This window comes from Ambystoma mexicanum, chromosome 1p (genome assembly GCF_040938575.1).
Source record: "Ambystoma mexicanum isolate Mex_15411 chromosome 1p, UKY_AmexF1_1, whole genome shotgun sequence".
Lineage (NCBI taxonomy): Eukaryota > Metazoa > Chordata > Amphibia > Caudata > Ambystomatidae > Ambystoma > Ambystoma mexicanum.
This window is the reverse complement of record NC_090921.1, coordinates 127,874,285-127,946,373: the sequence shown is the minus strand read 5'-3', so window position 1 is coordinate 127,946,373 and position 72,089 is coordinate 127,874,285. Positions and strand designations below refer to the sequence as shown.

At 46.1% G+C, this 72,089-nt stretch overlaps 1 protein-coding gene across 1 annotated transcript; it reads left to right on the top strand.

Moving 5' to 3' along the window:
* Positions 1 to 33,329: 33,329 nt before the first annotated feature.
* Positions 33,330 to 67,849, top strand: MEPCE (methylphosphate capping enzyme). Its single transcript, XM_069644888.1, has 4 exons — positions 33,330 to 35,381; positions 42,154 to 42,372; positions 46,746 to 46,872; positions 64,238 to 67,849. Exons 1-4 carry the CDS (start codon positions 33,969 to 33,971, stop codon positions 64,288 to 64,290), a joined length of 1,812 nt encoding a protein of 603 aa, XP_069500989.1. The 5' UTR covers positions 33,330 to 33,968; the 3' UTR covers positions 64,291 to 67,849.
* The last annotated feature ends 4,240 nt before the right edge of the window (positions 67,850 to 72,089 follow it).

The following is a 72,089-nucleotide window of genomic DNA, read 5'->3' as shown; positions in this document are numbered from 1 at the left end:
ATAGGCAAAGCTACTGCCTCCTCAAAGTATACTCTGCTATCCCGATTACACAGGTACAATGATATCCACTGAGCTGCTGCCGGTGAGAAGTTAGGAACATCCTTCAACTTGGTGACCATGATGGAGTGGTCCACTAGGTCAAAGGCTGCCGACAAATCCAGCAGCATCAACATGGATGCTTTTTTCATGTCCATATGGTCCAAGAGCCTAGCCTTGAGTTCCAACAGTGCGGTCTCTGATCCAATCCCCTGCCTAAAATCTGATTGGTGGATGTTAAGGATGGGAAATTTATTAAGATGGTCTGCAATTTGGATATACGCCACCCAATTTAGAACTGTTAACAGGAAAAGGGTATTGGTAATAGGCCTAAAGTTAAGCGGGATGTCTACAGGTAATAAAGTTTTTTTTAAGGATAGAGTTTACCCATGCATTCTTTAAATCCTGGGGCACCGAACCCTCTGCAAAGGATGAGTTCACAAACTTACATAGGGCTTCTAGCAGAATGGGTGGGCAGGTTTTTATAATAATAGCCGAGCAAGGATCACTCGTACATTTTGTAGCCTTTAACTGCTCCACTATAGTGAGCAATGCCATGATACCATTCAACTTACCCTGCATGGCTTCCTGAACCACTGAGCATCAGGCAGCATCCTTCACTAAAAGGCCCAAGTCAGCAGAATGCGTAGTTTCTTGCTCTTTAAGGATCTTAAAAAGCTCCTTTACATCTGACTGTGCATTCTGTACTTTAGTATTGAAATAATTTTATTTAGCTTCAACTATCGCCAACCTGCAAACTTTGGCTGCTCTTTTATAGGCTGCCATTGCTAGAGGGGTGGAGTTAGGTTTCCACTTACAGAAAGGTTTGAGTGTAGAGGATTCAAGTTTCTGTAATTCCGGAGAGAACCATAATTTGTTTTTATTCACTTCCTTACGCATTCTTTGTTTTAACGGGGCTAATGTTTTAGTAATATTATCAAGATTAGGAGAAAGAGACCTTGACAATTTGTCAGAAGATTTAAAATCAGTGGAGTCAACCATTGGGCTCAGCAAGGGTTCAATCCGCTCCATCGTAAGGTTTTTAAGATTTCTGGCTAACACCCCTTGCGTCTTTCCATCTTTCAATTTTTGGGGAAATCCAGCATGAACTATGAATTGCACAAAAAAAAAAGGTCAGACCAGGGGCAGGGCGACACTTGAAAGTCCCTGAAAACGACCTTTAGAGTGGATACCCAATCTAAAGTATGCTCCAAGCAGTAGATAGGTACTTGGATCTTTTGGTCAAAGCCTAAATTGGACAGGGCAATCTGCAGATCAGTACCTAAATTGTCTCCCTCGTGCGCCAACCAAAAGATAAAGTCTCCCAATAAAAGGAAACTAGTATTAGGTTTCAAGGAGCGGAGGAGGAAATTAGATAGAGCTGTGACAAAATCCTCCATCATGAATGGGGGCCTATAAATCAAAAGGACATTGATAGTGGATTTCGCGTTGAGTCCTATTTTGACATATATGGATTCAATACCGTCCATAATTTGGCCACTGATTTCCCAAATGGAGAGTGATGATCTAAAGATCAGCGCGACCCCCCACCCTTTGCCATCCTTCCTATCTTGTCGTAATATACAATACCCTTTAGGGATTGCTAGATTCAGGGATGGAGCTACTGCACTATGACCCCAACTTTCCATGATGGCGCACACATCAATTGTATTGTCTTCAATGTGGGTAGCTACCTCTACTGCATGTTTTACCAGGGATCTCGTATTTAGCAACAAGAACCTTAGATCAGATACTGGCGTAATCCTCCTGCTACATCATGGGGGCCCCACTCATCCCTCCAAGGTGGGGCTGTTGTTCCCCGGGACCATTATCAATTCCTCATGAGTAGGAGTATCCCCCACTCCTTCGACAACAGCTTCTGAGCTAATTTCAGGTTTGGGAATGCCGACTAGTGTGTTGCAGGCATCAAAAGTTACACATGATTCAGCCTGTGTCTTAACGGCTGAGTTGAGCGTGATCACATGAAAGGTAAAACAACCTCTTGATCTCGCTGCAAGGTTGTAAGTCGTCCAACAGTGAGATCTGCAGTACTAGCTGTATCCTGACTCACCGTAGACCAGGGAATGGCCATCAGTTTGGCGTGTTCAAAAATCTTTCTAGCTGCTGCAATAGCTGCTAGGACCTCAGCCATTCCCATAGTGGTGGCAGCATAGCGTAGAGGGTGCCGACACTTACTGCCTTCCGGTCCTGCATGGAATGGCACATACCAGTACAGACCGGCACAGACCGGCTAGCCTTGTTCACGCCGGCGCATTCACGTCTGAGTTGCGACTAAGTACACGTTAGAATTACAGTTTAGATGGGAACTGTAGTTCTAATGGCTAACGGAGTGCGTGCAGAGCTAATCAGCTCTGATTCAGGTCGCACACCGTAATTACTAAAAAATATGTCACAACAAGCACAAGACTGTTCAAAGAGCGGTGAGTGCTGTATAAACTATAAAAGCTGGCCTAAATATAAGATCAGCTAAAAAACATGTAACCAATTAAAAATGCTACAACAGCAAGAGTGCAACAGAATAACAAGTTTAAACTCAATCACTGGGGCCTGAGGTGGCTGGGCTTGTTGCACCACTGGGGCCTGAAGTTGCTTGACGGATGCAGCTTGGGTTGCAGTTTCAGTTGTGCCTGTTGAGGCTGTGCAGTCCTGGTTTGAGGTGGTGGTAGTGGTGGTCCGTTTGGTTCCTCAGCGTCGACGGCTGGTGCCTCTTGAGGTGCTTGGATGGGCATCCTCATAGCCAGATGATGTGCCCGACGGAGTCACAAAGGCAGATCGCCAGTGATGAGTGTGATTTGATGAGGCAGAGATTAATGCTTTGGCTTTTTTACGACAGTGCTTAGTCGGGGACATGGCAGGGGACATGGCATGGTGCACACATGCTTGTGTCATGCATACTGAGCGGGTGGATGTGTGATGTACATACATGGTGGGTGGTGTACTGGCAATTGCTGGGTACTTGTACATGTTTCCTTGGTGTGTGATGCTGGTCATTTGGGGGTGGTGAAAGTGTTTGGCACTCATGTGACTTTGTGCCAGGGCTAGCATGGCATACACACACTAATTTTGCGGTGGCAGGTGGATGTGTGTCTTCGTGGCAGCTGGAGTATGCTCTGTTGACGATACAGAGTGTCTGTGCTATGTTCTATGTGTATTTGTGGTATGAGTGAGGCTTTGGGGGTATGTGTATGTCAGTATGTGCACCCAGGTTGCAGGTCTCGGTGGGTGGTGGGGTCCAGCAGGGCTGTATTGGTGTTGTGCACAACGCACTTGACATATTTTGCTGCTGTAGTGGGTGCAGGGTGGACAGGGAGGTTGATGTGACATTGGGTTTATGTGTACTAACCAGCCTCCTCAGATGTCATGGCCTCGGCCTCTGCAGCACCGACCCCTTCTTTTGCCTCGAGGTGCAGCACACTGCTGCACGTCTCCTCCCAAGGCAGCAGGTGGATTGGGGATGCACTGCTGCCACCTGTGGCCATGCCCTGTCTATGCTGGGCCGACAGGAGTTTGCGCACCCTCAAGCGCAGGTAATCCCCCTCTTGTGGCAGCCACGCACAGTGCAGGGGGTTTTGCCAACTGCTGTGACTTTCTGGGCAATCTCCTCCCAGATGGTCTTCTTGCACAGCTGGGCCTGCCTGCGTTGGTCATTCTAAAAAAGTTAATCAGCATGTTGGGCAATGGTGTCCACCAACATGTTGTGCTCTGCCTCGCTGAATGGTGGCTTGCACCTCCGGGTTGCACAGACTGTTGATGCCATGTTAATGTTTATGTTTCTGTGCTCATGATTCTTGTCTGTAGCCTGTCTGTAGCCTGTGCTGTCAGGATTGCAATGGATTGTGTTTTACTAATGGCCGGTCACGGTAATTGCGGCACCGTTGTTACTGCTGCCGGTGGCTCGGTGTGTTGCTGGAACTGGAGTCACTGGTACCGAGGATGGCGGTGTTGGAATTTTGGGGGGGCTGTTGCTATTACTGGCATGCCGGTGCCACCGTTTCTGGCATGCCAGAATGCACATGCATGCCAATGCGGAATCATCCGGAGTTTCCGGCATCACATGTTGATGGACACGGTGGCATGCAGCATGCCAGTAATAGCAACAACCCCCCCCCCCAAAATTCCAACACCGGCATCCTCGATACCGGTGACTCCAATTGCAGCAACACACCGGTCCTTGTAATGAGGCCCAATGTCTCTTATTTCAGAGTGCCTGATGCAACACGACAAACATTAAAGTTCCTTTTTCAAATGATTGATTGATTGATTGATTTATTTATAAAGCGCTTTACACCAAGGCGCTGATTTACAAATTCTAGGGTGATTTTTTGATCACCCCGAGTGCCCCTCCGCCAGACTAAGACCCACTTTAACACAAAGCCTTCAATTGCTCTCCCTCTGCCGGGCTTGGATCAAATTCATGTACTTTTTCAAATGTTCTCTATTTAATCAAAAACGAAGATTTTCGACTTTGCGCAGGATTCTGCTTGACCCGTCGCAGGACCACTTTGATTTACATATATTTGTTCTCTTTCAATTGCTCTCCCTCTGCCGGGCTTAGACCATTTGTATCTACTGTTATTACTTCTCAGTTGTATACCTTACAGAGACCTTCGATTGAGCACCCACGCGGTACCAGACCACTCTGTCAAAGGTATTGTAGCTTGCTTTAAAGTTTAATCACTCATCAGCAGTTTAACTTTACTGGTGTCTCTCATCACACGCTTTTTAACAATGTTCGTTCCAGCGCTCGCCATACAATGTTGTTGCTGGCAAACTTGGTTTCAACACAGACCGCTCTTGAGTCTTGCATCGGTCTACCCAACCCAACGGCTGTGTTGACTTCATTGATGCTGCTTTGGTCTTGGAACCAAGGACAGTACCACAGGGGCTGGTGATTCCCGCTGCCTTGATTACTGACATGGGATGGCCCCAGGTATCTTCGACACGCAATGCAGGATTCTTCAGCCTGGTTTCCTGGTCTTACGCTTTCTATTCTCAAGGTCTCTGGAAGGTAATGGTTCCTTGTTGAAAAGGTCAAGGGAATTTCCCTCGTTTCGATCTGCTTCGGTTTTGCTGTCTTTCCCCTCTTGCCCAGCTGCCGTCTCGAAACTGTGGTTTCCTCGTGTGCTTTGCCTCACTCATTCGTGCTCTGCCTTTTATTCGCGTGGGGAAGTGTAATGGAAGTCAGGTGTGAGTGATTGTCGATAATTGCCTGACCTCGCTTGACCATAGTATTGGGACATGTCAGGTACACGGCTCGGGTGTTTGTCTGTTTTCCCTTATAGCGGGTTGGCTCTGAGAAAGTGTTTGTTTTGTAAAAGGAGGGGGTAAGAGTTCCTAAATATCCTACCAGTTAGGATGGAGTAAAGGTATTATAGGGAAGGGGATACCGCATCTCACCATCCGGTGTACCACTCCCACTCCCCGAAGACTCCTCACTCAGGTGATCCTCCCGCACTGGTCCACCCCCAGCAACAGGATCCAAAATCGATGGCCGTGTCCTGGCCACCTGGATGACAGATTCCCTGGGACTAGTGGGTGAGACACCTTCTGGTTTCTCACACAGTAAATTGTTTTTCTTGAGACAGGAATTGTACTAATTTAAATAAATTAATTAGAATAAGCAGCATTACTTGCAAGGGAACTGACGACACCAAAGGGTTTTTGGAACCATTGGCTCAGGTTGAATGCATCTGGGTAGAAAGACCAGAAGAGGGGAGTGAGGACAGCCAATCAACAGGCGACTATTGTTACAGAGTAAGGTGTCCCTTTGAAAAAAGTGGTCAATCTACCACAAACCACACTTGCTCCCCATTCATATATATGCAATAATAAAACTGCCCCCAAGGAGTCATGTAAGACAAGCCTGGTTGGACTCCAGTCAGGCCCTGGTGCCACGAATGGGGGTTACTGCGGGCCCTTAAAGGCCCACTGGTCAAGCCACACAATTAGGTTGTACCAACACATGCACAAGCCCATTTATCAAAGGCCCATGTAACTCCCTCACCCACCGGCCCCACGCTTTCTCTACAACTATCTTTTACTGCTGCATTTTCCAGTCTCAATGTAGGGGCTACTAGGTCTCTCGCTCAGCATGGCCTCCTTGACTCCATAAGCTCCAGGCTCTGAATGTCAGGTTCTGCCAAGCGCGGAAGGTAAGGAGCCTCGTACATTGAGCAACAGGCCCCCCGTCTGCAGCAGGGCCGATGAGCAGGTTAGAGGAAAGAACCTCCCACCGTCATTCCATCAAGTCGCACTGCACTCTCTCTATTTGCAGCCGCTTCTAACGGTGAATGTAAATAAAGGTGAATTTTTAAAACTGTGTTTGATATATTTTGTCCTGGACGAAGGCATACATTTAGCTGGTGCTGTGTGTGCTTTCAAAACAGAAAGGGTTTTATTTGCAGTCCTTATTATCAAACCATTATGAACATCTTGTCCTAAACAATGGTTAAAAGGCTTCCACTTTAAATGATCAGCTTAAACATAGATAAGTAGTAACTGTGAGTCCCCATGGCACCTGATTAGCTGCTGGGGAGATAGTCTCTAGAGCGTCACCGGGGATGACAGCTGACCCATCCTTTCCCCAACTCTCTGGCTGGCCTCCCTTGGCCCTCCTCCTACCCCTACCTGCAAGACTAAGAATCTTGGGGTAATTTATTTTATTTTTTATTGATTTGCATTTATAAAGCGCACAACGGCCCAGGGGCATCGTGGCGCTGTTACAGAGTACTTCACTTAGAACCAGTTACAAACAAGGTTGAACACATTATATGGACAGGTACAGAAGAGGTAACAAAAACGTATGTTATGCAGTTGCTTAGGTTACAGTTGAACAGCGTGTTTATACGTACTGGTTATGTCTAGCAGAACAATATAGTTTTTAACATTTTGCGGAAGGTGGAATAGGATCTTTCATTCCTTAGTGTAGTGGGCAAGGCATTCCAATTGTTTGGTGCCAGGTGTTGAAAGCTGGACCCTCCCGCTTTGATTCTTTTGAAGGTGGGCACATAGATCTGGTTGGAGAGGAGGGACCTGTTGGGTCTATTGGAGGAGTTGAGGCTAATTCTCTCTGATAGGTAGGTTGGGGCCTCGGAGGAAAGGCACCTGTGTGGAATGCCCTGTGTGGAAGAGTATGCGTTCCTTTACCGGTAGCCAGTGGGCATTTGTTCCCTTTTAGGAATGCTCAGAGCTGCCCTGAGGGCATTATTTTTTGTGACTTGAAGTTTGGTGATGTTTTTAGCCGAAGTGCCCAAGAATAGAGCATTGCAGTAGTCCAATTTTGTGCTTATTGTAGCTCTGGCGATAGATAGGCAAATTCTGGTAGAGAGGAAAGGCTTAACTGCATTGATCACCTTGGTGGTGAGTGCGGCAGAGGAAGCTATAGCATTGACCTGGCAGGACATGGATAGTGAGGAGTCGAGGTAAACTCCTAAGGTTTTTACTGCTGTTGAGACTGTGATGGTGGAGTTGTCAATGTTGAAGGTTTTGTATTGTGGTGGGAGCTTGTTGGGAGTTTCCCTGGTACCTACTATGAGGATCTCTGTTTTGTCCTCATTTAGGCAGAGGCCATTGGCAGCCATCCATGTCTGGATAGCTGAGTAGATTTTGTTTAGGGCTGCAGCGTCATCTTCATAAGTACCAGATAGTGGGAGTAGTACCTCAGTATCGTCAGTGTAGTTGGTGTACGCTATGTTGCGACAGTGGAGATCGTTGAAGAGTGGGAGGGTAAATATATTGTAGAGCGTGGGGGCAGTGCAGGAGCCTGCGGGACGCCGCAATGGATGGTGGTGGGGGAGGCGCATGCGGTGTCTGAGAACACTTTCATGAGTCTTCCAATTAGGAAGGAGTCCACCCAGGTGACGGCTTCTGGTGAGAAGTGGGTCTCTTTTTTTAGATGCATTCCTAGGATATAATGGTTGACAAGGTCAAAGGCAGCGGACAGGTCCAGGAGGAGGAGAAGTGCCGGTTTGCCTTTGTCCATGATGTCACTGAGTTGTATTTTAAGATTGAGTAGGGCAGGCTCGGTCCCGTGTCCTGGACGGAAGCCTGACTGCCTTTTACCTAGGATGTGGTTTGCTTCTAGATATTGCTGGATTTGCATATAGGCGACTTTGTCCAGTATCTTAAAAAAAAGGGATGGTGGTCATGGGCCTAGTTATTCGCAATTTCGGGATCCAGGGTGGTTTTTTTTAGAAGTGGGCGCACCAAAGCTTCTTTTAGGCTGTCTGGAAGGGTATTGGAGTTGAAGGAGGCGTTGGTGAAGGCCTTGAGAAACGGGTCAAGAGTTTCTGCACAGTCTTTGACTAATTTGGCTGGGCAGGCGTCTCCTTTGCAATTGGAGGGCTTGATTTTGTTCACGATCTCGATTACTTCGAGTTCTGTGATTTCCCTGAATTTAAACAGTGTTATGGGGGCTTTAGTGGTCACTGGCTCTGCGCTTGAGGCGATCACTTTTACTGTGCTAGCAGTTAGGTTGATGTGCTGCTAGCGGTTAGTTTGATGTGCTGCAACAGATTGTTGTGGTGCTACTGACTTTTCTTTTGCAGGAGTTGAATTTTATTTAGTAGGGTGGTTTGTATTGTGTTACACCACGTTTGATCTTTGACGATATCTTGGGATTTGGTAGCTGGTGTAGTAAGTTCTTTAAAGATTGCGAAAAGCTCTTTGGATTCAGAGCTGGAATTTGTGATCCTTTTGTTATAGGATACCGATTTAGCTGTGACTATAGCTCTTTTGTATTGTGAGGCAAGTTTTTTGTATGCGGATAGCGTGGCAGTGGTAGGTGAGTTCTGCCAGATGTTCAGCACTTTGCGTTTCTGAGAATGTAGCCCTTTTAGTTCAGTGGAGAATCCGGAATGGAATGTTTCAAGATTTTAGCTTTTTTCTTCTGGAGAGGAGCAATAATGTCTATTGCAATGCTGAATAGTGGATTAGTATATGTCTGCTAGCACTGAAGGGTCTGAGGACTCAGAGGTGGTGGTGAGGGTATAGAGGTGGGGTACAATCCTTTCTTTGGTGGTTTTTTTTTGCACTTCTTGCCAAGGCTGGGGGGATTGGGTTAGGTGTTTTTGTATTAGCGGTTGCGGTGGGGATGAAGAAGTGTATGAGAAGATGGTCGGACCATGGGGTGTGGGTAATAGAGCTGATGTCAATATCACAGTTGTGGTCAGCTGTTCAATCGAGGATGCGCCCTTTGCTATGCATGGGCGAGTGGATTTTTTGGTCAAATCCTACTTCCTGTAGGGCTGGAGTAAGAGCTTTGGCTGGACTATCCTTTTTGTCATTGAATCCAAGGTTGAAGTCACCTATGAGGATAGTTTTAGATGTGGTTTTTAGGTTTTCCGCTAAGAGGTGTGTAGAGGAGGTCCCAAATAAAGCCTGCACTCCCATCGCCCATTTTGAAGTACCAGGAACATTCACACCAAAATATGTGATGTATGATGAACAAATAAATCAGCAGAGAGCCGCAGTAGGGCTCTGCCCAGTACCCATCAGAAGAACAACACCTAGTGAAGTGCCAATAACCAGACAACCATGGATAGGAAGGTATCCATTGAGAAAACCCTACCAACAAATGAGACGAAATGAAGATTGCCTAAGTACCATCCCGGAAGAAACCAAAAAGGTCTTAATGGAAGACGAATGGTGACGTCATGAGAGCCCGGACGGACTCACAGATAGAACAAATGACGAACCAAGAATGACACAAGGAGACGAAACGCCAAGAGAAAAGTGATTGTGAGCTTATAGTGATAGGAAGCTATCAAAACGTAAGAGAGTTAAGCTGTAAGCAAAATGACTACAGACCATCAGTTTATGCCTGTACATATGCTTGAAACCGCAAGAAAGCTAAGAAAACAGTACGGTTTGCTATGCTAAGTAGAAGAATAGCGCGGCAAGCGGCATTGTATATAATCTACCTCAAAACGAAGCACAGCATTATAAGTGGGATTCCACTTTACGCGAAAAGCAGAATCAACTCAGGTTACTAGAGGCCAAACAAAAGATTCATATTCTATCAAAATGAGAAGAGACGGCTGAATTGAAACTCAGCAGATGCAACGCATGCCAAGAGAATCAAGGTCATACCAATAGAAGGAACGAACAGTAGCTGCATCTAATTGAAACCTAAGAACAGAATATCCTGTCTCTGAAAGGTCAAGATAAGGAAGCGTAGGTAGGTGTCAAGCCGAATAAGAATTAAACGCACAAATCAAAGAGAAACTAGGCAAATTCACGGTGTCTGCATCACGTGACCATCCGAGCGAGGAGAAGCACGAGTTCACACCTATGCGTGGCATCCGCCCAGGAGAAGATAGCAGAACTTTCCCAAGCAGAAGATGCAGTTTCGAGGACAACCACAGTAACATAATTGACACATTGTTTTTGAAGTGATGATTGATTGTAACCTTAATTGGAGGAAGGCCGGTTAGTTTAGGGGGCACCCTGCACCTGGCTGACCATTCTGCATGTTGCTAAGTAAAGTGGAAATTTATGCATGGGTTGGTGCCAACCCAATCACAATGGACCAAATAATCTAGGGTCCTATAGCTAGTAGAACCAATGGGACGTCGTACTTTTGGTGACGTCCACAGTAGTCATTTTGAAGGAAGGGCTTAGACGCCCACCTGATAGTGTTTTACCCAATCCCTCACTCCGTTATATACAGATATAGCACCTATATTAAAGTTACCTTTTCCTAACCAATAGAAATGCTTATTAACTTTTGAGTGTTACATGTCACTTATGACAAATTTTCAGTATAAACAATGTGTTTTTTATGAAGTTCATTGGAGTTGAAGCGAGAAGGACGATCGCATCATTGCTGATATCCATAACTCCCTGTTTTTTGTACTTGTCATTAAACGGACTCCCTTTGCCAAACCATTGAGTTGTCCTTATTGATTGGTGTTGGAGTAATAAATATGCACCCCATCCATCTCAAAGTGCAGCTATCTCGTCTTAAAGTACTGTTGGAGAAAACCTCGGCTATATGGGCCGATCAAGGGTCTCCCCAGTACACTTGGTAGCAGAGATCGGATGGTTATCGATTATCAATTTGATATGACACCTATTGACCGTCGACATAAAGTAACTCTAGGTCTTTGGCAATATCACGAGTCCTTTGCCATTCGGCTGAGTAGACTGTGAAGCTCCCCGTAGACTGTAGATTAAAGAGAAATACTGCAGACGTGGGCCTGAAGGGACCCGTGTTCCCCACGCATCCCTTCCCATTCCTACGAGCAGCTGAGCGGGCAAAAAGTCGAAGAAGGCGGTAACAAAGTCAGTGATCCCAAGGGTCCAGAGAAGAACAATGCGAACTGTGAGTGAACAAGACTAATGTGCTGGCAAAAGTGCATGCTTTAGAACAAGTAACGGGAAAAGGTAAAGGAGGGAGGCAGGAAAAAAATATATATAATTAGAAGTAGAGAAGACTGTATATATATAAGGGGATAATGACTCAACAATAATAAAAGTAAGAGAAAGGTTACCAGGGCAGACACCCGAGAAGAGAAAGGTTACCGGGGCAGACACCCAAGAAGAGAGTGGATACCGGGGCAGACACCCGAGAAGTGAAAGGATTCGCCTTATACCTACACTTTTAATACAAGCAGCTAGAAGAAACGTGTACCCAGAGTCCCACATAATGGGGAACAAATAGACTACCACAACGTTTAAAGACGTTGTGAAAGGGGTACGTTTACACCCCATGAAGGGGTAATGATTAGAGGCAGAGATATCTGTGTCCAGCTGGTGTCTGTCCAGTCTGTTAAGCGTCTGTCTTACATGTTTTTGTTGTGACGTCATATGTAAAAAGAAAATCTTAAAGAAAACAGATTTGAATTTTGTGCGATTGGATAGCTGAGTTAAAATCACATATGAATTGATGTTTTTTGAATAAATCAGAAGGTATAACATTTTGTGAAAATTTGGATTGGAGCTTGCAGTGTTTGGTGCTCGCTCATATTGTTAGAAGTTGTTTAAACCACACTGAAACATTGACAAGTGTTATATAAGAGAAAAGGAAACAGATTTAAGCATGGAAGACATGACTCCAATGGCACACTTATGCAAGCAGTTGCCAAAACACGCACCCAAGTTAAAGAAATATAGTACCGAGTGGGTTAAAGGTACCGCCCACAAGATGTTTATGCAATGGCCACAAAATGGGTCTTTATCTAAAGCCATCTTACAACATGTGACGACATATTTGCATGCCACATATACAGGCAAGAAGTTAGAAAAACGCCTTGCTGTTCTCAAGTTGTGGAAAATGTATGAACAGGGAAAGGAGGAAGAGCCGCCAACAGATTGGATACTTCATGTATGCACAGACTAGAGGGGGGTGAGATGTCTATTGCGCCACCTTCCCCACCCGAAAAAAAAATTGAAGAAAGTAAGGACGAGGGATTATACCCACTGAGAGAACTCAAAGCAGCCACGGGGTATAGCAACCCCACATATGAGTCGCCTACACACAGTAGTGATGAAAATCAAGGGAAAGATAAGGACAAGAATATTACCTCTGCAGTCCCAAGGGACAAGGAGAGACGTGATGACGAAAGAAGAGATCAGGCACAGACAAGTAAGTGCATCTCTCTGCAAAGATAGAGAAAGGAAGCGATGGAAGGGGAGCGAAGATAGAACTGATGAGATCAGTTTGCAAAAGACGAATGGATGGGAGGACACATTTTATTGAAACTCGATGGCAAAGGCATTGATGACGTGAAAGAAAAGGAGAGGTTAGATGAAACATGAAGAAAGGGGAAAGAGAAGGAGTTAAGAGATGAAAGGACAAGAAAGAAAGACAGACAAAGGTGAGAGAAAAGCTATATCGCGAAGAGCAAGAGAGACAGCTCGATCGCAATCCAAGAGCAGCCAATTATCAAGACAGACAGAAACAGCAAAGGTTAAAGGAAGAGGAAAGGATACGTGAGAAAAGAATAAAAAGACAATGAGATGAGGAAATGCGAAGGGCAGATGAATGCAGAATGAAAAGAGTAAGGAAGAAGATAGGGTCCGAGAAGAGGTGAGGAAACGCAAAGAATTTGATGACGACGTAGAACGTAAGCGAAGACAGACAGCACGCAATCTTGAATATCTGGGGAGAGAGGTTAAAAAACCTGGTCCAGTAGTAGACTGGGAGGACATCGAAGAATTCTTCCCTGAGTACGATTCAGTACCCGGGACGTCTAGGGCAAATACTGACGATGACTTCGACACCAGAAGCATCGGAGATACGATCGATAGAATATATGATGAAATGGGGCTAGAACAAATATCCCAAGGGGTGGGGGAAGACGAGCACCTGGAGAGCACTCAGCTGTATGACACTGAAGATGTCTCCCGAATTAGTGGGAATAGAGAGCTATCCCTGGATAGATTAGAAATAAGTAGGAACAAAGAGGACACTACTAGTTGGGGACAGACAATGTCCGACTCCGAAAGAGAGGAGCACGAAGAAAATGAGGAAGAGGGGAGGAGCAAAAGACGACTCCCGAGGGAAAAAGGAATAAGGTGGTCAGACAATAGCGACTCTGCACCAAGAGCATCAGAGTCCGCCACACAGCCTGACCGATATGAAGAAGTATCTCACGGTCAGAGGGTGTCTTTGCCGCCCTATGTGGCCAGAATAAGGGCATTACTAGGTAGACGGCGATGCGGGAATATTACCCCTGCAATAGACAGTAGAACAATGAGAGAAGAGAGAGAGGGCTACACATTCCAATTCCTGTTGCTCGATAAGGGGGGAGTAAGACCGCAATATATACCATGGCCACACATGGATCGAGAACATTTGAAAAACAAGCTTCCAATGCTGACATCTGGAGCTGGAAAGTGGATACATGAGTTAGAAAAAAAGACAGGAGGGAGCACGTTAGCTATAGGGGATATCAAAGGTCTCTTAATCGCCATACTTGGTGAGAGAGTAAACGACATGTGGGCACGAGCAGGCTACCCTGGCGTAACCACAATGAATGCTGCGCACGACGGAGCACCATTTAACAATTGTAGAGCCGCAGTATGGAAAGCGCTACGAGTGCTTTACCCAGACACTTCTGAAATGGGAACTATAATGACACGAAAGATGAAGGAGTCTGAAGATCTGTTAATTTACATACAGAATTTTCAAGATGCATGGGTGCTTGAGACTCATGAACCATGGACGAAATCTATACCTGTGTTTTACCATATATTGTGCCAAGGGCTGCCAGAGCCGATACAGAAACAACTCAAGAAATTGGTGGGAATTGAAGCCAAGCCTTGGGCTGAAATACAGTTGACCATTGCACATTATTATAGATTTCTGCAGGAAAAGAATCGCAAAAAGGAAGCAACTCGAAAGGGTGAGGAAGCGAAACTGGGGCAGAAGAAATTGTCAAAATATGCTCTTGAAGGAGCCATGATAACTAGCACAGCTGAAGCAAGCATGCAGCAGGTGGCTAGTCCACAGCAAAATAACCAAGGCAATACACGGTTTTATCCCAGGGGAAGAGGATTTAGGGGAAGAGGATGGCAGAGCAATCAGGGAGGTTTCCAAAATAATCAAGGAGGTTTTCAAAATGTACAAAATGGTAACCAAGATATGTCAAATGGGCAAATGGCCCGACCGCCGCCAGTATGTTGGCTGTGTGGAATGACGGGACATTTGGCGCGCACAATGCAGAAATCAAGGCATGATGCAGAGCGGCCAAGGAACAGGAGCAGGCATGGCAAATCCACCTGTAGTTTTACAGCAGGGTGGTGCACAGAATCACACGGTGCAGCAACAAGCGCCAGGAGTGCAACAAGGTGTGCACCCGTAAAGCATGGGGAATTTTCCACAAGAACAATCCCAACAGGCACCACAGCAACTATCGCAGACGATGGGCACAGGGCAGACCATGAACCCTGGAATGGGGAGTAACAATGGGAATGGGGGAAATTCACCCGCACACAGTGGGCCAAATGTGTATATAAACTAGGACAGCTCACTGGGAACCCTGATTTCTTCTATCAGTGACACCAGACCCTCACAGGGAACCTAGGGTGGATGTCGTTATAGGGGATAAAGAATATTCCTTCTTAGTTGACACGGGTGCAAAACGCGTGTGCCATAGATACTCAGAGTTTCACAGGAGCGACGAGTCAGGTTCCCTTTACAAACGCACTCCCAGGCTCTATAGGAGAGTGAGGAATGAATGTGCCCTTACTATATTCACGGCAGACCCCAGTAAATATTTTGGGTCGAGATTTAATGACAAAGTTAAACATGACAATCTCGTTCACGGAGAAGGGCATAGTATGCTCCACACCAGGAATGCACTACTCAAATGTATGCGAAATGATTAGAGCATACTCAGGACACATAGCCATGAGGGCCATACCATTAGAGCCAGAAGCTTTTTCATATGGTATGCGTGTGCTTACGGCAGGATTGCCAGGCCTTTCAGACAAAATCATGAGAATGAGACGAGCTGTTTGAATAACAAGCAGATATGGGAGAGACAATGGTGGAAGTGAGTCTCACCTTTTGGGTAAAGATGATCAAAAGAGAAGTACCTCAGAGAATGATGTTGGCACTAAATCGTCCTGAATATTTTGATGACGACACAGTAAAGGTGCCTGTCTCAGTATGGACTACAGGTCCCTATGATGTAGGCCTCTTGAAGGGGGTCGGAGAGGTGAAGATTAAACTTAAACCAGGAGCAATTCTACCAAGAGCCCAGCAAAAACCCATGTCCAAAGAGGCAGATGGGGGGATTTTTACGACAATTTCTGCCATAATAGAGCAAGGCATTTTAGTGACGTCAGAGTCATCATGTAAAACGTCAGTGTACCCTATGAAAAAAGTAAAGGTGTGTTGTGGAGGCTAATTCAAGACCTTAGGCCAATAAACAATATTGTTGAGGCTGAGTTCCCTCTAGTCCCGAACCTGTCTACAATTCTATGTAATATACCTGTTGAGGCAAAATATTTCACTGTGATTGACCTGAAAAATGCATTTTTCTCAATCCCGTTGCACCGTGTCTCACAAGATCTGACATCATTCACGTTCAGACAAATGCGTCTGAAAAGCACGAGGTTGCCACAGGGGTACTGTGAGTCTCCTTCTATCTTTAACAAAGTCTTGCAGATGGACTTGAGCAATATTGCACTAGAAAGTGTCGTCCTGCAATACGTGGATGACATTTTAATTTGAAGCACCACAGAAGAGCAATGTAGGCACAATTCTGTTCAGCTATTGACTATACTGGCTGAGAAAGGATATAAAGTTGACAAAGAAAAGTTACAATATTGTCAACAGGAAGTGCTGTACATAGGCCAGCTGATCTCACATGAAGGAAGGAAAGTGACCTCAGAAAGGGCTGAAGCCATATCTAACACGGCTAAGCCACACATGATAAAGCAGATGCAGAGCTTTTTAGGCCTATGCAACTATGTCAGGGCATGGGTCTTCGACTACAGCTCCTACACCATGCCTTTACTTCAGGCCCTTAAGAAGGCCCAAGTGACGAAGGAAAAGATCGAAGGGTCTGAGACCATGGAGAACGGGCTTGCTGAACTCAAAAGAGCCATTTGCACAGCACCAGTTCTAGGGATCCCCAATTATGCACAGGAATTGTACCTGTTTTCACACACAAATATAGTGGTATGACGGCAGTGCTTGCTCAAAGAACCTTGTTGTGGTACAAGCCACAGGCATATTACAGCGGGAATCTGGACCCAGAATGAGAGGCCACTTCCCGTGCGAACAATGTTTAGCTGCCGCAGCGTTCGCCATAGAGAAGGCTACAACCATTGTAATGGGATGTTCAATGACATTGTACGTCGAGCACTCGCTATTTGCCATTCTAGAGAAACCAAAGGGCACATTGACATCTCAGAGAGCTTCTGCTTATGAGGTGATCATATCAAATCCATCGATTAAAATAGTCTAATGTAAGATAGTGAACCCAGCTATGTTCGTGGCAGAGCCAGTCACGGAAGGAGAGCCCAGGCATGACTATGCAAATAATGAAGAATTCTATGATGAAATCCCCAGCGTGAAAGAAAGTGCCTTGGCAGGAGGAGAGATCATCTTTATTGACAGGTCCTCAAGAATAGACCAAAATGATGGGCAAAGATATACAGGCGTTGCTGCGATGAAACACACAATGAATGGAGAGTTTTGAGTGCTTCTTAGTGCACGAATACCATCTCATTATTCAGCACAGGCTGCAGAATTATTGGCGTTGATACTCACCATTGAGAATCACGCAGACCAGGAAGTAACGGTGTATAGTGACTCCACCTGTGTGACACCAACAGTGCACGCAGGCCTAGCGTACTGGAAAAGGAGGGCCTTATTGGACAGGCTGATCAAGGCACTACGGCTCCCAGTGTGCATAGCGGTCGTGAAATCTGCCGCCCACATCAAAGGGAGAGATTTTATCTCACGCGGAAATCAAGCAACAGGCACGGAAGCCAAGCGTATGGCGTCCAAAAGTGAGACAATCATGGAAGTGGAAGTTATCCATACCAACGAACGAATGATGGTTACACAAACTGCACCTGCACAGCTAATGGAACTCCAAGGGGAGGCACCGCAGGAAGAGAAGAATATGTAGAAACCTTGAGGGTGTTCTTTAAACCCCTCTGACAGTTTATGGCGATAAAACAGCACTGGTAAACCAGTAATGCCTGTAGCCCTATTAAAAATAGCGCTGGGTACTCTTAAAACACAGAAACAATAAACACTGACAGTTGTTGAATGATCAAGATGGGGGTCCAGAGCAGCAATCTGGTCCTCCCACAAGAAGAGAGGCAACCCCGCTTCTCTGGAAGAAAATGCTGTCGCCTGACATACAAGGGCATAATGTACCTATGCATCATATTCATTATTGTTTTACTGTCATTAACAATCGGAATTGCATTCTTTATTGGTGCACAAAGCGTCCCAATTTCAGTACACCCACCTAATGATACACGTACAAAACCCACAAAGGCAATCAGACCTTATATAGTCACTCCAGTTCCTAGAAGATCGGACGGTGGAGTGAATGAACTTGAAATTCATGTAATTAGCAACGATACACACAGACTTGTGGTAATGAATGAAAAGAAAAGCCAGAGACAGGGTCTGCAAGGAATGAATGAAGTAACATTACTGACACGCAAGCAAACACTGAATGCACACGAAACAGGCCTAGTGTCATTGACTGTAGAACCACAAACCAAAGCAGCAGAGAAGAAGAGACTGCCTGCCACAAGAACTCCACAGCAGATGTTGTGAGAAAACAAGGATTAAAGGAATGGTTCGCCCAAAAATTATTATTTCAAAAATAGATAGGCAATATTAAAAAAAAACAATTGGCTTTTTTTTTTCAAAGTCCCTATGTAAAATTTTGAGCAATTCAAGCTCAGGAATGTGCAAAAGCAAGCACATGGGCGCATCCATTTTGTGAAATGGATAACTGTCTCCATGAGAGTCGGGACACTCAATGTAAAAGGACTCAATTCGCCAACGAACCGGTCCCTTGTGGCTAGAGAATTCCGTAGAGCTGGAGTTGATATCCTCCTTCTGCAGGAAACGAGATATATAAAAGGAGAAGAGCAACGAATCTTTGGGAAACGAGTAGGGACCAAATCCTGGGGTTTTGGCCCACTTAGAAAAGTAGGCGTGGGAATCCTTATCAGAAAAGGCATAGAATTTACTCCTACCAAGACAAGGTCCGATGTAGAAGGACGAGCTCTGATGGTAAATGGGCAAATAGGTAAGATGAACGTAACAATTGCGACCGTGTATTCCCCGAACACGGGTCAATCGAGATTCCTCTCCAGAACGATCCCTAATATATTATTAGAAACCACTGGCCACATTATTTTCGGTGGAGACTTTAATCAATGGGCGAACCCGGCTAAAGATCGAAAACCTGGGAACCCTAATACGAATCACCAGAACAGACTTGAGCTAACTGAGCTGGCACAAATGATGGAAATGTATAACATGATAGAAGCATGGAGGGCCTACCATCCCGAAGAACAAGGCTACACTTTCTATGCAGCCCCACACAATACGTACACCCGAATCGATTAAATATATCTCTCCAGAGAGCTCGCCGAGGTAGCATCACAAGCAGAGATAACCCTGATCACATGGTCTGACCATGACATGGTCCTCACGGACATTCAGTGGGCGAACCAAGAATGGGAAATGGCGCTGTAATGAGAGCCTCTGGAAAGACGCTGTTTTCAGAGCTGAAATGGAGACGGAAATCTCCCAATTCCTTGAAACAAATGACAATGGCGAGGTGTCCGAGAAAACCGTTTGGGAGGCAGGAAAGGCCACCAGGAGGGTGATTCTAATAAGAGAAGGCTCATCAAAGAAGAGGGAGCGTAATCTTATTGAACAGAGGCTACGAACTGAAATCCACCAGTTAGAGAGCAAAACCGAAACGGACACAGAATTAGACCCCACGAAAATGAATAGGGGTAGAGAGAAAATAAACAAACTGAAACTATTAGAGCACAAACAGGTAGTGCACAAATTAAGATTTTTGAAACAAAGATTTTACGAAAAGGGAGATATGGCAGACACGCTTCTCGCTGCCAGAGAGCTGAACAAAGAGTATTAGAACTTTCTGAGGATACCTCCCCAACATCACACGCTCACACCACTATCCCGGAATGCTTCGCCATCTTTTACGAGGCACTATACTCCTCTGAAGTGAACCACGAACAACCAGATACAGAGACTTACCTGTCCTCAATAAATGTCCCCCGCATACCACACCTAGATGCCGAACTGTTGGAATCCCATATTACAGAATCGGAAGTCCAAGATGCCATAAAGAGATTAACCGTAGGGAAATCCCCAGGAGAAGACTGCTACACAGCCGGATTTTATAAAACCTTCATCGCAACACTGACCCCCTTCTTAACGACCCTTTTCAATGAAATAATGGACACAGGGAAACCCCCAGACTCCTTTACCAGAGCATTGATTACAGTTATCCCCAAGGCAGGGAGGGATCCTACGAAATGTGCCTCATACAGCCCCCTCTCCCTACTCAACCTTGATGCAAAAATCTACACTAGAGTCTTGGCGGCAAGCTTGGAATCACTAATCCCACAACTCATACACCCCGATCAAGTTGGGTTCATACTTGAGAGACAGGAAGCCGACACAATGCGGAAAACCCTACACCTTATCCATGCGTCCCAGACCCTGGATAATGACCCGGTCCTACTCTCCATTGACGCAGAAAAGGCCTTTGATAGGGTGGAATGGGGATTTCTAAAAGCAGCATTACGTAAAGTAGGAATGGGCACTACGTTTAGAAAGGCAATACATGCAGTTTACACGGACCCTAAAGCCTCAATATTTGTGAATGGTGAATACTCTAGGTGGTTCAATTTACAGCGTGGAACTAGACAGGCGTGCCCCCTCTCGGCAATTCTCTTCGCACTCTCCCTAGAGCCCCTAGCAATAACAATGAGAGCCGACCCCACACTAGAAGGTATCCGATTGGGGTCAACGGAATACAAAATTTCCCTCTATGCAGATGATATCCTCCTTCACATTACTAACCCCGTTTCTTCCATCCCTCGAGCACTCTGTCTGTTAGAAGAATATGGTAGACTCTCAGGGTTTAAAGTAAACAAAACAAAGTCGACACTCTTTCCCCTCCAGGGCCAAGAAGATGAAAATGCCACATAATTCTCCCCACTGGGTCTTAAAATTGAACACTCAAAACTACAATACCTGGGGATACAAATCACGAGAAATCTGAGTGACCTATACGAGGCAAATTTGTCCCCCTCTACTAAAACAGTTCCGGTCAGATCTGACAAGATGGGATAAGCTTACATATCTTGGTTGGGTCGACTTAATGCAATAAAGATGGTATCCCTTCCTCGGTTCCTATACCCCTTCCAAATGTTACCCATTAGGATCCCGAACAGTTTTTTTATTGAGACCAAAAGGGCCATGCTCCGATTCCTATGGCAAGGGAAGAAAGCGAGGATGTCATATAAGATCTTAACACTCGCTAAAGAAAAGGGTGGGGTCGGACTCCCTAACCTACAAAAATACTATGAAGCATCCCAACTTAGAGTACTAATCCCACATCTACGTAATCATACAAACATTCATTGGGTCAATATGGACAACCATTATTTTTCACCAGCTACGGTTTCTGAATGGCTCTGAGTACCCAAGAAAAGAATTTGTAACAAACTCAAAGATCATCCCATACTAAACACCATCTGGGACATCTGGACACATGGTAAGAACATGCAAAACATTACCACTTGGCCGGCTCCCCTAAGCCATTTATGGTCCCCCGGAATCAACGATCACATTCCAAACGTAGGAAGATTCCAAGCATGGTACGAGGCTGGATTGGAAAGAGTTGGGCAACTACAAAGAAAAGACTCCTTCACCCCACTCCCAGAATTAACTGAAACCCTCGGAATAGGCCCACTATCCACCTTTTAATATATACAAATAAAAGGCATTTTGATGAGACCTATGTGGAAGCCCAAATTAATGAGAGACCTCACTCCCTTTGATAAAATATTGGACTCAAGGACTGAAATGAAGGGCCTAATATCTGATATGTACAGAGCACTGATAGGAGGAGAGGGAGTGAATACGGATGCACTGAAAGGTAGATGGGAAAAAGATTTCGCTGAACAGATCACAACGGATCTATGGGACACAATATGCCAAGCAGCGACACAAATATCCATCTCAAACCAATACAAGCTCCATGCAATCAAATTACCGTATAGATGGCAATATGATCCTGTCAGACTATCCAAAATGTTCCAAACAGCCAGGCCAGAATGTTGGCGGGGATGTGGGGAGAAAGCAGACTACTGGCACATGTGGTGGGTATGTCCCTGAATAAATGTCTTCTGGTTCGAAGTCTTGGGCTGGATTAAAGAGGTCGACGGTATTACCAGAACAGCTAAACCCTACCTCATACTGTTCGGCCTTGAGAAGGATGAGGACGACTGGGTCCAAATAAAAGATATAGCCCCACAACTGCTATTAGCGGCACAGGCAACGCTGGTAATGAGATGGAAATCCCCCACAATCCCTACGAAAAGCGAATGGATCAACGTTGCCACTAATATTTGTATAATGAAACACATAACAGCGTCACTCCACGAAAGGTCGTCACAGACCGAAGTCCTGTGGATGGAATACAAGAGTATATACCTACCCAACAGAATCTTTTGCAACAAATTTACTACCCCAGGAACGGAGGAGCAAGAAGCGACCTAAATAAAATAGAGCCTGCCCCCACCAATATGTACTTTCATGACTGAGGTGATCCTGACAATACATACTAACTCTGATCTTCACACAATGCTGCAAGAACTGAGCTAAAAGCTGCCAGACCACGGAGAGGGACGGGAACAGGGGAGGGGGGAAGTCATGTTTACATTCGAACCCTATGTATGGAGATCGCGTCTGCTGGACAGGCACAGAATACATGGAGTTTCACGGGTTTGTTCTATTATTGTAAGATGTGTTTTTTCTTTCTTTGTTTCATGACTTACATTTGTAAACTTAATAAAATCAAATTTACAAAAAAAAAAGAAAAGAGAGAATTACTTCTATGCCAAATCCGAAGAAGCTTTTCATGCAATCCCATATGAACACAGGCTGTTCAGCCTCACCTCGTCAGTGTTCGCAACAATTTTCATGCCAAGATTCCAAGTTGGAGCAAATACTAAATGGTTACAGATAACCAGATGGGAGTTACTGTAGACCATCAAAACCACCATAAAGGGATTCAATGCAATCAGGGAAGAGTTTAGAGCCATCCAACTGATGACTCTCCAGAAGAGATATGTGCTTGACATGATCACAGCCATGTATGGAGGAGTTTGTGCAAAAATAGGAGAATCATGTTGCACATTTATACCCTCTCACGACGAGGAAAATAGAACCTTAACAGAAGCCATAGGTATGCTGACACAGCTACAGAACCAGATGATCGGCAAAACTGAAGAAGTTCATGACGACAGCTGGTTTGGGTCACTATTCTCTTGGATCCCACAATGGATGGCAGACATATTCAAGTTACTAGGATTTTGTGTTATCAAGATAATAATCTCGCAATGCCAGAAGACTACGAAGAAAGCCATAGGGATGAAGATCATGATTGATGTCAAGCCAGAATGGAAGCCCAAAGACCTGACTGATGAAGAAATAAGAGACTTTGTGAAGGCCAGCAGACCAGAAGGAACAAAGTTACTCTATCCCAGGAAGCACAGAAACTATGTGGGAAGATGGGTTTACTGTTGCCCAAATGGACAATGGGCCTCATTACGAGTCCATCGGTAACCTGCTGGTTTTTCCGGCTCAGTTATCACCGGACTCGTATTACCATTCCGCCTCCATGATTCCCGGGATTACCGGGGCATTACAACCGCGGTGACTCGGGAATTCCGGAGGCGGAATTCGGTAAATCCCCATGGGAATGGGGATCATGGAAACACCGGCACCATCTCGTGATGGTGCCGGTGTTTCCACGTCCGCCTGCAGGCGGGCGCTGTTAAACCCGCCAGGTCAGACCTGGCGGGAATGACACCTCCGCCTGCAGGACTCGAGATCACCCGGTATGGAAACAACGTTGGCAGCGGGTTTACCGCCACCGTTATTTCCATACCGGGTGACTCGTAATGAGGCCCAATGTCAACTAATGACACGGAATAAAGACGAACATGTAAGGACAGCAGGAAGCCTAAAAGGAGTAATAAAAATATGGATTCCAAAGAGACACTTCTTCAAACCATCATGTATAGATCCAGAAGATGAAGAAGAAATGAATCCAGGTGATGGAGTAAAGATAGATATAGTAGAATCGAGTGAATTGCATCCAAAGGAGGAGGTGAAAGTGGTTGATGAATCGCCCAGAGGGGGGGAGTGTAGAGGAGGTTGTTCCAAGCACTGATCCTGGGGTTTGAGAGTAGAGATTCTTATCTTCTGGAGGAAGTCCAGTACAGCATATACAAAGGTCGAACAGAGCAATATCTTTTCTGAATGAAATCTGGAGGTAGGGTGGTCATTGCGAGAAAGAGCATCGGCGCAGAGATTCTGTCAACCGGGCGAAAAGGTGAAGAGGATTTTGTAAGGTGAAAAGATGAGTGCCCGCATGCTTATCGACTGTTGGTTGTTTGTGCATATTGTAAGACTTTTAAGTTCTGATGATCAGTCCTGACTTCAATAGAATGAGAGGAACCCAAAAGAAGGTGTCTCCATTCCTCAAAGGACCATTTGATAGCCAAAAGTTATTTTTCTAGTACACAGTAATTGACTTCGGAAAAGTTAAAGGTCTTAGATAAATATGCAATTGGCAATTCACTGCCATCTGCTACTTCCTGGAGTAATACTGCACCTAGCGCATAATGAGAGGCATCAGTTTCCAAAATAAATCTCTTACTTTGGTCAGGAGTTACTAGAATTGGAGCGGTGGTGAATAGTCTCTTCAGATCATCAATTGATTGCAGAACTTGGGAGTCCCAACTGAAGGGAATTCCTTTCTTTAGCAGTCGAGTAAAAGGTGAGATGATCTCTGGAAAACAGGGTATGAATTTTCTATAAAAATGTGCAAATCAAGGAATCGTTGGATTTCTTTGATGTTGGTAGGAGGAGGCCATTTGACCACCGCCGTGACCTTTTGAGGGTCCATCGATACCCCTTGTGTTGATAATACAAACCCTAAACAAGTAACATGGGAACGATGAAACTCACATTTTTCCATTTTACAATAGAGATGATTAGATTGTAATTGGGCTAATACGATTTTGATGTGGCGTATGTGTTTTTTCATGTTTTGTGAGAAAATTAGAATATCATCAAGATATACTACTACGAAGTGTAGTAGCACATCTGCAAAGAGGTGGTCCATAAACCGCTGGAAGATTGCTGGTGCGTTGGAGAGGCCGAACAACATTACATGATATTCAAAGTGTCTGAAGGGTGTTCTGATTGCCTTCTTCCATTCATCTCTGGGGGCGATATGGGTGAGATGATAAGCCCCACGGAGGTCCAGCATAGTGTACACTGTGGCCCCTGTAACAGCTTTGAGAATGTCTGGTCTCAAAGGCATGGGATATTTATCAGCCACTCTGATTTTATTTAGACATCGATAATCGAAACAAGTTCTTAGTTCATCAGTATTCTTTTTTGGGATAAAATCAGGAAGGCACCTGCGGGTGAAGTAGACTCTGATATTAAACCGTTCTGCAAATTGGTCTGGAGATATTCCTTGAGGACAGATTTCTCCTTTTGGGATAGCATGTACATGCGTCCAAATCCGATTGGTTGATCCGGTATTAGGTCTATGTTGCAATAATCCCATTGATGAGGAGGGAGTGTGGAAAACTGTGGTAGAGAGAATGTGTGGGTCTATTGATTATATTCATCAGGAATGCCACTCAACTGATTCAAAACCATGACTGTACTGGCCGAAGGAACTGGAGGGGTGGTGTGTATGCCAACCAATTTGTTGGAAAGGCAGTGAGTAAGACAGTGTTCCGAACCTAAAAAGAGAGTGCATACTGTCCAATTGATAAACGGGTTGTGCAAGCGAAGCCAGGGTAGACCAAGGATAATGGGAAAATGAGCAGCCTTAATCACATCAAAACATAGTTCTTTGTGAGAAGAGATCAAACAAGTGATGGGTAATGTTTGTTCTCAGATCGGGCCAGACACCGAGGGGCTGCCGTTCACCCTTTGTATGGGAACAGAAACTATCTCGGGTATTTGTCTGATACCATAACAAAACTGCCTGCCGCCCCACAGTCTACCAGAGCAGGTACATTCTTTACTTCATTGCCTTCAAAGAGTAGTTGTAACAGAACAATCACCATAGGATTTTCTGTGATTCCAGCGTTCTGTGAGAGTACTGGCGAGCCGGGGGATCCTTCCTAACACCCGAGCCATGGTTCCCCTTACGCCTGGGCTTGGGAGTTCCCCGACCTCCTTACTTCATGACGTCTTGGAGGATCCACTGGACAATCTCCAACAAGGTGTGAGGACGAGCCACAATACATACAAAGACCCTGTGTGTGCCAGCGATCTCTTTCTTCCGCGGTTAGAGTACCTCTTGCGGTATCAAGGTGAATTAGCTCCACTGATACTAAGCATGTTAAATGTGAAGATCTTTGCAGAAAATGTGTATGTAAAGTAACACAAACCTTTGTGGTAGGACGCCACCTCTTGTTCCATTAGTTCCTCGGGTGGCATACTTTTAGGGGTACTACTGGGACCATCCATTCTGGGTCTTGGATAGCGCCCCTTTCTTCGTTCATTCAGTCGTTCCTGGAGTCGAAAGTCCATTTGCATAGTAAGAGTAACAATGTCCGCTAGATTGGTGGGCCTGGGTATTCTTGATACCTCATCCTTAAGTTCTTCTGTTAAGCCCCTTCTGAACAAAGTTAACAAAGCTTCATCTGCCCATGCGGTTTCTGACAATAATTGTTTGAATCAGTGACATAGGTCATTAGATCTTGTTGTTACGCTCACCTGGTCTCTGCGGAGGCGTTGGGGCATGGTTGCAGACGTCCCGGGGGTGAGGTCGCTCGGGTCCGACTTCACCCTCTGCGCTTATGTGGTGACTGGTGGTAATAGTTGATACTGCTCGAGACTGCTTCTATGTGGAGAATAGGGGGCGTGAGTATGACAGCTAGTGTGCCTGATCCCCTTCCGGACCCCTTCTCCCAAACCGTGGTACCCGTGGGATGCGCTGTCCCTGGAAAGCTCACCTGTTGATTAGTTTTGGCAAGCACTCCGTCCTGCTGCTTCTGGCAGGGGCGCTTGTATGATCTGGACCGAGTTCCTTCACTGGTCCCTTGCACGTGGTAGTCCAGTCCTGCTGCAACTAAGCCATTATACTTCAGGTAAGTGTTCTTGTTTGCCTTTGTCTTTCCTTGTCTGTTTTTGTTGTATTGTAAAGTTTGTTGTCTTGTATTGCTGTCCGTTCCACTTTTGATGTTTGCTCTTTTGCTTTCTTCCCTTGCAGGTGATGTTGCCGGCCCGGCAGAAGCTGTGTAGCTCGAGGCGGTAGCCAGAGGGAATGAGGAACGAAGCTGCAGCGGTACAGTAGCTGGTAAGTTGTTAACTAGGAGATGCAGAGTTCAAATGCGGCGCGGCCCTAGGACGGATGTTCTAACCTTGTCTTTCTTCTTCTTCACAGGGTCCGAGTTCGTGGATGCAGAGTACAGTGCTGCGGCATCGGGATCAAGATCACTGGATGTCAGGAGACGAGTCTGCAGATAAAGCAATGAAGCACCGGTTTCCTGGAGGTGAGTATGCAGGAGAACGCCTGGTTTCAAAGGTAAGTAAACTGGTCCAAGCGGCAGTGAGCATCACGTTGCACGCGAGTGCACAGTAACGCGAAGCACCGGCCTTAAGGACGGAACAGCTTATATAGCTGAGCTTCTGAAGCCACGCCCACCAGGTTCAGCCTGCCTGCCACACCCGATGAGTCAGCACATGAAGACCAGGCTTAGGGAGCCACACCTGATGAGTCAGCACATGAGGATGTTCTCTGGAATAAAGGCTTTCAGCTCCTGGAAAGTTCTTGTAAAATAAAAGCACTCCTGCACTGAAATAAAGTTTTCCTGCTCACATCTCTATATGAGCCTGCCGCCAAAGGCGCGAGGACTGAGTCCAGCCAGAGCCCCTGTGTTTATGGGTCCCAAAGGGACATAAGTGAGTTAAGTGACCCATTGCCCCCATCACTAGATGGTGTGCTTCTTGTGTTCTGGAGCCTGTGGCCATAACACTTATGTCCCTTGTCTGAGGTCAAGGAGTTTTTCCTGTGAAGAGATGGAGATCTCTTGTCTGCTAAACATAGATGTGAGGCTGTTAATAAAGGCTGGATAAGAATCTAAGATAGTATTGCCTGTGGTTACCAATGGGGTTGCCCATGCAAAGGCTGATCCTGTCATATGTGAAACAAGAAACCCTACCTTATCCTTATCCATTGGAAAATAGTTTACCTTAAATGTGAATTGTACTGTGCAACTATCAAGAAATTCCCTGAGTTTGCGTGGGCTGCCGTCATACTTGCCTGTAGGCAATGAGGAAGGGGGCAACTCAGGGTTGACTCTAGCTACTTGCTGTCTAAAATGGGCATTCTCCTGTTTGAGGTTTTGAACCTCGTGCAACAAGGACTGCATAGTAGCCATAAGCTACTGCATCTGTTGGTCCATGGCCTCTGTTCTGTGGGCGTCGATATCTGTCATGAACTTAAGAGATAAATAGGCAGAGAACCACTAACCTTGTCACCTTCTGCCTGATGGTACACAGGTATGGAGAAAGACAAAAGCCCCAGGGAAACCCTCTGCGGGAAAAAACCCTGTGCTGGATAGAGAGCGCGGGTCTGCGATGGATTCCCAACTCTAATCCCAGGTCTAGGTTATTCAGGCTGGACAACTTCTGACGATGACATCCTCACAAACTCTAATAGCGGAAATGACACAGGTAAGTATCTGAGATTAGAGAGAGCGTAGAAAAAGAAAACAGGTAATTACATGCACCTGTACTTGTAGAAAGAATTCTTCCTGGGTAGTGAGGGTAGAGTAAGAGGACAGAAGGAAGAATTAATATAAGGAATTCTAATACTAAGAATTGAGTTGTATCTGTATTTGCCACCTACTTGATACAGCGTGTATCTAAAACAGAAGATCTGCGATCAGGAATCGCGTTCGTATTGCCAGGAAAGTACGGATGTGTGGTGACAGCGGCTCTCACAGAAGCGGTGAACACGAAATAAAGTTCCTGAATGTGGCGGCAATGAACTACCGTTCAAATCAAGCTGCAATCAAGGATGACACGGAGCAGCGGATGTGACCGCTATAAATTGTAATGAAGCGTCTACTACTGGATTAGCGACGCACTGGAACACAGGCACTGCTTGCCTATATCCTGTCACGTGACCAGGAGGATGAAGAGCCACAGGGGAAGCTGGAACAGGCAGCACAGAATTGCAGGAGGACACCCAGGCAGCCATCTTAGGTTGGGCAAGTGCCACAGTATACCCATGCCTACCACGACGCCACCATGACCATCGCCCATAATGGGATACAACACTATCTGACGAACCATGCACTTGTCACTTGCTGGCTGCACTACCACTCTTCATTGCCTGTATTTATTTATTTATTTCACTTATTATTTATTCTGTTTCTCTCCTCTGTTCCGCACTTTCCACTTCTCGCCCTTCCACACACTTTCCCCCTTTTTTATCATGCACTTGCGCGTTCTTAATGTCACTGGGCCTAGTAAAATCGTTGTTTTTGTGCCCCCTTGTGCCCCTCCCTTTGCTTGGTAGCACTCTGAAACTTTTGTCTACGTGTGCGATATGAATAAAATATCATATCATATCATATCAACAGGACCAAAAAGCACAGCACATTTTGATAGCTCACGTTTTCTTGGCTGTTAGTAGAACATGAAATCTATCAAAACACTTTGTTCTTTCATATTCTGCCATTGACTGCTCTGCCGATTTTGTATTGCTCAATGACACACCAGTGCAGCAACACATTAGTATAAACATGTTTGATAGTGAGAGACTGAGTACATTTTACAGGCTCATTGAGAATTTACAAAACTAGGGACTTTTAAATGTGCTACGCCGTTGCCTACCATCTCCATTATTTTTGCTGTGTCTTCACGTTCCGTGGTGGGCATGCACGAGTGGCTGCTGATTGGGCAGCAAAAAGGGAAACCATTCCTGTCACCACCCACCAGTAATAATTCCATCAATGGTAGATAGCCAAAACGTTCTGGGGGCGTGGCACCGTAGGGTTTCCTTTTCTGCAGCCCAGTCAAGTCAAGTTGTATGTGTAAACACTCCCTGACTAAAATTACGGGCAAATGATGTCTGTTAAGGGTGTTTATGAAACGGAACAGATTACAAACTGTCTCATTGCAATTCTTCTCTAACTGGCTCTCCGCTGCCTCATACTGAACTCTTCAAAACTGAAGTATTTTTTCTCCTAGCTTCCCATACCATCCCTCCCCTCTCCTAGCTCCTTCTTGCTCCCTCACCCAAGACTCGCAATCTTGGTGTCCTCTTTTATATAGATCTATGACTGAAGCAATTCATCACTACCACTACCTATGCTGCTTATATCAACCACCTCAACATTAGGAAAATCTGTCCTTTTCTTACTAACCACTCCACAAAAACTCTAATCGCTGCTCTTGTGCTCAATAAACTGCACTACTGCTGAAGCCTACACCTTGGCCTTCCTCTTTACTCCTTCCTACCACTAGAAAAAGTCCTCAGATTTGCTACCCACACTCTCTACAACCTACCCAGATCCTCTCCCACTTCTACCTACCGACAACATGCCGAGTGGATCTCCATGCACAATCGTTCTCTTTTCAAGTTCCTTCTCCTAGTCTACAAAGCTAGCAATTGTCTTGTTCCTCAGTACCTGTATCCTTGTATCTGAGTTTACTCACCATCTCGTTCCCTGTGCCTCCTCTGCACTCAATCTCACTGTTTAATATCCTTCCTGTGCCTCCTCTAATCCCACTTCACTGGAACCAACTGCCCATAACAATCAAAGACAGCCCAACTGTGGATCTCTTCAAAGCTCCACTTAAATTTAACTTACTTGTTAACGAGGGAGCTCCCTCTGCCCCCCTCTACCTGACCCCACCACTGCATCCAGTGACGCTTAATAATGTAATTTTGTATATTTAATTAGTACTCCTGTTTATTTTGAAGCGCTGACCCCCTTAGGTTAATGTTATCTATGTAAGTTACCTGTTTCCTTATTTTTATTTATTTCCATTTGTAGAGCACGCCGATCCCAGAGGTATCTGGGCGCTGGCTACAGTACATAGATTAATAAGTCACAGGGCATGGTATGGATGAGTAGGCATAGTCAGATATAGCAATGACAGAGATGACACAGCTTGATGGAGTGGGGCTAAGGGTCTTGTGTGAAGAGCCAGTTTAGGAGTATAGCGAAGGATCCGATCTGAATGAGAGAGGTAGGGCATTCCATTGTTTATCCGTCACTACTAGGAAGCTGCAACCGCCTGCTTTAACTTGTTTGAATTTGGGCGTAGTGAGGAGGTGGGAGGTGATGGCTCAGGTGGATCTCTCAGAGTGGGGTTTGGTAATGTTGTTGGTGAGGTATTTAGGGGCTGTGCTAGTAATACACGTGTGGGTGATGGGAGAGGGTCTTGAATTTGATGCGGTTTGACAGCTAGCTAGTAGGCGGTGCATCTAGCGGCAGAGATATGTTCTTTTTTGGGCTATTCAGTGCTGCTCTTAGGGTGTTGTTCTGAATGATTTGGAGTGTTTTGTGTTGTTTGTAGAGTATTCTGCAAATAGAACATTGCAGTAATCTAGTTTGGACAGGATTAGGGCTCTAGATAATGTGATGCAGTTGTCGGGTGTTAGGAAAGGTCGGCACACGTTAATGAGCTTGGCTGTGTAGGCAGCTGGCGAGGCCATTGCACTGACTTGTCTAGCGATAGCGAAGAGTCGAGAAAAACCCCTAGAGTTTTCACTTGCTTCAGGACGATGATGGGGTTCCCGTCTATGGTAAAGGATTTGTAATCCCAGTGCAGTGTGTTTAGTCGGGATTGGGTCTCTACCACTAGGAGCTCTGTTTTCTCTTCAATAAGACGGGAGTTCATGTTGCGCCATCCAGGCTTGGATGATATGATAGATTTTGAGGGCGTTGGTATCCTCAGTGTGATTGCCGGTGATACTCACGAGGATCTGCATGTCATCATCGTAGTAGGTGTAGGAGACACCTTGTTCGTCCAGGAGGTCGAATACGGGATTAGGGCAGATGTTATACAGTCTTGGCGAGACACAAGCCTTGGGGCACTCTGGAGAGGACTGGGGTGGCTGCCACTATGTTGGAGAAGACCCTCATGGTGCGGTTGGAGGAAGGAATCAATCCAAGCTGTGGCTTGGGCAGAGAACTGGGCTGCGGAGGAGAGCAGATAGGTTGAGTAGCAGGAGGATGGCTAATATACATTTAGTTTCTGCCTGTTCTATTTTGTCCATGGTATATGTCATATTTTACACCATCATAAACTGGCTCACTACTTGTTCTCATCTTTATGCTGTTATTCTGGCACCCTTCGTGGGAATGTGTTCCACCATCTGACAAAAATACTGCTATTTTTCACGTTCTCCCGCCTGAAATTGTACTTTCCCCAATGCATTCCTATGGGGAAAATGACCTCTCCCGATTTCTCTGAAGAAATCTCCCTCCCAGGTGCCTCGGAATGTTGGCATGTATGGTGTTGTGGTGGCTGGGAGAATGATGCTCTCGTTTGAGAAGGGTGGGACACATATTGTAAAAGAAAAGATAGAATGTTTGGACCTCACAATGTGACAAATAGGACTAGGAGTAATTAAGATTTAAATTGTCTCCAACATGGCAAATTTGCAAACGAAGGTTTATGATGAAAATAACATGTCTGTACAAACTCTTCTGTATCATGATATACACCGAAACGAATGACTTTTCTGAAATTCGTGTTCCAGCCCTGATTGTCCTGGAATATTGTATGTGGTGGTCTAAGGTAGATCAGCCACGTGCAAAAATACATAACTGTCAATAACTATTTTCAGGTTTCGTTCGAGAGTATTAATCGAATTTTACGTTAAAACACATTGTATTAATTGAATATATCAATGTGTCAATTTTATAAACAAAATACAGTAAAGACTACCCTGAAAACCGTACACGTAGAAATGTTCTATCAAAACCCAAACAAATGACTCCGATGTGAACGGATTTCTCCCTCACAGGAGTACACCAACGACGAAAGCTCAACGTCCACAGGAAATGGAGGGAAATCAATTAAAACTACAACTCCCGGCGACCCTCTCTTCCCACAGGCCCCCGATTCAGTCACGTGCTACGCTTCTCCGGCACCTAAGCCGGCGTGTTGCAATTTTTACTAAAATTGAGACAGATTATGTTCATAGTTTAACTGTAAATAGACGTAATTTTACGTTATATTTAACTCATTTGCGTTGTGTAGGAAAAACCGACGTGTTATCTTGTTTAGGTAGGCCTAGTTATGCCTGCAACAAAAGCTTTTTTATATGCAACTATATCATATCCCTTTCTTTTACTTTTTCGGCAAGGTTTCGGCTGCGTGTACAACGAAATTCTGCTGACGACTATAGAAGGCATGAAAATCATTTTATGCACCATATAGAATGTGGCATTTTAAAGGCCAGCCAGAGGGCTTCAACTGGAAGGTCCTGCAGCGACGCACCTCCCGTAGTCATGATTGGCGGAGATGGGTCCTAAAGCCACGCCTCTCCGCCAGCAGCAGCGCCTCCATTGGTTCGAGAGGGTGTCGTCCAGCCCCGCCACCTTCTTCTATATATAGGCCGTGCAGAGGGCTGAGCACTTCAGAGAGCGCTCGGAGCGAGATGGCCTGGGCCTCAGGAAGGGGGCTACGAGTTCTAGCAGGGTAGACAAGAAGGGGCGGGGCATGACCGTGTACATGGCGTTTGCGACGTCACGCGGCGGCGCGAGGACAATGACGCTCAGGCGACGCATTTGAGGAGACGGACGGGGCACGGGAATTTCGTCATCCGCTGCGCCTACACAGGACGGATCGCCTCAGGTTCTCTTTATTTAGGTACCTGCGAGAAAAGAAATTGTTGTGAGCTGACGTCACGCTCAGTTGACATATGCTAATTAGTGGGCGGGGTATCTGAAGTGGGCGGTGGCGGAGGAGCATGCCCAAAATCCATCGCACAGTCATTGGTGAAAAAATATTTGATTGACTGGGCGCTCGGCACATCCACGCCCACTTTGGAGGGAAGCACGAGCTTGCACTGAGGAAGTTTTCCTGCCGTTGGCGGTGCGGTAACATTCGGGCGCCTAGCAACCCCAGTAAGCCCCCATGCCCGATGCAGAACATGATAGAAACACCCAGCGAAAAAAAGGCCAAGGGCGGGGGAAGTCCTCTGCCTCCGCGTGCCCCAGTCAACGCCCCCGCGGGGTTTGCTCCGCCTTCGCGGGCCAAGGAGCCTGAGAGCGGGCGGCCTCGCAACGGCTTCCAGCCCCCAAAACCTGTGGGAGGAGGCAAGAGAAGGAACAGTTTCCATGTTGGGGGGTTCAAGCACCCAGGAGGCCCTTTCAGCAAACGACGGAGGCGTGCCAATTCAGACTGTGAACCTGTCCTTCCATCCAACTTTCTACTAGGGGGCAACATCTTCGACCCACTGAATCTGAACAGCTTGCTGGATGAGGAAGTCAATCGTGCGCTTAATGCTGAGACACCCTGCAGCTCCCCCCTGCCACGCCGGGGCCGTGACCCAGTGCAGATCCTGGTCCCCCGGGACATCACTGACCCGCTCAGCCTGAACCAAGGCAACGATGGAGAGGTATTGGTCTCCCCCCTGAAGACCGGTGGTCGCAAGAGACACCGTCACCGCCACCATCCTACCACAACAGCCGCAGCACCCCCTGAAAGTGGAGGGCATGGCCGGACTGAGGGGGCAGCTCCACCTGACACCCCGCCGCAAGAGACGGCTACCCCTGCCGATGTAGTGGCTGCAGAGCCACTGCCCTATGAACTTAACACAACCATCAACTGCAGGGATGAGGTGGTCAACCCAGTGCTGCCAGCTGGTGTGTCCCATGCCAGGGCTGGCTCGACACACACCAGGACAAGCCACGGTGGTGCACACAACAGCTCATCATGTTCCAACAGTGGCAACATGCGCCATCGCAAGAGGAAACACACATCGAGTAAATCTGAAGTGGGAGGTGGGCATGTTAGTAGGGAAAGCTGTGAATCTACAGAGGGAAAACGGAAAATCAGCCCGGAAAGGGCGAAGGGTAGCGGAAGCAAAGCTGGTGGTGTCAGCAATTGGCATCCTGGCCAGCGGCAGCAACCAAACTTCAAGCCAGCACAAAAAAAGTTTCAGTATGGCAACTACTGCAAGTATTATGGATATCGGAACCCTGGGCGGGGGGAAGACCCTCGGCTGCGGGTCTTCAAGCCAGAGTGGTTTGAGGGAAAGGAGGTGCTGGACTTGGGATGCAATGTTGGCCATATCAGTCTGAGTATAGCCAAGCACTGGAAAGCAGCACGGGTAGTTGGGGTGGATATCGATGGAAGTCTGATCACTGCAGCACGGCAAAACGTCCGCCACTACCTATCGGATGAACTGCAGCAGACACGGAATCAGGCAGCAGAAGGCAAGAAGACCACTTTCCCATTGTCACTAGTGGTGAGTCGCGGTCCGATCATCGCCCCACAGCTACTGCAAGAAGGTCCATTAACGGCGTTCCCTAACAACGTGATGTTCATAAAGGTAAGATTGTTAGGAAAACAGATGAGTATGGGAAAATATTGTTTTCCAGATTTTGTATATTTGCTCCTACTGAACACCTAGATCCATACTCTGCCTAGCCTGAAACTGGCTGATTTGCTTGTAGATCCCTTGCTGCCTAATTGTTTGCCCGCATTGTTGGCTTCCCTCCCCTTTGTGCCTTTGCCCTCCCATGACTTGTCAATTGTTCTGTTGCTTCCTCAAGCTAGGTCAGCGCTCAATAACTACCCTAATAGCAGGGGTTGAAATTGGAACTCGTGGAGCAGGAGCTGGAAGTATTTCCTGGGTGTCAGGATTTTCCGCTGACCAGTAGCAACTCTTTATGCCCCAGGAGCTACTAAAGGCCAGTCTCAAACTGTGACATGCATATAAAAATTCATGTCTTCAACCCCTCTTTCCATTACTGTGTTGCAGTCTTGTGTGCCATTCCTTTTGATCCTTGGTCTCTGGCCATGGTGCTTTGATTGGCTTCACTTTGAGCATTCTCTCTAAATTGCTTTCTCGTTTACTTTTGTCAGTTCGTCAATCTTGCCTCTGTCATTTGTTCCATCTTTGCCGCTGCATAACTGTGCCACTAGATCTGTTACTGTCTCGTCTGTATTATTTTTTCTGTGATGGGTGGTGCAGAATGAGGCACAAATGCACAGCTAAAGGACAGCACGCTTGTCTTTGAAGCAAGCTGAGCATCATGGGTTTCAAACCTGGTCCGGCGCTTAGAGGCTAGACTCCTTCATGAAGTATGATATAAGAACCCAGTTTAATGTAAACTTCCGAATGAGGTGTCCCGTGCATAAAACCGTTCCTTATTTCCAGGTTTACTAATGTATTTGTTTCTGCAAAGTCACAGGCGCCGAGTTAATGTCAGGTAGGTATATTTGTGTTGCACCATTTGGCTTGGGGAGCCAAAAGTAGCTCCTGGTAGCCGGCTCTTATAGGCCTTATCCAATTTCGAGCCCTATAATATTAATGGTAATTGTTGTATAATTACTTTCTTGGTAAATGCAGCTCTTTTATTCGGCTACTGGGCCTGTACATACATGGTAGCTCTGCGCCCTGGATTTCACTTTAAGCGGGGGGGGTTCGTTTTTGTGCAAAGGCAGCATTTTAGGCCTTCCCTTGAGTGTTCAGGAACAGTCTGGAGAAAGTAACTCCTACATAGTCAGCCACAGGTGGAACTTGCACGTAAGGCGCAAAACTACCTGTCGTGGGGCTGAAATATCTAGGCGGTGTCGGGTAGGGGTACGGCACCAGTAGTCCTGGGGATTGCTACATGGACTGTTCACGATTGAGAGCCGTGCCCAGGGGTCATGTCCTTACATTTAAAAACGTGGGAGCCTCGTTAACATAACAATTGAATTTGGCGTCACCAAAAGTGAGGGAGTCCTTCTCTCCACCCCCACCCCCCAGACTTGAGCCCTGGATAGCTCTCAGACACGTGCAGGCCATCCCTCCCTCCATGACATCCCAAAGCAAGCCTTCCTTTAAAGGGTAACTTGCCTGCTCCCCGGCATGGGATGGGCCACGTTGCAGCCCCTGCCCCACGCGCATAGGCGGCCGTCCTGGGCATCGGCCGTCCTGGGCATCGGCCGTGCCCACCCCCGCCTGCCACGCGCATCGCAGAAAGAAGCCCCGTGTGTGTGTTGCATTGTGAGCGACGTTGGGTTCCCGGGCAGCGGTCCAGATCGTAAACCGAAGTCCGATTAAGCGGCCTTAGTGTTTACTCCGCGGAGATCTGTCTGGGATACACAAGTGGATCCTGAAAGCCAGGCCAGATTGTGCAGGGTGGGGAGGTGATCAGCTGATCTGGACTGGAAGCAGACCTGTGCGGGCATGTTCTCCAGGCGGGCACTCGCGGCAACTGGCCCTGGCTTTAGCTGGCACTTAGAAAGACCTGCTTTTCTAAATACTGGCTGCTCGCCCACAGGCGCGCACAGGATTAGCCACTCCGGGTTGCCCACTTTAATCAGAATTGCAATTTACGTCGGATTGCAGCAGAAGTGGCAACGTTCACGGGACTGGTGGGCAGATGGCGAGAAGCGATGGCTGCCTCTCAGGCTTTGCTGGTACAGGGAAGCTTTAAGCTTCTTTAGATCTTACAGTGGCTGCACCCCGCATCTGCTGGGCACCCAAGTATTCATCCCCTCCCCCAATTAAACATCCATGGTGGGCTCATTCTTAATGACTCTGCACCAGGAATCCGTTCTCAAAGGGTGCAAGATGGGGCCTTGTGTTGCAGGCAATGTAGAAAAGTTGTAGCGGGTGCTCTTCTTGTCTCCTGCCAGGCTCGGAATGGCCTCTATCTAGGCTAGGGTAATGCCCGAACCAAAAAAAAGAACGTAAAATGTGTGGCCCATGTTGTTATTATTATTGTTTTTTTTTTTTTGGTTTGGGTTGAAAGTGCCCCATTTATTTGCAAAATGTGGGTCCGTTTGATGAGTTACTTCACTATGCGGCTAGTAGTTGTGCCCAGTGTTGCTGATTCTTTACATTGCAAAAAAACCTCCCCCCTTTGGGTACTATTCAAGCAATCTTTCCCAAAAGGAATGAATTGTCATTTGCAACTGTGGGCCACTTTTTTTCATTGGTTTCGGAGGCAACTGCATGCCCCAGTCCGACCTGTCTTCTGCCCGTAGGTCCTAGGTTTAAGGCCGTTAATTTGCTTTCTGCCTTGGCGCACAGCCTTGTGCCCCGTTGGCAGTCACGCAATCATTTGAGTGCTGTGCTCTGGCCAGATCGTCATTTCAGAAGCATCCCTGCCTCCCATCTCAAGTAAATGACCGCAATCTCCTGCTGTATTTTCCTGTGATGGTGTTTTGCTATTTGAATTGGGCTAGGTAGCCATACTCGAAGGGCGTGTTACTCATTGCGGATTGGCTGCAAGGCAAGCCCATGCCATGCCCTACTTGGGTTTATTTTGCTTTTGCCTATAAGCCTATACACTTGCATTAAATATGGATGTTTGCTGACGTGGATCTTGTTTCTTTCGGCTACTGCCTTACTTCGGCAAGGGCTTGGAGAATCTCCTAATCACCCGATAGGCCCTCGTGGAGGAAAACCTGAGCACCTTTTATAGGGGTTGAGGCGAGGTGGGGGTTACACTGGTGCCATTACCCCCAGATTGTTACTTGTGTTTATTTGGGGTTTACGAGTCTGTCTCACACGAGAATAGTGTCGGCCTCAATGGATACAGTATCCAGCTGAAACAAAAAGTAACTTCATGTGGCAAACCTTACATTTTTTTAGGCATGCCTTTGTTTAAATGTTAACGCTTGGGAAAGTTGGGGAAATTAAAATGAAAAATGGCACAAACAACGATGTGTGCCTCCCCTCACATTCAAAGTAGTGTTAATGGCTGTGTCAGTGGGGGGTCGTGGTACATCCGCTTCCAATGTTTGTAGGTTGAATATGCAAGGAAATTAGCGTTTTCTTTGCTTTATGATGAATGCTATGTTTGCATGTAGTGTGAATCTGTTGCAGAGTGGCAATGGTACGTAATGTGTTGGAAGTACAGCACTTTTGTAGTCTGTCCAGCCAGTGTTATATCCGCCTCACGTCCCCGCATGCGCAAAGACATGAGGAGCGATAAAGGGCCCACCCTGCGGAAGGCAGGCAGTTCGGGGCACAATTCCAAACTGATGTCGCGTGTTCTGTGCCCACCGCGCACCAAGGCCTGTAATGCGGCCCTCATTGATCCCTCTCTCCACCAGCAGCACCGTCAGGAGGGATATAACACTGGACACTGGTGACACGCTCATGAAAATAAGCACATGCATAGTAATTGGCACGCAATCTCCTGCAGAACACGGTCATATGGATCACATTTTTTGGAAACAAGTTGGAGATCGCCTCCTCCACACATGGTGTATATAAAGGCAATGACTGCCACAAACCATGCCATATGAAGAATATGGAAAGGCACCTGAACTGCTAAACCACTGGATATCGCCCAGACTCCAGAAATCGCAGGTGAGGAAGAGCCCATCACCAATCGACACATGGGTGCACGCAGCATTAGGGCAACATGGCAGCTGGTCTCTCCATGCCAAGACCCAGCACACCAGCAAGGATAGCTGTGTCACTGACACCACCAGTGCTGTCCCCTCGCCATCATGGAGGTGCCACGGCCGCACTGGGACCTTTTGACCTCTACACCGATCCATCATCAGTGGGGCCCCGTTGGATGCTGTGGATCCGAAAGTTCGAAATGACGATAGACTTCAAGGACATAACGCCAAGAAAAATTAGATTGCACCTCCTGCTCAACGTGGGCGACAACATGCTGTGCATTTTCAACTCCTTGGTTAGACGGTGCAGACATATACCAACTAGCCAAGGACGCCCTCGCATCACGTTTTATGCTGCAGTTAAATCCGGGCTATGAAACTTTTTACTTTCTGCACCACCATGCAAACGGACGATGAGCCACCAGATGCCTAACACACAAGACTACGAGAATTAGCACCAGCTACGGGGACTGGGAGAACGAGGAGGAGGAGCAAAATCCACCGGATCTCGGCACTGGACCACAGAAACGTCGAGCCGAAAAAGGAAAAGACCCAAATTCCTCATAAAATATACAGGGTCAAGACACTTGAGACAATCGACACAGGAGCATCGGTAAATGTAATGTCAACCACCATGCTCCGGACACTGCGTCCCCTACTGGAACTCAAGACAGCCGAAACATTTGTCTATGGCAGCAAGACGTCACTCCCAGTAGAGGGACGGTTCAGAACCAAACTAAACAGTGGCGAGACGGCCATCAAATCAAAGATCTACGTTGTCAATGCTGGAATCGAATGCCTACTTAGGGGGGATGCAGCTGAAGACCTAGAACTGAGCCGCTTCATTTTTGAGGTTGCCTGTCTATTCCACAGACGTCACTGACCTAGCAAAACGCCCTGGCATCCTCAAAGGCATTGGATGCCTGAAAGTCATACTCATAGAATTACATATTGACCCTGCAGTGCAGCCCCGGGCGGTACGCCATAGGAGAACTCCATTTCACTTGAGAGACTGGTGGCAAAGGAGCTGCAAGAACTTGAAAAGGCTGGCACAATCAAACTAGTGACTGGACCAACATCATGGGTGTCGCCTATGGTGGTCACGAAAAAGCTGAAACAACTAGCAAAGGTAAGTATTTGGAAAGACAAGCGCCGAGCTAACGCAACGATTTTAAATAGGGCACATGTTAGATGAGATATTAACGGACCTTCCAGGATCGAAGATTTTTTCAAAGATTGACTCAATGGTGGTTACCACCAATTGAAACTGCACAGAGACTTGAGGTATATTCAAACATTCTCCACCCACCTGGGTCTGCGGCGGTACAAGAGGCTAGGCTTCAGCATTTCCCCCCGGCTTCCGGGGTGTTCCAATAAGCTATTGAAGTGATCCAATTTCTGAAAGAAGAGAACGTTCTTCGTGTACGTCTTCAACAGCGAGGCGGTATTTGCGGACCCACATAAGGTAGCAGACATAAAGCAGGCCTCCCCACCAACAACACCCACAGAAGTACGCAGTTTCTTGGGAATGGTAACCTATTGCTGCAAATTAATTCCAAACCTGGTGACCATGTTAGAACCACTCAGGGAGCTCACCAGGTCAAACATCAAATGGGACTGGAGCCTTGAATGCCAGGAAGCGTTTGAGCGAATCAAGACCTCTTTGTTTGGACACAACAATGGCCTATTACGACCCCACCCTGACGACAGAACTGTATGTTGATATGAGCCGTGTTGGCCTCGGGGCCTTCTTTGTCCAACAATCACAGCACAGGGGAAACCAAACCCATCGTGCATGCATCCCGAGCGCCTACCGAACAGCAGTATTTGCACATCGAGAAGGAGGCTATGGCGGTACTCTGGGGCTGTCGACACTTTCATATCTACCCCTATGGGTGAACATTCGGGGCACTCTTTCCATTAGTGATGTGCCTAGGCTGTTGGTGGCTTTTTTTTGCACATGTAAAATTGTTTCACTGCAAGGATCGGAATTAAGTTTCGATGAGCAGGAGCTAAAAGCAGCTCCTGGGTATCCGGTATTAAACTGTCATGGGGCTGCCACTGGGGAAATAGACACTAGTACACAGCGTTCCGTAAATTGAACTTCCACATATGATGCAAACGTAACATTTTGTCAATTATTCATTTCACCGTCAGCTTTAAATGTCATATGGTTGTGTCCTAATGTTTGTTTTTAGATTGTCCAGAATGCAGTTAACTTCACATAGGTGTGTTTGTTTAGCATCAGTTGGGCTGGGGAGCCAAAAGCAGCTTCTGGTTGGTGTTGGTGTCAAGCAAACACGAAAAAAACGACCTATTGAAAAATGTTTTTTTTTTTTAATTAAAATTTTTGTCGAATTTACTTTTTTAAATAATGCAGGGGGAGGCCTCCACCTCCCCCTACTTTCACCTATTCCCTTACCCCGCCCCATCTATAAGTGTACAAAAATCCCTAACAAATTGGCCATTTATACTGGCTTGTGTTGCCATACAAAAATAGTGGGAGAAAGATGGGGAGCTGCTCTCACTCCACTGGTAGCCATAGTGGATGAATAGTGGACCCCACAGAAAATCATTGTCTTTAGCAGATATGTTTGGGATTGCACGAAAGTCATTGTGGGTAAAGTTGCCGTTAGGGAATGGTGTCTTTGATTTATTTTGGAGAGGGGTCCATGGCGAGTTCTTTATTAATGATGTGCATATCCAATACTTTGATTAATCAGATGCAGCTTTCTTATTTTTCTTTTTAGGGCAACTATGTACTAGAGCGAGACGAGCTTCTGGAAGCCCAGAATCCAGAATACGATGTCATTTTGTGCTTGAGCATGACCAAGTGGGTTCACCTGAACTGGGGCGACGAGGGGCTGAAGCGATTGTTCAAGCGTATCTACAGACATCTTCGTCCTGGGGGCATCTTCCTCCTTGAGCCGCAGTCCTGGCCCTCGTATGGAAAAAGAAAGAACCTAACGGTATGGCACTGTTTCATAGCATGGTTGCAAGAGCGTGCGAGAAGTGAACTTTGGGTGCACTATATAGCCATTAGCAGAACTAACTGGTTTGTAAATGCTCGAATCTGGTATTTTGAAGCCAATGCTACTCCTTCCCTTTTTTAACTTCAGAAGGATGGCAGGTCATGTCAGCCCTACTAGGATTTAGATCTGATCTCGTTGACCCAGCTATCAGACTGCATGAGCTTGAATCCATGTGGAAAAATATACGTTCTGAGATTCAAATTCATGTAAACTCATAAAATGAGTATACCATAGTGTAATTGGAACAAGTGTATTAAAACAAAATACCTTGATTGACGTGCCGCTTATTTTTAGAATACAATTAGCAGTTATTATTTTTTTTTTTTTTAAATGCTCACATGACTAAGTTCATTTGTATACACATCTACTTTTATTATAAAAACAGTTAAAGCACACAACAAAATACAACCCACCCTGTAAAGGAATGCAGAGGAAAGACAGTTTCAAGAAGGAAAAAGGGTGCACTCTGGATACTGACAGGAGGGTAGTCCGTAAAGTAATAATATCAATAGTTCAAGAATACTTGGTTTCAGCACAAAGGGTGCAATGGGCTGTACAGTCTCCCTAAGGCCTGGAGAGAAGGACCAGGGGGACAGATCCACAATGTATGTGCTTGTAGATGTTCTTGGTGCTCAACGTGGTAGAGTTGGTTTCAGGGTGCTTTGCAGCTCCTGCGACTGATTTCAAGACTGAGGACCGCTGCAGGCAGTTAGGCGTGCAAAGCTGGACGGACCACTGCAGGCTGGCCTAAACGACGGGTCAGCAACTGTCTACGTGCTGTTTGGTGGGTCTGAAGCACTGGTCGAGGCGTCTCAGACGACATTCGCGACGGCAACATGACAACAGTCAGCAGTGCAGTTGGTTGCAGCTTGAGGGGCACAACTGGCTCAAATGTCTTGTAAGGAGGATGCTGGTTGAAGATTGTCGATGCACTCCTCCTAGCTTCTTCACTGGGCTTGTTCTTTAAGGCGGACGGGCCAAAGCGGAGGAGAGTATTGCAGACAACGGCCATGTCCTTGGTTTGGTTCAGAGACTCTCTGGCATGTCCCACATAGGAAACTTGCGCTAGCAGGGCACGCTGTGTGCTGGCTGGGTACCAGTTCTGGTGCAGCTGGAGGGTACCGGTTCTGGAGCTGCTGGAGTGTTCTCTGGATTCAGTTTCTTCATATGTTCTCTGGGAGATGTTTAAGGGAGGAATCTTGCTTCCATCTTTGGAAATCCTGGCCTTCCATCACTGGCGGAAGCTTTACAGCAGATTGTACCTTCAGCCAGGGTCCAAATAAGTTGTTCTGGTTACTCTTTGGGAAGTCTAAAGGAGTCTTCCCCAAAAAAGGGACTGCGTCCTCTTTTAAAGCAAAATGGGCAACAGTGATTGGTGTAGGTTAAGGCTACCTTAATGAACCGATCCTTGGTCCCCACCCACCATCTCCTATAAGCATGAGGTCATAACCAGAGTGCTTTAACAGAAAAGGTAAAGGGATGAAAACACGTAATCCTAAGTCCCACCCATCTTCCTGTCTGTTGTAGGGTCTCTTTAGTTAATAGAGCTCTCTGTGGCTCCCGAGCGGCAGGTCTCCCTTGAAGCTGCGGCGGGGCCTTACTTTTGGTCTCTGCCAAACCACATACTCGTACCTTCTGAATGGGATCCCCCTGTGGGCATGCCTACTGTAAATACAAAGTTCCAGACATGACTGGTCACTACCCTTGATACTGAGGGGCGGGAGCTGGCTTCAGATTGACACAGTGCTTATCAAAGGTCATTGGGGTTTCTAGTCTGCTTTGGTTAAACCTCTGCAGCAAGGCCACATATGTGCCTTTTTGAAGAATATTCTTAGTGTGTTAATTGTAGAGGGTAAATAAACGGACAGGACGGATCCATGGGGCCTTTGATAGATAATTAGGCTGGCCATGGCAGGGGTAAGGTTTGGTCTCCGCCTTCTGGAGATGCATCGTGTACTCTGCCTGTCAGATCCCAACTAAATGACAGGGTGGACTGTGCCTGTAGGCTGTGTCCACTCAGAGTACACAGGTCTGTCATGCGTTGATCATAGGAAAATGTGCTGATTAGCCCCACACATGTTCCAGAGGTGGTTCTACCATCATTCAATTTCATATAACATTATTAAAAAGCCTAGGTGAGCAAACGCCCACCGTGCTGGCGGTTCAATTCCTCACAGCCTCCGTCTGTGGTAACCAGGCCGTAGTCTGTGAAGAAAGGGGGGAGGGGAGGGGACTGAAGATTAGGGAGTATCTGTCATACAAAAGGGGTGCACAGCACTAACACATTAGGAGGATACTATGGCTTTGAAGTAAAGGGAATGTGGTTGTGTAAGTAGGGGTACATGGGTAATGGTTATGTTGGATCAAAGGCTGATTGTGAAAGAAAGAAGGTAAGAAATACTCGTACCAAGCAACTTTCAACTGATGGCAGTTTTTAGTACCTTGGAAGGAAGCGCTAGAATTCATGGTTGTGCAATGAACCCGAGATGTTCTCGTTAAGCTCTAGAGGCCAGAATTCTTTTTAGGCATCCCATACAACCAAAGGGATCTAATTTGGGGCCGACAGGCCAACTGTTAGAAGTGACTGTCATTGCATTGATTGGCTGTGAAAAGAAGTTGAACGTGCGGAAACGACAGTGGGGGAGAGAAAATGGGGCACTGCCCTGCGAGAGCCATGCCATCACGGCATTCCCATTTGTGCGAAATCACTAATGCGAGTTGCCCGCAATATCGGAGCAGTGTGATGTTTGCGCGTTTCTTAATGTTTTAAGGGACGCAGTGAAAATCCCGGCAGATACATGAGTTCAGTGGTAAGGTTGCACATCATCGCATGGCAGGCTATCTAATTCAAAGGAAATACTGAATGGCAACCCTCTGTTACAAGGCCAGTATGCATTGACGCTCTGGCACTCTTTTGTGTGAATTGATCCCTCTTGTCTCATGGGTTGTCAGTTTTTGAGGCCATGTGCGGCCTGGATGTGACCATCTGCGCGAACAGGAGAAAACTGCTCTTAGTTTTTGCAAACCCCGAATGGCTAAGTTCTACAGAAAGTAAAACTTGTAGGAATCATGGGCACTTTTAAAAGATGGTGGGCATTGAACCGTGTTTCCTGCAGCAAAATATATATTTTTTAATTCGTTTTGCTGCACCAACTTGTCCCATAGTTGTTTCAAAAACGTGTGGCGCGGCTTGAGAGGAAACACTTAACCATAAGCCTATACGAGCCTCGGACGAGAAGCTGTCTACTTGCTGTGTCTGGTTTGTAATTTAATTGTAAAGAAATGAAGACCTGACAAGCAAAGAGTTGTGGTTGGGGTCTATGGTGCTGATGCCCCCCAGTGATCACTACCCACACCCCTACGAGTGACTGTTGTAGGTGCATTGTGAGGTATGTCAACTGTGCCAGTTTACAGTGTATGTATATACTCCTCATATATACCCTGCTTCGATTTAATGTATGTAGTCTGGGCTGTACTGCATTTATTTCTGTAATCGAATCTGCCATGCACCTCTTCATGTATTTCGAACTACCCTACTCGTAGTTTTCTTTGTAGGTTGCTACTCTTAGCGGCCATCCTGACCCGCACATCTTTTCCTATTCTCCTTCAGCCTGGGCCCCAAGATAATGCTACGTCAAATTAGAGCAAAAAAGGAAGACTATTCCTGCCCAACACCACCTGCCAACCCTAGTTCACCCCACAGTAATTATGTATGCAGTCACATAACGTTAGATCTAGTCACTTGTCACCCAGAGTTGTAGGTGGACACATTTAGTCTGACCTGTTGTGGGTAATTCAAGTGTCGCTCTCCTCCTCTCCCCCATGGTTTTAATAGGACTCCCCATCCAATGGCTGCTTTGACCATACTACCAAAACACGTCGTGCTAAATGTCCACCCACAAACTGGTCGTCGAAACTACAATATACCATACAGGACATATTAAATGGACTTTTGTACATTAATTTCTATGGCTGTTACTCGTGTAGTATTTGCAAACACTCAGTCGTAAGAATTGTAGTGCGCAAGTACTGCAATGTTGCCTATAAATTTAAAATACAATAAACTGCAAATGACAAAACTATCGTCATTGCCAATTTTGTGGTTTTAAAAAAAAAATTTCTTATGCAGAGTAAAATATGCTTTGCAAATGGATCCCAGCAAATGGTGGATAGTTTGCTATGCTTTTGCCAAAGACTAACTCGTTTTCTCTAGTGTAGTTTGCTCATGGAATCTTGATATATTGAATTGAAAATAAAATGCTTTACATGTTTACCTTACTCTAATTTTTGCATTGCCTCCTTTTGTACAGGAAGCCATCTATAAAAACTACTGTCGCATACGATTCAAGCCAGAGCAATTCACGTCATATTTGGTGTCTCCAGATGTTGGCTTCACCAGATATGAACTTGTGGGAACTCCGCAAAGCACAACAAAAGGTAAGCACTGCAAGTGGGCAAATATAAAGCTGAATATCTTTACAAAACAGTGTTTCTTTTTTCCTTTCTCCAACAATGCACCTTTGATTACCCAGTCTTATTCTCAGCTAACATTGTGATGGGGAATGTTCACTGGCTTGGTGTATCTTCCCAAACCTACACAAAAACACACAACTTGAGGTTCCTCGGCTCACCTAGTTGTAGCTCTTCTCAAGCAGTCAAACCCAACTCTTAGTATGTGAACGAGACTGACAAAAAAATACATGGAGTAAAAACTAAACTGTAAAGAAAGTGCTGTGCTCGGTCACAAAGTCTGTGCTGTCCACAAAGGAAGACATTTCAAGATTAACCGAGATTTACTTGGGGGGGGGGGGGGGGGGAATATACAAGAGTGTGGTCAAAGGAATGCCACGAAAGATCAAATGGTCACATTTTCCTGATGTAGGGTAATCTGTCTCAAGAATATGGTTTGTAGATGCTTCCTGGGTCTCCATGTTGTAACTCATTTGCAAAGATCCCAGATACCCTCCTTTCCTTGTCTTGCAGTCCCATGTGGAGATAGATTTGCTCTTTGGTACTGTGACAAGTTGGCCTGGAAGTTTGGTTCTGCTTTGGGGTCAAATGTGTAGGTGTGGGGTTGCAGGAGGTGGTAGGGAGGTTTTCTAAAGAAAGCCGAAGAGGTCAGCCAGGTTAAAAACCACAGTCATGGCCATGATCCAGATGTTACCCATTTCCAACAGCTTTTCCTTGGCAATTCACTGCTTGGGTCCTGGCTTTTCTTGTCCCTGGCTCTGAGCTACCTGTAGCCTCCTGAGTATGATGCCACATGGTCCTTTTACTCCACCTGCCTCCTCACCCTGTAGGTTTGTGGTGCATGCATGCCTCGCCTCCTTAGTTAGTCTCCCCCCTGCCTTCTCCCAAATCGTTCTCCACTGCCTTAGGTCTACTTTTAATTCCTCCTTTTTTTTCCCCCACCTCTCTTGGTGCTTCTCTCTACCACCTCCTTTTGATTCTCTCATACTCCACTCCTGCCTGACATCTTTCAGCCTCTCTTTACACCATTTGCATCCAAAGATTGTCCACCAAACACCCGCACTGACCCGTGGGACTCCACCCCCTGAGTGTGCGTAACAGGATTGTGTGCACCTGGGTTCTTTGGTTGCTCCTGAAGAAGATTGTTGGATTGTGGCATAGAAATTGGTATGTTTAATTGAATGTCCAAGACTGGGGCTTTGAGAGACTTAGCTGCCAATTGGATTCTGCAGACATTGCACACATGCATGGAAATTGGTGTACCTCTCTCCACACATACCACTTCTGCATGGGCTCCCTACTTTGCGGAACACCTGTCCCGTGGGAGTGAATCTTTTCCGTAGATGCTGTGGGACACAGTTGCTTAAGGCTACTTGCGGGTAATTGATAATCTGCTTTATCGGGTATAGTTTTGAAAATGATACACTTTTAAGGGGCAGGCTGCAGGCTGCATTGTGTATTAACTTAGCATTGTGAATGCTCGCAGCACTAGGGATCCGCCCCAGGGTTTGTGTGGTAAGCTCCTGCTGTCTGCCTGTGGCATGGTTGGGCTAGCTATGGGGATCTCGCGCTTCCCACCCCTGGGCTAAGCATCCTGTAGCTTGTGGTGGCACCCATGTGCTTGGCAATTGCTTTCTCTCCCTGGTCACAATCCACATAGAGGTTAAGCAGGGGTCTTCATCACACCACTGTATAAAACCTATGACACCTAGTCTGACAATGTGTACCCCGTGGCACTTTAGGGCTTGTATTAACTCTACTGGTGTTCAGTTCTTTTAAAAATGGGAAATGGTGGCAGTTTCACTGTTCTATCCTCCTGTATAGGGAAGTGCTGCAAATGATGGGTAAGCGCTGCTGTTTCAATGTATTTTATTTTTCAATCGGAGCATCAACTTGAGATGTCGATCCAGTGGTTCTGAGGGCTGCAAAGCAATTTTTTCAAAAGAGAATTTAAATGTTGCTTCAGGGCAGGGACATTCTTAAATCCTACTGGACCTGCAGGGCGAGTTCCTTTGTTTACATATCAGACTTGAGAGAAATGCACTCTACCCATGGAGAAGGGTGACAAAATAAGGTATACTGACCTATACTTTTACACTTTTTGGGTTATTAAAGTCTTATGCCCACAGTGTGAAACATGTTGTCCGAGTTTTTGCTCTTCAACTTCTAACAACGCAACTTAAAAATGTTTCCTTGACATGGGGATTCTCCTTTCCTTGTATAAAGATCTTGCTTAAAGGAGAACTCCAAGACAACATCGTGTTTGACATTCAAAGAAAATAACAATGCAGTTAACTATTAACCAGTCGTTACCAGAATACTGGGTGGCCCATTCAACAAGAATGTAAGCTGTTCCTTGTTTTAGATATCTTCCTCAAGGAAAATGGAGCAGTGCACACTGTTTTATGTGTTTTTAACTTGTCTGTACCCCTCCACCCCCACTGTCTGTGGAAGGGGGATGAGGGCTCCTCCCCGTGCCCCATTTACCCACCTCGCCATGACCCCCCCCCCCCCCCCGCACAACCTCCGACCCCCAAACACGACCTATATATTGTAATTGTTGTGACCAGAGGGGAAAAAGGCACAAGTGATGTGCACGAGGAAAGTTGACACTTCATGTGATGTGCAAATCCATTAGTTGAGATCTCGCCTGAACAGCATTTGCATTAGGGCAGCCAGGCAGCACTGAAGAACCTTATGTTGTGGTATTCCTGCCATCCATTCGGGTACTGAAGCACCTTGCATATTTGTTTGTTATAATCTTGCCCATGGAAGATCTGTAACTTTGAGACATGCATTTTGTACTTCAAAGCTTGAAAGTGACCGCACACTGGAAAGCCAATTAAAAAAATGGTCTAAATGCTTTGTCCAAAGGTGCGGTTACCTTTCAGCTCCTCCTACCTTTGCAAGATTGTGTTTACTGCTGCATTGTGTTCCAACATTAGGAAAGACCACCACTGGTTAAAAATCAGCGACAGAGTCCTTCACAAGACACTATCGCTCACCCACAAAGGGCTCAACAACACAGCCCCGCCCCCCTTACATCTCGTCCAGACTGACCAGAAAATCGTCCAGCCACCACACCAGGGCTACTAACCACTTCCTGCTAGAAACCCCCATATTTAGACGATCCAAAGCGGGCGGAGTAAGCTTCCCTGTTAGAGCTGCCCAGGCTTGGAATGCATTGCCCACTGCACTGAGAGCTAACCTACCCTACTCTAGTTTTAGATGTAAGGTAAAAAACTGGCTCGGGTCCAACGACAACTAATTTCGCTGTACCTAACTGCCGTGATACTCCTGAAACCCGGTTCTAAGACTATTTTGCTTTCACCCTTTTACCTCTTTGTATATATGTACTCTCAACACTGTAACATGTTAGTTCTCATCTCAACTGCTTGTATTGCACTGTATTGACATGTTTCTTATCCTTTGTATGCAACCTAAGCTTAAGTATCCGTGTACCTGCTGCGCCCGGCTACCCCTGGGTTTTGTGCGCATTATCAAATAATAAAATGTACGATCTTTACAACCGAAATCTGCACCTCTGAGCTTATGCCCCATGTTACGCACAGCCAAAGCTTCCCAGGTGTATCTTGCAGTGTCTGCAGAATATGTGGAACAACTCACTGGCACTTTTGCTTTTAACCCAGCTTTGGCACCAAACATTGAAAGAACACCATCCGTGCAGCTACCAACAAAGGCATCCCATTTTAAGCCCTGGAAACGTAGGAATTGATCACGAATGTGTAGGAATTCAGAAGTGTGTTCTCTGCCCTGGATTGATTTACAAAATAAATCCTCCCAACATTTCAGCCATGGCAATATTTTACATGAGCAATCCAATACGCTCCATCGAAATGAGATTTTGAAATGTCAATAGCTCATACAACTGTAGGGCAAATTGTGTTTCATGGGTAATATTCTGTACTGATATCCGAGTATGGGTCCGTGATGCGGCAGCTGATTGTTCTGACAGTGGGATCGTTTTGCATTTCTCTGCTGCCCTGTCACCAATCATTACCCAGTTCACAGCAAGAATTGTTGGTTGAATCCCTTTCAGTACATCTGTAAAGGCTTTTTTTGCCAAGATAGTATGGAATATGGTAAGAAGCTTTCAAGGCATTTGCAGGCCTAGTGGCCCCATTTTAAAAATGTCTTTTTACTGCATTTCTCTTTTTGTTATGCCATGCAACTACTTCAAGTTAAAAATGCCCCCAAAAAGATTTAAAAGGGCAAAAAAATTACCAATTTATTTATTAGCTGTTTTTAAGCATGCATCAGCCCTTAGGCACGGTGGTGCTGTTGCAGAGCATCTTGCTGGTTACAGTGGCTAAAGAAAGCTTGGTGGTTACATAGCAATCCGTGGTTACGATACAAGCTTAAAGGTTACATGGGAAGCAGTCAGCTTAGTTACCAGATATGCACTGTGGGGGAGAGGAGGAGCTAGTTGAACAGAGTGGTTTTGAGGGATTTGCGAAAGGTGGATGAGGGTTCAGCTCTGAGTGCCTTGGGTAGGGCATTCCAAAGTTTGGGTGCTATGGGAGGAAAACCAATGCCCCTGGTGTTTGCTCTTTTAATAGAGGGAACGTGGAGTTGGTTGGCATGATTTCTTTTTGGGTGTGTCGTCTCTGGAGATGGTTTCTGATAGGTAGGATGGGTTAGAGAGATTGATGCATTTGTGTGTTAGGATCTTAACTGGAAGCCAGTGGGCTGCGAGATGTGGTCTCTTTTGGGATGCAGAGGGCTGCGCCAAGCCCATTGCTTTGTACTGTTTGGAGTCTATTGGAGTTTTTAGCTGAGGTGCCTGCAAGGGGAGCATTACAGTAATAAAGTTTAGCTCCTATACTGGCAAAGGCGATAGAAAGGCAGTTTTGGGTGATTAGAAAAGGTTTTATGGCATTTATAAGTTTGGTGGTGTGGGCGGAGGCAATAGCGTTAACCTGTCGCAACATTGTGAGGGTCGAGTTTAAGGGTCATTACTGAGGTGGAGACAGGTATGGTAGTGTTGCCGATGACAAAGTTGTCATATTTCTGGTTGAGTTTGGGCAGTATTTCCTTGGGACCTAGGCGGATGATCTCTATTTTGTTCCTATTTAAGCAGAGACCATTGGCTGCCATCCAAGTTTGGATGGTAGTGTGAATTTGAAGGAGAGTTGCTGCGTCTTGGTCGAAAGAGCCAGTGAGAGGGAGGAGAACTTGGGTATCATCGACATTAATTTGTGTAGGCAATGCTGAGCGAATCCAGCATGTCAAAAAGTGCCTTCGTAAATAAATTGTAAAGGGTAGGTGCAGTACATGATCCCTGGGGCACCCTACAGTGGTTGGTGGGAGCTGCGTAGGCCTGATCGGAGTAGACCTTCATGGCTCTGCCCTCTAGGAAAGAGGGTATCCATGAAGTGGCTTTATTTGAGAAGTGGGCTGCGTTGGAGAGATGGGAGGTCAAGATTTCGTGATCAACAAGATCAAACGCGGCGGAGAGATCCAAGAGAAGCAGGAGGGTAGGTTTGCCCGTATCATTGTTTTGGTGATCTGGTTTTTTAAATCTAGTTGGGCGGTTTCTGTGCCGTGGCCTTTGCGGAAGCCTGATTTGTCTTTTGCCTAGGATGGCGGTTGATTCAAGGTAGTGTTAGGCTTGGTTGTGGGCAGCTTTATCCAAGATTTTAAGGAGCAAGGGGACGTGGTGATGGGTCGGTAGTTGTTTGCGCACATGGGATCTAGGTAGGGTTTCTTTGAGTGGACGGACCCATGCTGCGTTTAAGCTTTGTGGTACTCTTCCTGAGGAGAAGGAAGACTTGATGAATGCAATGATAATAGGGGTGAGCACATCGGGGCACCCTTTGATGATGGCCGGTGGGCAGATGTCTCCTTTACATGTGGATGGTTTGGAGGAGATCTGCAACTTCTGTTTCTGTGACGTCTCTGAAGGAGAAGAGGGGGTGTATCAGGAAGAGGAGGCGGAGTGGGCGGAGGCAGATAGTCCTGTTTGGGATGTGCTTTGCACTGTGATTGGATTTTATCTTGGAGAAGCTTGACTTTGTTAATGAGGGCTGCCTGAATGCTAGAGCACCAAGCTTCATCTTTGGTGATTTCGTCTGGGCTGGTGCAAGGGGTGATGAGATCTTTGAAGATTGAGAATATTTCCTTTGATTTAGAATTGGCTGTGGACATTCTGCGGTTCAATGATTCAGATTTAGCTTTAAATATTGTTTTTTTGTATGTAGAAGAGATATCTTTACATTCTGTCAGTGTGGATTGGCTAGGCGTGGATTGCCATTTAGCTAGGGCCTGGCGAATGTTGGTGCGTAGTGCTGATGGCTCTTCCGTGAACCAGGAGTTGGTGTGTGTGTATGTATAATATATATATATATATATATATATATAAATATATATTCTTCTTCCAATGGAGCTATGGACTCAATGGCTTGGGTGAGGGTGTGGGCATAGACGTTGGCAAGAGAAGTGGGGTTGTTGTCAAAGGGTGTTTTAAGTTCAGGGATGTCAAGAAAAGGGAGGAGATTGACCCTGGTTAGTTTTTTGGAACTTCTGACTTTAGCTGGTGGGGCATATGAGAACACATTGGTAGTAGGACTAGTAGGAATAGTGAATTGGATCCAATGGTGGTCCGTCCAAGGGTGGGCTGAGATATTGGTAATGGAAGAAGAGCAGTTGTGGTATGCAACCCAGTCAATGGAGTGACCTTCAGTGGGTAGGCTCTGTCTCTATGGGCGAACCCTAAGTCTATGAGAAGGCATGAACAACTTTAATAAAAATTCTGGAACAGACCTAATGATTGAAAAAAATGCACCACATTGATGCAAGTTTTAGATGACTCCCATGTTTGGATCGTTGAGCCCTAGGTCAGGTTTCTTTTTAAAGTGAGGTCCCTGAACATTTCGGGAGATGACAGAGGAAACCACATCTGAATGCACATTGTACAGAACCAATGTGAACGTGCAACACTTCACATCATTGATGCATGGCAAAACCAAATCTATCCTTCTGTGCTTGATCGGGCCCTCACTGGATGTTACTTGCTGGGTCAATCGTGGTTGTGTTGCTGTGCTGACGTTCGTAATGATGATGATGATGATGCTGCTGCAACAGTTTGTCAAAGATGCATGGATCTAATGACGCTTCTCAGGGTTCGAAAATCAGATTAGATGAGCATGTTCTAAAACCATCACCTGGGTGGTGGTCATCACCCAGACGGCAGAAGCTACTGATGGATGTGCTGTGTACTGTCACCTAGATCCACAGCTTCCACATTAAAGACTTTAACTTTTTGCCTATTTGTATGATCCATTATATTTAGTGTCCCAATACTTTGATTACATTCTCAGACACTCATAGTAAAGGCGAAAGTTGGCCTATGGAGCCAACAGTAGCTCCTGGTAACTGTTCACGTTAAGCTATGACTCTCTCCTAGGGCAGCAGCTAAATAGCTCCCAGCAATTTCAAACCCTGCTTCTGAGCCTGGAGGGGCTACCCTAACCGGAGGAGCCAATCCAATTTGAGTTTTCAGTTCTCTTCACCTGCAAGTGGACACGGGGGGTGGGGGGTTGGGAGAAACTGTAATATGTTAATCTGCTAAAAAAAAAAATTCTAAATTTAAAATGCATCAATGTGTGTGGGGATAACCATTACACCACTACCAAAAAATAATTCCATGAGTTCCTGCTCATTGAATCTTCACTGCACTTGCTCCCCACTGCGGCCATTAAGGTGGGTCCTTTCTCCACTTCCCCCCCGCAGCGTTCTGCGTGGGACTAGCAAACGGTGCTCTTGTTCCTGTTCAATTAGAGGTGAAAAAATATACCTGTGCCAAGCTCCACGCAGGTCATCCGCGTCTAGCGGGCAGAAAAATAGCCTGGAAATGTGATCCAAATGCCAGAAAGTACACTTCCAAGCTGTGTTTTCCTGTATTGTGTGCCACTCACCCTTGCATCACAGCCCTCTAGTCACAATTAGCATGTGCGAGGGGGGACCATGGTAAAATTGGCTCTCCATTGCACATCTTCAGGGCGACTACGGTGGAAACCCTGCAACTGTTGCTGGGGCTTGTTTTTCCTGTAAATATGACAGGAAAAGTAGCTATGGTCTCTTTTTGGAAATCCCCCACCCCCCCCACCAGTTCGATTATGGAAGGCAGTAATGTCATTCCACATGTTTGCAAAGTAATGCTTGGATTCACTTGCGTTTTTTGGGTGGTCCAGGACAAGGAGCTGCACCAAGGGTCAGGGGAGGGACCCCAACATCCATGGCGGAAAGGAGTTTGAAACACTGTTCGGAGATGCCGGCGCAGGCAATGTTAGAAAAGCGTCGAGCAATGAGACTATGCGTACAGCGCTGGGAAACATTGAGCAACACCTGAGTGAGCTGGCATTCATGGCCCATGAGTATATGCTGGACGATAACGGTAATCGTGTCGTGTACGCTAAGAAGCAGAGGCGAGCGAGATTATAATATAGTCATGGGGCGACTGATGCAGAGTTGATGGATCTGAAACATGCGCCTGGATACGAAGAGAAAGCCGCGAGGAAGGGAACAGGCTGGCACAACCAACCCGATGGCATAGGTGAACGACGCTGCATAAATAGAATCAGAGCACAGAAGCCTGGGGGTGTACACCGCAAGCAAAGCCCTAGAAGAGAGGGCTTCAATATATGGCGGCGCAGGGTGCGCGCAACCCAGGGGCTGGTGAGACTAGAGTGAGGAGAAGTTCTAAATGGGAATGAGCTGGATCAATGCCAGACAACTGTGTGTGGGCTGCTAAGCTGTCGAAGGACAAGACCTGACCAGGGCCAGTGCCAGTGCAGACAAAGGGTGTAGAGGCTCAGCAAGCAGCGGTGCACCGAAAGAAAATGATACGGCTGGTGCAGCCCTTTGTCAAGTAGGTGAAGAGCAAGCATGGGTCTGCATGCACACTACAGCACTATCTCATAGTCTCTCAGCACATGAAGCATGCGCTGTAAACTGGGCGGCATAACCCAAAGTCCTTGTACACAAACTTGTGCTGTGATATAAGTCAATTTAACTGACAGAAATGTGTGAACGTATGCACGATCATCAGTTGGAGACAGCGTGGTGGTGTGAAGAGGAGCAGGACTTTAGATTGACTAGTTGTACTGGTAGCCATAGACTGTTGACCTCCAGTTAGCAATGCCAGCATATAGTATGGACTGCATATGCGAAGTCCACTATACGTACCAGCGTACGGTCAAGAAGGGCGCTCAGGCAATCCGCCACAATAGGACACATTCATAGCTCGCCTCCTTGAAAGAAGCCCTGGAGACCAAAGTGGACACCATCAGCATAGATGTCACCTGGTTGAGACAAGATGTGAGATCACTGGCCGAACGCACTGTAACATTGGAGAAGGAGGTAGCGGACAACACAAGTGGCCTGCATGGCACCTCAGAAGAAGTCTGGGTACTGCAGCAACGGGTGCGGAATCTGGAAGAAAGGGCCGAGGATGCTGAAGGGAGAGCCAGGCGGAACAATCGTAGGGCTCCCAGAAGGAGAGGGAGGATTGAACCGACTGACTTTATATAGAGAGACTGTTGCTGCGAGCAATAGGCCTGTGAGCCCTCATGCAAGGCATTGCGGTAGAAAGGGCACATAGGTCACAGATCAGGAGACTGCTGCCCGGGGCACCATCAAGGCTGATTTTAGCACGTATACTGAACTTCGGGGACAGAGAAAAGATCCTTGAACACTTCCGCAAAGGAGGAACGATTTGCGTGTCGGCCATAACTGCATACCCGGATTACACCTTACAAGTACAGAAGCAACGGATGAACTATATATTGGTCCAAAGGAGGCTGAGCGCGGCGAACCTGAAGTACATGTTGCTATATCCTGCCAGAATGAAAATGATTCACAAAGGCAGAGCTATCTTTTTTTGACAATCCAGAGGACGCAGATAAATGGATGGACACAGAATTTGGCAACGGGTGCGGAGACTGGAAGAGGCGGAAACGCGTGAAGAGAACCACAGCAATTAAGACCTCGGAAGTCAGACCCTGCAAGACTGAATGGTAGCGTGCCCTTCAGGTGGAGACCTCTGGAATAAATTTGCTACGCCAGGAGTTAACAGCCTGGTGCCCACTTAAGATTGCACTACGAAGGAACTTACTACACCCAAGTTTGGATATGTTTCTTTTTCTGGATACTAGCAGTTACTTATCCACCTGCTTGGAAGCATTAGAATCTATAAATGCGATGGGGAAACAACGTATTCAATTTCTCACATATTGGTTGTTGGATGAACTGTCACAAGACACTGAGTTACTACAAAAGGCATGCACCCCATTCTTTTTGAAAGAGATGGTGTGTACCGCAGCATCCTGAGATCCTAGCCCGCCCTATTGTTGAAACTAGACAAAGTGATATGTCAAAGAGCCTGCCGTATCTAAAGCAAGGATACACCGTGGGTTTTGGACCTGCCCTTTGACGGGGACAACCTGTTTGGGAAGGCTGTGGATGAATCCCTCCAAGACGGAGACAACACGTGCCCCAGGCACCCAACAGCATCGACGACCGTCCTTTTGTTCCTCAGGGAAATCTATCCGCTCTTCGAATGCTTTCTTCGGGGTGGGGGCACAGGGGGCCTCGTCCTCTTACCGACAGCCATCCCGTTCCTCGACCCAGGAAGCCAACCGAGGTTGCTCCAAGGCCTTCGGTGGCGGGATGTTGTTGTCCGGGACCGTAAGGCACTGTCGACCTCCAGGCAAGATTGAACCAGCCAGGATGTAGGGCTCCCACCCGTGCCGGCTGGTGAACTTCGTTGGTGTGTGGGAGACTATCTGCACTGACAGATGGGTGCTGGGCGCTCTTGCCCACGGACACTGACCTTAGAATTCCAAGCGTCAGCATACCACCGGTGGCACGGCAGGAAAACCACATCCCTCTGCTGCTGCTGGAGGTTCGGGCCAAGTTACAGAAGGGGGTGATGGAGCTGGTTCCACTGACTCCGGGTATACACCATGTACTTCCTCGTAAGAAAGAAGACCGGGGGGCTGGAGGCCCATTCTCGACCTACGACAGCTCAACAAATGCATAAAGTCCCTGAAGTTCAGGGTGGTCACGCTGCAGCACATGCTGGGCCGGCTGGAGGGGGACTTTTGTCGTTGTTGGATCTGGAGGACGCGTACTTCCACATCCCCTTAAACAAAGGCCATGCACATTCAGGGGAAGTATTATCAGTTCAAGGATCTTTCATTCGTGCTGAAGTTGGCGCCCAGAGTCTTCACCAAGTGCCTGGTGCCAGTGGCGGCCCATCTGCAACTACAGGAGATCCACATTTACCCTTAGTTGGACGACTGGCTCGTCCGGGCCAAGTCAAGGGACACTGCTGTCGAACACATGGAGTGGACCGTCTGTATACTGACGGATCTGGGGTTCTCTGTGAACTCCATCGCAGGACGCTCTGTTCCTAGGATCTAAGCTCAACACGGTGTCATGCCTGGCGTCCCTGTCGGAGGAAAGGATATCGCCATCTTGGGCAAGGTGCAGCGGCTGTTGGCACTGAAGGTTGCAACAGTGAGGACCATCAAGTCGCTGCTCGGCATGCTGTCGTTGTGCATTTACTTGATTCAGCTCTGCAGGTTACGGATGCAACCTGTACATGAGTTCCTCGATGCCCGGGTGTCCGGAAGCTTCCAGGGCAGGATTGTGCTCGAGTTCCAACGAGTGATCAGATGGTGGGGTGGGCACTCCAATATTGCCGTTTTCCTGAGCCCCTACACCAGGAGGCGGTCACGACGGATGCCTCTCTGGAAGGATGGGGACCCCACACCGGACATCTTCACGCCAGAGGTCTGTGGCTGCCGGAGAGAAGACGCTGCACATAAATGTACTGCAACTACAGGCAATGTTTTGGGCCCTCGAGTCGTTTTTGCTGTCACTCAAGGGCAAAGTGGTGAGGGTCTTCACGGACAATACCACTGCAATGTTTTACATCTGGAAACTGTGGGTCACCAGATCCCCTGCGCTCTCCATGGAGTCTTGGTCTTGTGGCACTGGGCCGTCGCCAGGGGATGTTCCTCCTTCCATTCCACCTGGCAGAAATAAAGAACACTGTCACTGACTCTCTCAGCAGGGAGCTACGCTCTTGCCACAAGTGGGAGCTTCAGCAGGACCAAGTGGACAACCTGTTCGACAAATGGAGCAACCCCCAGATCGAGCCGGGGAGCATGTAAGGACTCATTCTCATTCCCCCTGGGACAGCCTGTTTCTGTATGCGTTACCTCCGTTGCCATTGCTTCTTTGAGTCATCCATCAACTCGGACAGTGCCGGTGCAGGATGATCTCGTCGCACCAGAGTGGCCGAGGCAGATCTGGTACCCGGACCTTCTCAGCATGAAAGCGTCCCCTACAGTCGAGCTGCCAGTGTTCGTGTATCTTTTCGCCAGGAAAGGAGGTGCAATTCTACACCATAACCCAGAACCTGAAGGCCTTGCTTCTGCAGCATTAGGATTCGGGGGTTACGATGTTCCGGCAGACTGCAAGAAGGTACTCGCCAAGGCCAGAGCGTCATCTACTTTGAAATGCTACAGACTCGCATGAAAGAGATTCACAATTTGGTGACTTTCAAAGATCGACCCTCTGAGGGTCGTGGCTCCTCAGATACTTCCATGTTTGCTGTTGCTGGCTAAATTGGGGCTGTTTCTGGCTAAATTGGGGCTGTTTCTGGCTAAATTGGGGCTGGCTCACAGCGGCTATCTCTCGCTACACCAGATCCCCCATGACCCTCCTTGCAGTTGCACCGGTTGGTCAAGGAATTCGTCAAGGGACTATCGTTCCCGCCAGTGAAGGCTCCAGCACCAGCGTGGGGGCTCAATGTGGTACTTGCTAGGCTCATGGGAGCTCCGTTCGAGCCTATGCATTCTGTCCCACTCCAGTTTCTGTTGTGGAAGACTGCTTTTCTCGTGGCCATCACCTCTGCACGACAAGTGGGTGAGACCGAGGCCCTATCCTGTAACCCCATTTCTTGACTTTTCACGAGACGAGTGTGGTGCTGTGGACGCACCCCTCCATCATGCCCAAGGTGCCGTCATAATTTCATCTAAACGAGCCCTTGGTGAGTGTGTGGTTTTATTTATAATTTTTTTTTTTTTTTTAATTTAATTTTATTTTTTTCATGCCTTTGCCGGCTGAATGGACTTTCACTCGCTGGATGTGACTAGCACGCTGAAGTTTTGTGGCCGCACGAATAGTTTCTGGAAAGCTTCTCAGCTTTTTGTGAACTTTGGTCCTGTGAACCATGAGGAGGAAGTCCTTGTCCAAGGCTTCCATTTCCAGGTGGCTCTCCGGCTGGATCACTCACTGTCACTGGTTGGCTAACCAACAGTTGCCTGGTCGTCCGAGAGCCTATTCTACCAGAGCGATCACTGCTACTACAGCGTTCCTGTCTGGTGTCCCCTTGCTGGACATCGCACACCTTCAAAAGATTCTACTGCATTGACAGGGATTCCAGGGAGGGGTCCTGAGTTGGCCAAGCAGTGCTGCGCAACCTGTTCGCTTGAAGGTGAGCCTGGTGAGGAGATAAGAGATTGCTTCTGTTGATCCTTGCCACCTCCTGTGGTTGTGTGTTTGTTTACTGCTGTGTATTCTTTATTCAGGAGCATGTGAATCCATGCCGGACCCCTTGCTGGAGAAGGAACAAGTTACTTACCTGCAACTGTTCTCCAGCATGGGTCTGCCATAGATTCACATGCAAACTCTCCTGCCTGCCCCGCTGCGGCTCTTCTCTTGGCTCTACTGCTACTTTACCTGCTACCAAATCTGAAGATGGCTGCGAGAGGAGGGGCTTAGGTAGAGGGCAGACATTTGTTGAGGGCAGTATGACCCAGAGCTCAGTGATTGGTTTATAGGAGAGACAGTTTAGAAATGAAACTGAAACTGTTTTTCCTTTACCGAGGATTCCCAGCCTGACGACAGGGAATATTAAGGAGCATGTGATTCCATGCCAGATCCATGCTGGAGAACAATAGTTATAGGTAAGTAACTTATTCATTACTAACAGTGCCAGTGCTTCCGTGATGAGTCTGCGTGCCGGTGCCGTTGGCAGGCTCAGACTTGTCGGGCGCCGTGGTCCCTGCAGGTAGACTTGTAGTGTGGCGGTCCAGAAACAAGGGTGCCGGTGAGCTTACCAGCACCCTTGTTACCGGACTGCCACACTTGTAATTAGGCCTATTGTCTCGCTGACCAAGTTGCTGAACTAGTCAAATCAAATTATAAGTGAGAGAGAGAAACCTCTAGAAATGCCATTATCAAGAATATCTTCGATGTAGCTGAAACAGCAGGGAGACGAATGCCTAGTTCAAGCAAAATTAAGATCTGCTTGGCTTGGAGGTGCCAGGGCTTAAACCGAAGACGCAAGCAAATCTGCTAGACAAACCTGTCGAAGAGGCCTTGGAGAAGGTCAAAAAAGAGCGGGACGCTAAAACGTCTAGGACAGTTAAAAGGTAGAAGATTCCAACAAAGGGGCTTTCTCAAGCAGGCGGTCCTTTGTTGCCCAGCCTTATAATCAGCCAACAGGGCATTCTAACTTTCCACAAGGTGCCTCCAGTTATCAAGGTAACCAGCAGCTATGCAGGCATGCAACAACCTTGCAGAGGGAGAGCATGTGGCTGAGGTACAGCCTCATGGGGGTGTGGGGCAGCCTCCGACTCAAAATGACTCCCCAGTAAGTGTTCTTCCATACAAATCCAGTAGGAGGACTCATACCATTGTACATCCAAGCATGGGTGGGAATAAAGTCAGACAAGTGGGTGTTGCGCTACCTAGATGACTAGTTAATGAGAGGAAAGGATGAGCAGGAGTATATAGTACACACACTGTGGATCTATTATACAGCCTGTGATTCTCCAACGAGAGAGTCCAGCCTCCTACTAGGGTCAATCGTAAAAACTCAGTGACAGCCTTTCCTACACCAGAAAAGGTATAGGCATAGCAAGTACTCCTTCCACAGTTCAAAGCGGGTTCGATGCTAATTGTCAGAAAGGTAATGAGGCTTCTAGGCATGAGGACATCCTGGATCATCAGAATATCCCATGCATGTCTTAGGATGCACACAATACACCAATGGCTTGCGAAGCAATGATTACAAAAGACAGGCCATAAGATGATCTAGTGGTCATCTCAAGCAATACACACGTCCTCCATAGTGTCAACAAACAATATGATCAAAGCAATACACTTAATTTCTCTACCACCAAAAATTACGACTGGTGCATCCCTGTCATGATGGAGAGCACATTGTCAACATCTTGCTGCACAAGGAAAGTGATCAATGAAGCAGAGAAGCTACCACGTAAGTTGGTTAGAAATGCTAGCAATAAGAATGGCGCTGATAAAAGAGCATGCTCATACAAGACAACACAACTGCAATGTTTTACAACAACAACAATTCACTATGGATGAATGGTCAGGGATATTTGCGTACGCTTTACTTGAATGCGCACAAACTACGCCCATAGTCTAACAATTCTTCACATTGCACCAACAATGTGTGCAAGACAACTGTACGTACGTAGTACTCGTACCCACTACACGTCTCTATGCCTGCCAATCAAACTTTATCCAAAAACATGCTTACACAGATCAGCAAATAAATAATACACCCAACACCACAGACCACCAACTAGGCAGCTTTGCGCCCGAGATCATAGTTTGGATATCAACATCTACCCTTGTGGTGTATGGATATACTAAAGGCGGCAAGCAAACCAAACTGACACTTTTATTTCAACAAATGAAAGCTATTTGTCTTTTGTTGTAAAAGAAAAGAATCACTCCCATAGTCCGATATAGATGTGGTTATATACCTTGTGTATCTATTAGACTCTGATCTGGTTTATAATTCACTTAGGGTCCATTTAGCAGCTTATACCGCAGCAGAAAATATGGTGGAGGGTAGCAATAGTTAAAGCTGTTGTAGAACCTGTCAAGCGTATCTCTCCAGTGTATCTCCCTACCACTAGACTAGGAATTAAACCCAGTACGCTCACGGTTTAGGAGACTACTGTCTGAACCAATGTGTAAAGGCCAGCTAAGAGAGCTCTCTTATAAAGTAGCTTTCCTTGTTGTTATCGCATCAATCGGATAGTTGCAGGCCCTATCTGTAACCAAACCATTTGTGACAATATTTTCACCAACATTCATCTAAATGTCCATGTCGTTAATCTATCAAATTATCAGAGAAGAAAAAGCTTTATACACCGTTGACGTTCGTAGAAATATAAAGTACTATCTGACAGAACAAAAGAGATATCATAAACCGACCTGTTTTGTATTAATGGCAACATGAAGGGAAGGAGAACGCAGCAGTCACTTAAAGCAACTATTGCAAAGTGGATTTTCCAATGTGTTACTCTATCACTTCTGTTTACCCGGAGAGCACGTTTGCTCAGAAGTATGTGAGCAATATTGGCTTTCCTTGCAAGTGATTTCCAAGTAGGCTGTGTGGAGTTCAGTACCCACTTTTACTCGACATTATTTTGTTGGCAGAGTCAAAAGCAGAACCTCAAGTGGGACAAGCAAATGTAAGCAATTTGCATGTACTCTTTCAGCTCGCCCACCGCCTTCACAGAGTACTGCTTGCTAATCATGTAACGCAGGTGAATCTAAGCAGATTAACAAGCCCCAGGAAGCACATCTTACTTGGAAGCCGCAGAACGACTATTACTGATATCTACTAGGAAGCACATGCGCCCTCCCATCCTCCCCACAAGACAGCCAAAGGGAATGTTCTTAAAGTGTTCAGTTCCACATACCATGTCAGAAAACATATAATCCGAGCATGTCTACACGTGAAGGATCATGGCTACCCACACACATACGATGGGGATAGTGTGGCCGGTGCACCCCTGCCAACTCTATTTTCAAATGTGAAAAACCGTATACATTATTATTCCGCACTAACCACTGGATGACGGCCTATACAACGCATATTATTCTAAGCAGATACAAGGAAAGGCGATTAATGGTAATCTGTGAGATGTGTACATATGATGTGTACATGTATTTCAACAGTACATAAAGCTTTGGGTTCTGTTCAGCAGGTGACTGCTTTTGTAAGGCTGTAGCATTCTTTTCCACACTTGGAAACATTGCGGGCCTTCAAGTACTCTATTAGCCAAAATCACTATGAAAAAAATAAATAGCTTATCGCCCCTTTCTTTTTGGCTCTGCTCTTGTGGGACATCCAGCATTACTGATATATTTACCCCACTTTGAATCTGGCCGCATGGGTTATTGAAAACACTGCCCTAGCTTGAAATATTAGATCTGATTTTTCCTGTTTTTTTTTTTTCCTTTATTTCTGCAGGATTTCAGCGTCCTATCTACCTATTCCACAAAAGCCATCCTTCCTCCAAGTGACACGACCGAGGCGGAGTACCAAATAGGAAATTGCATTTGAGCTGCAGTACAGTGACCTACTATCACCTTTGGTCAAGAACGAGGATGCAGACTAGGTGGAACTTCACATCCAGACTTTTTACCAAGGGAATGTCTAACTTGCATTTCCACATGCTCTATGCTCCATGGACCACTTGTCTGCCCCGTTTCTGGCATGTTCACACTAAATTGCAGATGCAAAGAATCTGAATGTTTGGCTGTTTTTACCGCTCTCATTTTTCAGGTGGCTCTCCAACAACCTTTCATCTGAAGTAAACCAACAGCCACTACTGTTATTACACTCTTTCTGGGTGGTAAGGGGGACAATATCTGGTCTGAAAGAATCGGTGACTTGTACAATTTGCTTTGTATGGAAATCTGAAGCGCTTGGCATTTAAGGCTGCCAGAAGTTAACTCCTGAGTGAAATCACATCTGGAAACATTCGTAACTTTCCCAGCTGCAGTCCTGCTATGGACCCGTTTAAATCGGTTGGTGATCGATTCATATGTTTGTACAAGGAGTTCTGGTGCTTGTTTGGCCCCTTCATGCCTGTGCTCCTTTACCTGGTGTTACCTTCATGACTGTTGCATTATTGAGAGCTTCCAATTCCATCTGTTTTATTTTTTACGCACCCACTATTCTGATAAAACACACTTCCAGTGCTGTTTGAGGAATCCGAATGTATATGTGTGGGGTTCTTCCACGTCTGCAAAGCAAAAATCTTATATATATAGGCCCTGTTTGCAAATTACTTTTTCTGATTGCTTTCCCCCTCCCTGGTGTTCAGCTAATTCCCCCCTTTTTACTGTTGATTTTCCCAAAATGTTGCATTCCATCCTGATGTCTTGGCCTTGCAGTCTCCAAAAACAAAGCACGGGGACAGACCATTGTATTACATGAGGCTTTGCAAATCTTATGTTACATTGTGGCACCCAACGTTTGTACGGTTACTCATGACACCAGCTCTCTTTGAATTACAAGGGCTACGACTGGCTTTAAAATTGTTTTTAATTATAGAGCCAGTTCTGAGATTTGGAGGGGTTAAAGCTGGTATTCAAACCCAATTCACTCCAGAACCAGTGCTGGGAATTTCAGAGATTAAAGTAGGACTTTAATTTGGTCATATGATAGTACTAGCTTTCTGGGAATTGTGGGGTTGAAGCTGGTCTTCTACCACATCATACAATCAGCCTCTAAAAAGAACTCTCTGGCAGAGATTGGTGTTTCAACCCACTTCATTTGAACACCATGTTTTTTGGTGGAATCGGCCCTCTTGGCATTGTAGAAGTTGAAGCTGACTTTGTACATCTAATCCAATTGCTTCAGGAATTTGACGCGGCAGAAACTGACCTCCAGCTTGGGGGATATTTGGGTTAAAGCTGGCCAATTGACGCACATTTGCAGATGGATGATGAATGCATGTTGTTCAAAAATAGCTCCAATGAATTTGGTTTGTAGTCTCTCTTTCCAATTCGTTAATTAGAAGGCCCCTTTTCGGTCACCCATGTAGTATTTCTGTTTTTTGTTTTTGTTTGAGGGGCGGGGGGGGGGTCTCTGAAAAAGGGTTGTTGACATGTAACCTACTGTATGGACGTTTTGAAGGAGGTGATCAACATAGCATTTCTCTGCACGGCGTAGAATGTCGTTTTCTAAGCCTGACCTGAACCTTTTATAACCTCTGGCATCCTTTTTACCCTATCGCAAGGTTTTCAAGAAAGTGAACCAGCCCAGCCCAGTGTGGTTTATTTCGTGACATTGACACATGCAGCTGATCTGCTGCAACAGTCTTGGCGTTTTTTGTTTCATTGTTAGTCTTCGCGCACCTACTAAATGAATCCTGACTTTAACTGTTGCCCTCCCACTGCCCAGCTGGCCAACCCTCTTCTTAATACTCTGCTGACCAGCACTTGATCCATATTGGTGTCACTTTGGTGCTGTCATTCAGAGTCTACCATCGCTTGATAATATTGAAATTGGCTGATTCTCACACCACTCCAGTCTCTATCAGTAGTTCCACATTTCATTCAAGTACAGTTGAGGTAGCTGGTCTCCAATATCTTGAAGACCTCTTGCAGCAGATTGCTTGACCACCTCAAATTTTCGATAATGTTTTGGTGCTGACGAGATCACAAGTAGCCAGAGCAAAGTACACGCCTACCCAGCACTCCGATTTGGGGGTAATAGGCACATGGCTGCTTAATCTGGTGCCTTTTATCTGCAGCCTTCATGAATAAGAAATACATTCGGAAATGGCAAACAGATTGAAGTTCTTCTAGCCCTGTCCGCTCCAACCTGTTAAATAGGTTGGTGGAGTGATAGCAGGGGATGTTTTTCCAGATGCTTGTTAGTGGCATTCACTTCCATCTTCCCCCTTGTGTTGGCCTGAAAGCATTATGTGGCTGTTTTCATAAACGTGTCTAGTCATTTGTTTAAAACTTTAACAATAATTGCATGCATGTTAAAAATCTAGGCAGTAGTGAATCACGCTAGCTAGTGGGCTGGGATATTCTGGCACATCTGATTGCATCCTAGGTCCATGAAAGTTTCATATTCTTTTTCCCTTCGCTACTGACGGTTGTCTTCATAATTGTTTCAACGTATTCTTTTCATCTTCTGCACCCAAGGGCTTTATAATATTGGCATGTTTGAGTGCGGAAGAGACCTGCATTGTTTTTTCAAAATGTTCTGTTGTGTTCTACTGACTGTCAATTGGAGCAAAACTGATACATTTCTACTGCCTGCACGTTTACCATTCAAATCCAGTTTACTCCTGGGGTCGGTCCAATCTTTTGTGACGATATGTAGTAGGCTGTGCTTTGCTTGGAAGAATGTTCTTTCTGTGTACAGGTGTTGAGCATACCAGTCAAAAACAATGCTTTGGGGGTCGGGGGAGTAAGAGTGGCGAGATCTTGCCTTTCTGCTAAGCGTATTTATTGGGTTTGCCCATATGCCTCACTTCTGGAAATCAGTCAAGCAAAGTGATGTCTCTTAACCATTATTTTGGCAAATGTGTCCATAACATTTAGCATAGTCTGCTTGCACTGGAACCAAAGACGGTCCTAATCACCCGCCCATTACAATACAGTAAAGGCAACGGAAGTATTGGGCATAACAAAATACTTCTTGCTGTGAACATAGATTCTGCTTATTTTGTAAATCTCCTGGTTGGTCTGAGCTACTCTACAGATCCAGTTGTATCTTTGACAGGTGCTTCACTGCAGCTTCCAAATGGCCTCTTTCCATTTTTTTTTTATTTTTTATTATTGTATTAAAAAATTAGCATCCACGTTTCAGTGGACTGCAAATAATGTCAATCGAGAATTCAGATATTTAAGAGGATTATAAAAAGTGTAACTTTGATACAATTTGTAAATGATTGTTTTGTAACAAAAGAAAAAAGCTGCAAAAAACAAATGTCAAACATACAGTTGTTTTTATTTTTCTCCCCCTTATATTTGCATAATGTGAGTTTTTTTATTTTTTGTTTGGGGATGGGGGAGGGAGACGCTTGCAACTGAAAATAAATGGACTTTACAATGATGATAGCTTTTGGAGTTTTCTGTTGTGGTCACCTTTTGAAATTGAAACATATTTTCAATGTGTCTGCCGATACCCATTGCACACAACCTACTGACTGATTCAGGTAATGTGCATACGTTTGGTAATAACCGCACATGTATCCTGTCCATTTCTGCCCCAGGTACAAAATGGATGACAAAAAAACATAGCTTAATTACAATCTTCTTCCAATCTACGAAGTGAATGTGCCATCCAAGCCCAGACGAAATGTTTTGTGAGGCCCATCCTTGCTGACCGTTGTCAGGTATACCCAGGACCCCAGTTAACATTTTGAGGTGGGAATGGTTTACTGCTTTATTTATTTTACTCTTTTGAGTAAAATTCTTTTTTGTGGATTTATTTATTTTGTGGGTGTCTGGTTTCACACACACTTTTGTAATCCCAACATTTTGAACTAATACATGCAAATTAATATTTGTATGCAGTCATATTAGAACTAATAGGTATTCAGGGCACGGTGCTTGGCCTTGTCTGGCACTTGAACCTACAAGGAAATTGTTAACTGGCTCAAGTGTTTGGGTGACATTAATACACCTTACCACCATACGGATAGGACACAAAGAGCTGATCAGGCCAATGATTCCAGCCATCCAGAGTTATTGGATTACCATCCCTGTATTCAGTGTCTTCCCTTGTTAGCCTGTGACTTGTGCTGTCCCTGGAGCGTTTTGATATATTTATATTCTGCTCTTATAGAGCGCAGAACTTCTACCAAAAAAGGCATCCTGGTGCTAACAAAGTTGCAAAAACAGAAAGGCAAAGGTTTAGGCAGAAAGATGAGTCTTGGCACAGGCATTACATAAATTGAAGTTGGAAATAGTCTGCAAAGAAACTTGGAGCGTGTTCCAGTGCTTGGGGCCAAAAAGCAGGGCCACCCCAGTGTTCAAACTGATAATTGGGGACAAGAAGAAGAGCTGAGGAGGTTGAATGCAATGAGTGTGCAGGGCAGTAGGGAGAAATTTCATGCAGCGATAAGCAGCCTCTGAAGGTTGCAGCGAGGAGGGGTAAACCTGTCGCTAGACAAACCGCAGAAGATGTAACGGATAGGTAGGTTGAGCCAGTAAGGTAGCATTACAATAGTTGAGGCTGCCATTCATGGTGGCAGCGACTGATGGAGCATGAAAGCTGTCCGGAATAAAGGAGAGCACTTTCTTTACTGCTTAAGTTTAAAGTCACCAACCCTGCTAGTAGTAGTCTTTACAGAATCAACTGGCACTGGGGCCTGACCTAAGGTTGGTGGCCAGAAATCAGAAGTCCACAAAATCGATGAAACGAGAGTACCAACTGCCAACACCTCCGTCTTATCGCTGTTAAGCTTAAGCCAGTTTTGACCCATCCACTAACCTACACAAGTTCCAAGGTGCACAGCCGTGCCCTCATTATCGAGATTCAGCCAAAAAAGCAGTTTATCAGCGTAAGAATAAAAATGAAAGCTCTGCGAGTTGATAAGGCTTGCTGGAGGCTCAATTGATATATTAAGTAGTAACGGGGAGAGAGCCAAGCCCTGGGGTACCCCACAAGAAATGCACCGGAAGGGATTTGCAAGAAAACGGCATGACAAATTGAGATGGTGAGGAAAGAAAACCCAGATCCGATCCAGTACAGGGTCTGAGAACAACTGACTTCATCCTAGCCAAAAGAGTAGCGTGGTCGATCATGTCAAAGTTGGCAGAAAGATCCAATAAAATCAGACGTGCCATGCCAACCTGTTCATAATGATAGGCAAAACATCAGACACTAGGACTGATTCAGTACCCATTAAAGGGCCAAGCTGGAGAGGGTCTTGGATGTTGGATTCCAAAAATTAAACCCCTTAGCTGAGGTTTAACCAAAGCATCCAGTAACTTCCATCAGAAACGAGAGATGGGCCGATAGTTAGAAAAAAGAAGACCTCAAGCAAAGGTTTTATTAAAAGCAGAATCGCCAACGCGTTTAGTGAATCGGGGAAATTGCATAGCTATAAATGAGGAATTGATAGCATCAGCAAACATTGTCGATTTGAGACAGTGAAGTGGGATAGGATCCAAAAGAGCAGCAGAATTTAGGTGTAAAGTGGCCTACGCAACTGCCAGACGGTCAGAAGGCTGAAATGAGCTGAAGGAAGGCTAATCCTGATTTTCCTGCAAAGGTGGCCACAAACTGTAAAGTGATCTGCATGAGCAATATTAGTCCTTATAGTCTCGATCTTGCGAAAAAACAAATCGCACAGACTTGTCATGTAGCTCTTGTGAGGCCGGAACAGAAGATGTAAGTATAGGAGAAATAAGATCCATCTGAAACTATTTCCCGGAGGTACGGGCAGCCAGCCATATTCTTTCTGTATAATATAAGCAGTTAGCCGCTTTTATAGCCACATGATGGGAAGATTTTTTTTTTGTTGTAAAGATATCTTTAATCAAAGGGTCCTAGTTAAGACAGCATTTGTACTGTGATTGACGCAGTTGATTACGAAGGACCAGTAAATCGGACGTGTAACAAGCTGCTGGAGTACAAGAGGACTTGCGCCTAAGTTTCAGTGGTGCTAAAGTGTCAGCAACCGGCAAGTCATCGAAGATGACCAAGACATTTCCATAGAGTGAGAATAGTTGGAAGTAATCTGCTTGGCCAGAGGAAACGGATTGACTGATATCCAGTTTCTTTGTAGAGATTTAATTAAGGAAACTTTCTGGGAATTGTGAGAAGGAATTCAAATGGGATCAAAAATATGGTCAGTCCCAGTAAAGCAAAGAGCTAAGAAAACTCACAACATTGAGCAAGGGCACATACATGATCTAAAGTATGTCCCGTAATATGTGTGGGACCCTCGGCAAACTGATATAAAGATAGCATTTGCAGATCACTTATAAGGGAGGCCGCTGCTAGATGTAATGTAATGGGCATTTGTATAGCGCCTTTCACCATTGGTATAGTCTCAAGGCGCTGTAGGTTGAACACCCTTGGGACCGAAGTCCAAGTATGGGAAATTCGTCAGATCTGTAGAATGTGTGTGCGTTTTGGCCAGTTTGAGGTGGGTAGGGGTGACCACGTCCCTGCTGATCACCCTTGAGCAAGCAGGCAAGTGGGTTGACTGAAGAGTATGTAAGAGACATATTATGGGTGCAGCTAGATCAAGTTTTATTGTGGGGGGATATCTGCATTCTAATGGCAGAGTTGTTGTGCAGATATATGAGCAGGAGAGATTGTGTGCAGCTTGATGGGATTTTAACATGGGGGCAGTAGCTGCATTCTAATGGCAGAGTTGTGTAAAATAAAATGTGAGAGCAGGAGACACATTATGTGTGCAGCTGTGCCGAATTATATCATGGGGATTAGCTGCATTCTAACGGTATAGGTGTTGTGCCAGATATGAGAAGTAGTGGAGGCATTAATATAACATGTGCAAATTGCAATAGGTTGGCTGCATTTTACATTCACCTAGGTTCAATACATTGACTGTATACTACCTACATTTAGGAGCGTGGCTACAAACTACATTCACCCAGATTTCCAACACTGGCTACAATCTACATTCATCTAGATTAGAAAGATTAATTACAATCTGCATTCAACCAGATTTCAAAATATTGGTTCTAATCGACATTCACTTAGGTTCAATACAGTGGCTGCATTCTACATTTTGGCCGTAGCCCCTGCATTCTACATTCACACGGCCACCTTCATGTGCAAGCACAATACCTGCCCCAAACTCGTACACGTGCAGTATGTTGCCCATCCTCTGGGTTCCTCCCAGTGTGAGACACTGGCCACAACTCCACTCCTACCCTTGCTGCTCCCACAGACATTCCAGTGTTAAAACGATGGCCACCCTCTACATTCTCCCAGTCCAACATTTTGGCCACTCTCGCATTCCTTATTATCCAAGTGCAGGGTGTTGCCTAACCCCAAGGTGCCTCCCATTGCGAGCTATTGGCCATCCTCACAACTCCTCCAAGTGCGGTATTCTACCCACCCCTACAGTTCTTCCCGTGCTAAAATGCTGGCCATCCTCTAATTTCTCTAAAGTGCAACACCTTGGCCATCCTCACTTTCCCTTTAAGCTCAACCCAGTGGCTACCTAAATAATGAAACCTCGTCGATCGACATGTGTTGAGTGTATGGTAGTAGTGATGGAGTGTCAAGTCTTTACAAGACCACTGTAGTGGCTGCGCTCCCTGCCTGTGTCTCCTTACCTGGGTTCTAGCTGTAGGGTGTTGTGTCGGGC

What these genes read in the sequence shown, in the direction of transcription:
- MEPCE (XM_069644888.1), top strand. Translation starts at nt 33,969, where the DNA reads ATGCAGAACATGATAGAAACACCCAGCGAAAAAAAGGCCAAGGGCGGG. An exon ending in ACAACGTGATGTTCATAAAG is followed by an intron (nt 35,382 to 42,153) that starts GTAAGATTGTTA and finishes TTTTCTTTTTAG; the next exon opens with GGCAACTATGTACTAGAGCG. An exon ending in GAAAAAGAAAGAACCTAACG is followed by an intron (nt 42,373 to 46,745) that starts GTATGGCACTGT and finishes CCTTTTGTACAG; the next exon opens with GAAGCCATCTATAAAAACTA.